We start from the raw sequence: 72,089 nt of genomic DNA on the forward strand, positions 1-72,089 counted from the left end.
CTCAAAACCTCAGAGTTCACAACAACAGAACTTTCTTCTTTCACAGTTCTGGAGGCGGGATGTCCAAAATCACAGTTGTCAGAGCACACAGATTTCTCTGTGTAACAGCCCTGGCTGTCCTGAAACTCACTTTGAAGACCAGGCTGGCCTCACACTGACAAAGATCCGCCTGCCTCTGCCTCCCAAGTGCTACTGTTAATGGCATACGCCACTCTGGCCCGGCTTGGACATTAGTTTTTTTTTGCTGTTGTTTTTTTTTTTTTGTTGTTTTTTTTCTAGACAGGGTTTCTCTGTGTAGCTTTGGAGCCTATCCTGGCACTCACTCTGGAGACCAGACTGGCCTCAAACTCACAGAGATCTGCCTGTCTCTGCCTCCCGGGTGCTGGGATTAAAGGCGTGCACCACCAACGCCTGGCTGGACGTTAGTTTTTAATGATTGATTTTATTTATCTCATGTATATGAGTGCTCTATCTGCATTATGACTTTATGCCTAAAGAGGGCATCAGATCCCACTACAAATGGTTGTGAGTCACCAAGTGGTTGCTGGGAATTGAACTTAGGACCTCTGGAAGAGCAATCAGTGTTCTTAATGGCTGAGCCATCTCTCCAGTCCCTTAATGATTACACACACACACACACACACACACACACACACACACACACACACACACACACTTTATGGAGGCTGCATTTGATCCCCTGGAGGTGGTGTTAAAGGTAGTTGTGAGCCACCTGATGTGGGTGCTGGGAATTGAACTCAGGTCCTCTAGGAGATGCACGTGGGTTTTTTGTTTGCTGTTTTATTGTTTTGGTTTTTCAAGACAGTGTTTAGAATAAAGTCCTGAGTGAATGTGTGCTGTTGACATAGGCACAGCCATGTCGATGATCCCATAGTCTCAAACCCATGAAGGAATGGTGAAGGCTTACTCTGGTCCCACGGTGGATATTGACAGTGTGTGCAGAAAATGTCCATCATAGCTCACCCTCATCCCACCCCCGATATTTACAGCCTGGAGACCGCTCCCTCCTAGAGATCATTCCTACCAACATTAGCTAAGCCTGTGTCCTGACGCAACTGTATACCATAAACCCTTCCTCCGTATCTCCTTGCTTTGTCAGTTGTATGCAGTAACCCCACATCCCTATCCAGTTGTATGTAGTAAACATGCAGAACTTCACGTCACTATGATTTCTCCAGCAGAGAGCCCGGTCCACCCATCTCAGTTTTCTGTCTGTGTCTATCATTTCTTCATTTCCTCAACATCTTAGTCAAGTCCAAGTCCCTGAAGCCATGAATGGACAAGGCAGCTGATTAACCTACTAAAGGTTATGGGCTGGAGAGATGGCTTAGAGGTTAAGAGCACTGACTGCTCTTCAGAGGTCCTGAGTTCAATTCCCAGCAACCACATGGTGGCTCACAACCATCTGCAATGAGAGCTGGTGTCCTCTTCTGACATGTAGGCATAAATGCAGGCAGAATACTGTATACATAATAAATAAATCTTAAAAAAAACTACTAAAGGTTTATTTGTTGTTTGTTTCTTAGAATAGTCTCCCTATACCCCAGGCTGGCCTCAAACTCTCAACCTTCCTGTATCAGCCTCCTGAGTGCTAGAACTATAACTATGTATCACCATGCTATACTTTGCCCATTAAGTTTTTTTTTTTTTTTTTTTTTGACAGGGTCTTTCAGGCCTGTCACGGTGGTGTACAACTCCTAGCACTCAGGAGGCAGAGGCAGGAAGATCTCTGAATTTGAGGCCAGCCTGACCTACAGAGTTCCAGGAAAGCCAGGGCTGTTACACAGAGAAACCCTGTCTCGAAAAACCAAACCAAAAAAAAAAAAAAAAAAAAGACAGGGTTTCTCTACAAAGCCTTGGCTGTCCTGAACTCACTCTGTAGACCAGTCTGGCCTCAAACTTACATAGATCTACCTGCCTCTGCCCTCTGAGTGCTGGGGTTAAAGACGTGCACCATCACATCTGACACCCATTAAGTTTTTAATGTATTGACCCATGAAAAATTTAAACAAGGGTGTCAGTTTCAGCTGGTTTGTCACTGTAGAACAAGGATCACACTTGATCATAAAGATACAACTTAGAGGGCTGGAGGGATGGCTGAGTTGGTAGAGTGCTTCCCAGGCATGCATAAGGGCCTGAGTTTGGTCCCCAGAACTCACATTTAAAAAGAGTTGGGTTTTAGTGGGGCATACATGTAATTCCAGCATGGTGGTGAAGACAGGGGGGGTCCCTGGGGATTGCTGGCCAGCCAGTCTAGCCAAATAAGAGAGCTCTAGGTTCAGAGAGAACCTGTGCCAAAAAATAAGGTAAAGAGTACCCAAGGAAGACACTGTATGTTGACCTCCATACATGCACACACACATACATGTGTGTATGTACCTATAAACACATGACACAAACTGGATTTTAAATATACAGGTTTAATAACCAAAGCATCATTTCAAGAATCAGTGACTGTAGGCACCTCTTTCAGTGTACAAGGCTCTGGTCATCAGCTAACACCCAGGGAACAGTAGGTACCCAAGCCAACCTAGCCTAGAAATTCACCTAGAGCTTAAAAGGTCTGAGAGCCAATGAATCAGTTCACACATGTGTTCCTCTCGTGGCCCTTTATTCTTCAAGAAATAATCTTTCCAAAAGTTCTCTCTCAAAAAGCTGTCTTTAAGATTTCTCCTAAAGCCGGGTGTTTGTGGTACACGCCTTCAATCCCAGCACTCGGGAGGCAGAGGCAGTCGGATCTCTATGAGTCCAGAGTGAGTGCCAGGATAGGCTCAAAAGCTACACAGAGAAACCCTGTCTTGAAAAACCAAAAAAAAAAAAAAAAAAAAAAAAAAAGATTTCTCCTAAAAAGTTCTCTCCTCAAAAGTTTTCTAAAAATTCCCTAAAAGTTCCTTCTAAAAATTCTCTAAAAGTTCCTTTACATCCCATCAGTCTTCTAGTTTTTATGTCCACAGACACATTTAACAACTCTCTGATAATAGGGCATGCATCTCTCTCACAGCCAGGAAGGCAGATAAAATCTTGACAAAAGCAGGCCGTTTCTTGTCTCAAGAAGGGACATGGCTTGTAAAACGTGTTAACTGGTTAAAGGGGACTTCTCAGTGCTATATCAAAGGGAAAAACTAGTGCTATGTAGTGTGAGATCCAGAGGCTGCTGCCTACAGCCTCAGTAAGCAGTGGGGCACTCTTACCACTGGAAACCTGGTGAGAAGGAATTCCTTCCTCTGGGGCCTATTCGAGAATACAAAGCACCCAACAGATATTCTATATACAGACAAATTCATAGTAAATATTCTGTGGTTGATACCTATAATTGATACTTCTCTAATAAATGATAAAGGCTTCCAGCAGATTTTTAAAAATACTTCCAAGTTGCTGGGCGTTGGTGACGCATGCCTTTAATCCCAGCACTCAGGAGGCAGAGGCAGGCGGATCTCTGTGAGTTTGAGGCCAGCCTGGTCTCCAGAGCGAGTGCCAGGATAGGCTCCAAAGCTACACAGAGAAACCCTGTCTCCAAAAACCAAACCAAACCAAACCAAACAAACAAACAAAAAAAACCCAAAAAACAAAACAAAAAAAACTTCCAAGTTTATCATCAGGCAGATGGACTCGATGATGGGTAATTTTGACAAAAGGTGACATGTATAACCCCACAGCTATGGTACAGCATCCCCCAAAGGACATTATGCTAACCTTGTGGAGCCATACTTCATTCATCCCTCCTTAAATGGTATCATTCAGAATCCAGCCTTTTGAGTCTGGCTTCTCAGCACAATGCATGTGATAGGCACCTTGTTTAAAGAGCCCAAGAAAGAGAAACTGCACTCTGGAAAGAACAGCTCATCCTCTCCACCTCCTGGCCATCTAGTCATGTTCCCCCCTGCTCTCCTTCCCTGGCCACACCCCATCTCATTACACACACACACAATTTCTGAAAGTGAAAGTTGAACATTTACTCTTTAAAAAGTAATTTTTATCCCACACCGCCCCCATCTACAAATGTGGAGCAGATTTGCTCACTCAGCAATTATGAAAAAACAAACAACAAAACAAAAAACAAAACCTGAAACTATGAAAAAACATAGTTTCTGAAGGAACTGCTTTAACTGTGGCACACCCACAGTAGAACACCAAGAAGCATAGAGAGAGGTAAGGCCTTTGTATACATGCATGCTGTCTCAGAGTTTGACTATCAATTGAAAACGTTTTAGAAAAAATTTATCATTTTCTTACATTTGCATTATCATGAAAGTCACCGTAAGTTTTAGATGATAATAAGGGTGTATGGAAACACAAAGAAAACAGATCAAACTAAGTAAGAGTTGATATGGCTTAGAGGAGCTTTGACTATTAGATGACAGTAAGGGTGTATAAAACATGAAAAAACAGGTCAAACTGAATAATAGTTAATATGGTTTAGAGGGGATTTAACTATTAACTTTTGATAACATTTGAATTGTTAACTATGAGCATAGTAACAGGACTACTGACGATGTCATTGTTCTCTGACAGCACGTGTGTGATTGGTTGGGCTACATGGGTTCTCAGGTTAGCAGGCTCCATATCTTCTTTTCAAAGTCAAAAGCAAAGTGAAAACTCCTCCTTCCCTTTCCTCTCCAGCCACCCAAAAACTCAAGAATATCTGATAGGCCTGGTGTTTCTAAAAAGCAAGACTTCTGTACTGGGAAGTGAAGGAGAGCTGGGGCTAAAAATTGGGGGAAGCCAATGGCTAAGCTAGCCTTCCCAGTTCTTCATGAACCTTAATCGATCCCCTTGTCCCTACCTCTGGATCTGTCCAGTAGAGACCCTCTACATCTGCACAGGGCCTGAACTGTGGTGGAGACAGCACACACCCACTGTGTACATCACAAGAGCATGTGAATGAGCTACTGATGCTGGAATACCAATGGAATTTCTAGAGTCTTGAATTGAAAAGGGCTCGAGGAGACAGCTTGAGACCATTAGGCCAATGGTGGGATGAGAAACCAAGGCAAGGTGCTTATAAGTGGCTGGAGGGCACTTGCTGGCATCCAGGGGTGGGGTGGAATGGGGTTTGTTAAGCTCTCATACTTGGAGAACTGACTGCATCTGACATACGTGGATCCAAAGGACATTGCCACCAGGGTGGCCCTGTAGGGGACTGTTATATTCTTTCTACATAATCACTTTAATAATGTGAGTGTTCACACTTGGATTCATATGGCCATTCAAAACAAGAGGCAGAAGGGTGCAGAGCAAGTGGCCCTTGTGAAGAGCAAGCCTGCATCCCAACCCACTGCTTGCTTCAAACCTGCCCATGTCTATGTGCTCTACAGGCAGTGTGAGAATTAGTGGCCAGAGGCTGGTCACAAACCCCAGCTGTGTTTACTTCCCCTACACAGCTGTTCTGGGATCCGTGGACTGAGGACATTGAAAGAGCACTATAAACTGGCTGTTTCCTCTTAACAATGGCTTCTTCCATGAAGCCTGTGTGTGTGTGTGTGTGTGTGTGTGTGTGTGTGTGTGTGTGTGTGTGTGTGTGTGTGTGTGTGTGTTCGCACATGTGTGCATGTATGGGTTTTCCCTACCTTTCCTGGGGCCTCTGGACAGGATGAGAAGCATCTTTGGGCTTGATCCCTTCCCTCCCACTGGATAGCAGATTCAACCTGCCTCCAGGATTGAAGTATTTCTTCAGAAGGGAGTGAGTGTGACTAAGTGACAGAGTAAGATATTGAGGCATGAGCAAAGAAACAGCAAAGGGTAGCTTACAGCATCGTCCTGAAGTTATCTTGGGGGCATTTAAACCCTTCAATACTGAGCCACTGCTTGTTTGGAAGAAGCAAGGGTGAACAGGTGATGGGGATGTGTCAAGCTAAGGAATGCCCGGCTCCCCCTCCTATATGATGACCCAGGCTGTTCATTCCATTCTACCTGACACATGCCATCCTGGCCCTGCTTCCCTCTAGTTAGAGCCTGGCACGAGTATGCTGGTCATTCAGTCCTCTTTGGCCACAGGTCTTGGTCAATGGCCCCTTCCATACTGAAAACTCTCCATCCACTTCTTTTAAAACGTTTTATTCAATAATATATACTTTTAAAATAATAATATGTAACTGCCCATCATGCCATACACTGCCCCCATCCCATCTGTGGAGTCTGTGGTCAGCTAGTCCTTGGGATTTGCTGGAGCAACAGGCAGCCATGGGACAGGTCAAGGGCACAGGGAGCAACAGTAACCAACAACCATTTTTGCATACCCTTCACATTTCCCATGCTTTCTGGGTCGGGAGGAAGTCAACAGGAAGCCAAAGGCATGTGAACCTTTTACATTCGGAAGTGAGGTCTGATTTACGGTGGTGGGCTGCCCTTCAGGTGGTCTAGTTCGTGCTCGCCAAGCCTGCCACCATTTTGTGTCTGCTCTCAGGACGTGATCTCGCTACGCACGCGTTAAGACGTTTGATTTGGTTCTTGTTCTGCTTATGGAAAAGTATGAGGAACCGCAACAGACCTGGGGAGAGATGGGAGGAGGGGAAAGAGGGCATTAATCAATCTGAGTCAGAGTGAGAGGCAGACCACCTGGGACAGGGCTGGGGATGGGGCGCAAGCTTGTCTTCTCCACGCCACTTGATGGGACACTGGCTGTATGAGCACAGGCCTTGAAGTGTCTGTCCTCTTCCTGCTCTTTGACCCCAACAGAGGCAGCCATCAGCCTGCCTTCTGGATAGGAACTCTGTCCACATCATACCACAATCTTGCCCTGTACTTCAAGTTCAGGTGCTGATGGAAATGCCTTGTGACCTCATCCTGCAAGTCAGACAATAGGTCCAGCTCCAGGGGCTCAGACCTGACACACTCACTGATTGAGGGCATCTTGAGTCTAAGAATCTGATGACTTGGTATTCACTCAGGGAAAGGGTCAAATCCACTGGTCGTTGAAGGGCAGCAGGCATGCTCAAATTATTTTCAGCCTGCCTCTGCGAACAGGTAGCTGTCTGGCATGGCCTCCTTCCATACCCATCATGGTAAAGTAGGTGACTGACAGGCCAGTGACTAGATTCTAGAGAAAATGAGGAAAACACTTGGCATCCAGTAAGCTGTGGAAACTTCCCTGGGGGAAAGGGTTCTTTCTACTGCTTACAGATGAGAAAAGCTGCTCAGGTATGCTAAGAATTACATTTCATCCAAGGTCTTTAGCTGTTGTCCAGGGTCCAATCCAGAAGGACCGGTGAGGGATAAAAGCACATGCATGCAAGACCCCTACCATCAGCCAAATGATGGCACAGGCCTACATTCCCCGTGTGTGCTGCAAGGAATAGTGGGGAGAGATTTTCACAAATGGCCAAGCCTGGGTCCCTAAAGTCATGTAATAAAACAAGCCAGTTCCGAAAAGCAGCGGTCTTAAGTGATGCCATTCAGAAACAGGTAGAGAACAAATCCACCACGACACTCCAGTCTCACTCCTAAAGAAGTCTTCACACCAAAGTGATGGCCTCAGCCACCACATACGTCTTCAAAGATCGAAGTTTATGCCGGTGGCACTCCCCACTCCCTGGGCCAGGACAGGAAATGCAAACAAGCTAAGGTCCCCAGCAACTCTTTGTCTCCTAGCTGGGAAAGTCAGGCATTCTTGCCATGGCCGCCCATGTCAGTCATCCAGGCTACATCGTGGAACTGGGTCTGTAGTGTTCATTTGGAAAGGATCACAACACAGGCAATGTTGTTTTCCTGCAAACAGAAGGCTCGTTGGTTCTTGAAGATTATCCAAGCTTGCCTCTGGATTTCAAGATTTCTGTCCCAAACTTAGTCACCATTTACAGCAAGAAGAGCCAGCAAGTGAAAAACTTAAATTTATTGATTCAAAGGTTTTTTTTTTTTTTTTAAATCCCCAATACATGCAGTTCAGGGTTAAGTGTCACATTTGTAGCACATTGTTGAGTATTGACACAAAAATATGCATCTGCTGCATAATCCAACCTTGCCAGCGTCTACAACAAAGACACCCACCCAGCACAAAAGCAAGTGCTCCTGGCCACCTCCCTCCCCCATCATCTGCATGCTGGGACTTACCACAGGACAGTCAGTTTTAATTTATTAAAATCCCTGACAAACTCAGGTTCTTGTGTGCTCACAAGATCTGCTTGCTTTTGCTTTCAGAAGGGCTAGCATTCTGCAACCACCTCTCCCCAGCTCTTACCCATTAACTCACATTAAGAGCTCCAGAGACTGCCCTTCCCTGTACATATCTTGGATTCTAAACTGGCATTAAAGGAAACAGATAACTGATTCCTACATTTATCTCAATGCACATAGAAACTCTTCCCATTGTTCCTGTCCTCAAGCTCTGCCGACACAGCAGCATGCTCCCAGAGAACCTAGGTTGTTTCCCTGAGTAGGCACAGACCCTGAGGACCTTGGCAACTATCTCTCAAGGGCCAGTGGACCCAAGCCAAGGGCAGTGTCTTCAAGCACATTTGTGACAGGAGCTTAGTGTCCCCTAGTTTCATTTTCTTATTGGAACCTTTTCTTTCACCTGCCCCTCTCCAGCCACCTTCTCTAAGTCTCCAGGACTCCCAGTTCCTTTCTCTCTGCAGTCAGCCTGAGAATACTTTCCCTTCCCCAAAAGGAGCCATGTGCCCTAAGCCAGGTGGGCACGAGCATGTTAAGGGAAGGCCCACAAGGAAGTCTAGCTGGGTACTCTACTCCATAGCAAGCCTCAGTAACACATGCTCAAATTACAAAGGCAATGGCTTCTATTGCAGCCACCCACAACAGGGGCAGGAGCAGGGTCAGCTGACTGGAGAACAAACTGTCACCAACACACTTCTTAGTTAGCATTCTCAGCATGGCTCAGCCCAGGCAACTGTGAGGTCATGCTCCTTGTGGATACCAAGGAGACACTGATCTGGAGTCAGCCCTGGGGCCTCAGCTCAGCACACCAGGTGCCCGTTCTTGAACACAGGCAGTACCTGAGATGACAGTGCAACACTACCCTGTTCCCCACTATAGGTTTGTGGGTTGTGTTTTATTTTTTTGCTTTTCATTAGGAAATAATTAAGTCCTTGTCATAGGCACTTTTAACTTGTAATAAGGTAATGAAGCAAACAAATGGAAATTACTGAGATGAGTATAAGAAGTATGTATATTCATTGTAAAGGATACCGAGTGGGTCAATTTACCAGGTTAGTCTGTATATAAGACTAGACTCCTCTCTCTCTCTCTCCCTCTCTCTCTCTCTCTCAACTCCTCCCTCTCTCTCTCTCTCTCTCTCTCTCACACACACACACACACACACACACACACACACACACACACACACACACACACACACACACGTGCGCGCACACCCTTTAAAACTCTCCAAACCCAGATAAAATATCCAGGGGCTGTACCCAAGATAGATTTGGAGACAGGTAAAATGTCTACTAGATTCACTGTAACTTGGTAAAGACCAGCCCAGGCAGAGTCCACATCCAGAGGGAGCAAGCATGAAGTCCAAAGAATGCTCCAGAGCTAAGGCAGAAGAGAGGTAAAATACAGGCACTGCTTATTACAAAGGACATGCCCTGCTGAGTTTTCACTCAAGGACCTCTCTCCTAGAGCATGCCAAAGGGGAGAGTCAGGGGAACATGGCCAACTTTTCTCCCAGAAGTTTTTACTATCTCTGGAGGACCCAGGGCAGAGAGGTGGGGTCACTGCTCAATTGAGACCCCCCACCTCAACAGGCTCTTGAACAACTTAAAAGACAGAGAAGAAACATGGGTGATCAAGGAGATGAGGTTAGAAAACAGGAAAGACATATGGTGATGACACATCCCATGACAACCAAGGGCACATGAGAAGGCCCATGGTAACTCCCAACACTTGAGGTTTGCTACTTGACATGCTAACACAGGGTCAGTAGCATCCATGTCATGTTTCCGATTCTCAGGAAGAACAAAAGTAAACATCAATCTACAGAAGGTGAGATGAAAGGAGGCAGGGTCTGCATGAAAACCTTAACTAGATGTCAAAGTTCTGGCTTTATAAAGGGTCTTAAAGAAGATTTTTAAAACTTTATTTATTGTGTGTGTGTTTACATGCCACAGTGCACGTGTGGAAAGAGGACAACTCATGGGAGTAGGCTCTCTCCTCACCATGTAGATTTTGGGAACTGAATTCTTTGCAGCAAATGCCTTTACCTGCCATGTCACTGGCCCAAGATCTTACTTTTTAACTTATGAACTGAACTCCATACTATCAAGAAGAGTTACATTTGTCTTTTACGTTCACACAGACCAAACGACAAAATAGAATCTGCATTTAGAGATGGACCTGCTACCAATACCAATACAAGTTTATTGGAATTTGGAATGTAAACAGATGTTTCAAACAAACAATCTAACCTTATAAAAATGTATGGCATTATTAAATAGTTAATGAAGAAACCCTAAGTGTGATGTGGTAGATACCCCAAGCATGTTAGGTCCCCAAAGCTGATGCATGGCTCTGCAGCCAAGGAGAAGGGACTAGCTGGCAAACCATGTCAGTGACCAGTCCCCCAAATGAAATCAGCTCTATAAAAAACAAAAACAAAAAACCCCAAACAAAATCTAGCTCTCTGCTAACATGAAGGTTAGCACATAGCTGTGACACTTGCTCCAGGAGCCCCCTTCCTCTCCCAGGCCCTGGCCATCTCTCTCCAGCCAGCTGCAGGAGTCACAGGACAGCCTTGCCCACAAGCTATCGTCTGCATGTCAGATACTTCTTTGCCATTACACTCATGTATGACCTATTAGAGCTGTAAATGCCCATCACCCTGATTGTAGCCAGACCTGTTTGTCACGGGGTGAAAAAGAGGGAAGATGGTAGGTGTGCCTTTTGCATATGTGAGATCTTTCCTGAATACATTCTAATAGAACACTTCCCTCCCTCTTTGACCTGCCGGAAGACTAACGTTCCAGCTGCAGCTATGGCTGTGAACAAAAATAAGTCTTTGTTTTAGGGTGGTACATTGAAGTAGGTGCCCACACAAAGATGTGCTGAGAAATGGTGAAGTTTTCCTTATGGGGGGTGGCGCTAAAAAAAAAAAAAAAAAGAGAGAAAAAAGAAAAAGGAAAAAAGAAAAGAAAAAGCAACAAGATTCAATAGTTAGGCAAATCAATAAAGGTGAGCCCCAAGTTATGCACACAGCATGAAACTTCTAATGAACCTGGGACCTGTTCATGGCATCTCAAGATTTACAGTGCCATCTTCCGACACTAAAGAGGATGTGGTGAGAGTGACTGCAGTTTGCTTCCAAATGAATATACTTAGAAGAAAACTGCAAGAATGAGGTACATTTCCTGGAGAGCTCATGTCATAAAAAAATACATAACACATGAATTTGTAAAAGAGCTTAAAAAAAATACTGTCACTGTTTTAATCTTTTTTTTCTTTTCTTTTTTCTTTTCTTTTTCTTTTTTTTTTTTTTTTTTTTGTAAATGAGGCTGGTGTGTCAGAATAGACTGCTGACTTGCTAAAACTTGAGCCTGAATTCTCACAGAAGAAAACCAGACACCACAATGGAATAGATAGGAAGTCAGATATTCAGAGCTTGTTGACCGAACGGGTTAATTCAACAGTGGTATCCTGTTAAACGCAGGTACGTGTACAACAACTCCGAGCTTCTCATCTCCCATGCATTCCAAAGGGAGAGTCCCCTCAGATCCTGAACTATGTGCACTGCCACACTGTACAGCGCAGCTCCCTGCAGACTAGTACTGGGGAGTTTCTTGCTTTTGACAGGCTTTAGGTCTTTACTCTTCTTTGCCTTTAGAAGGAATGATTAGAATTTCTTTTTATCACACTGCAGTTTCCTTCAAGTTTTTGTTTGGTTGGTTGGTTTTATTGGCAAGCATCAGTGCCGCATTACCGTCGATTCCCCAGGCTTCATCGTGCTGCGCTGAGGCCACTGGAAAGCACGGTGTTCTCTGCACAAGGCTGGGACTGCTCCTTCACCACAGGGTCTGCAAGAGAGGAGGAGCACAGGTCTCCATGTCAGCACCAGCACTGAGGGTGTAGTGGGAATGCCATGGCTAACCTGCCTTTCCTCTTCTATATGCACCAAGACAGACACTTACATGGAACTCAGGCCACACAAGAACCAGGCACCAAGACATGACCAGGAAAGAACTCCTTTTCTTTTTGCCCTCAAGGCAGGGAATAGAACCCAGTCTCACACATGCTAGGCAATCAACTAAGTCACATCCTCAACTCCTTCTGAAAATTTTTTTTGTTGCTCAGACTAGCACTGAACTCTCATTCTTCTTTAGCCTTAGCCTCCAGCATAGGCCAGGGTGGCCCTCATGCCCACTGAGGAATTATATAGAGTTGATTTTTTTCTACTTCCTTAGAATACAGACCCTACTGCTAAAAAGCAGAGACCCCAACTCACCACTGTTCAAAATTCACAATATTTCTGGTGATTTCTGAGTACCAACATCATACCTAGCATGTCATAAACAAGGGTGAATAAAAAAGCCATTGACAACTGGGAGGTGGTGGCGCAGGCCTTTAGTTCCAGCACTTGGGAGGCAGAGGCAGGCGGATCTACAAGAACTAGTTTCAGGACAGCCTCCGAAGCCATAGAGAAACCCTGTCTGGGACACGCCCCCCCCCCAAGAAAAAAGAAAACAAACAAACAAAACCCCAGCCATTTTAAGCAGCAGTGAAATATGGAGTTTATTTAGGGAAGTAAACAAACAATGATTATCTAAAATATCTATCAGGTTGTTTTTATTATTATTCCTGAGGCAGGGCCTAACTATATACCTTAGATGGTCTTAAATTTGCAATCCTTACACATTTGCCTCATGAGTTTACACCAGTACTGCTTTTTATTTTGGTTTTGTTTGTTTGCTAGCTTGCTTGCTTGTTTTTTGAGACAGGGTTTCTCTGTGTAGCCTAGGCTATCATGGAACTCACTCTGTAGTTCAGGCTGGACAATTTGAACTCAGGGATCCACTTGCCTCTGCCTTCCCAATCCTGGAATTAAAGGTATGCATCACCACCGCCTGGCTATTTTGTTTGTTTGTTTGTTGTTGTTGTTGTTTTTAAGATACAGTCTTACTATGTATCCCAAGCTGGCCTTAGACTCACAAAGATCTGACTAACTTTGCCTCTGAGTACTTGGTTTAAAGGAGTGGACCACCACTCAGGGCAACACCAATATCCTAAAGTGGCCTATCTTGAAGGATAAAAGCAGCTTTCTGTGTTGGAAATTAGAAAGCAAACAATGGAATGTCAGCTGTTTAGGGTCCAGAAGGCTAAATGAGAAGACCCTTTACATTTTTTTGTTGCCTTAAACTTCTGCCTAAAGTTTAAGATCATGGCAATAAGTCCTTCCTATCTGTTAATATTACTGGGAATTAGTAAACTCCAAAGGAAAAAGTGGTCAAACAACAGACAAAAACTTTAAGGAACAGAAATGAAGATAAGTCACATTCAACTTCTTCCATGACTAGACTAAGCCACCCTCTTCTGTCAATGACAAGGGTGATGTGTCTAGGAGACTTTCAGTGGGAAGAACACTACATGGACCCAAAACACAAGCAAGTGCAGAAGGAACACATATGCTCCGAGAGATGTCACAGGTCAGAATCCAGCTGCCATACCTGCTACCTGCTTACCTGCAATTCCTCTTGCTTACATGTTGCTTCCTTTAGAATCACATTAAAAAAGCAATGATCTTACTACTTTGTTTTGTTTTTCAAGACAGGGTTTCTCTGTGTAGCCCTGGCTGTCCCGGAACTCACTCTGTAGACCAGTCTGGCCTCAAAATCACAGAGATCTGCCTGCCTCTGCCTCCTGAGTGCTGGGATTAAAGGTGTGTGCTGCCACCACCACCCGACCTGATCTTACTACTTTTAACTAAATATTATTATTATTATTATTATTATTATTATTATTATTAATTGGTTCAAATTAGAAACAAGCTTGTTTCATATGTCAATCCCTTCTCCCTTTCCCTCACCCCCATCCCTCCTCCTCCACCCCCCCTAAATTTTTTTTAAAAGAGAAAAAATAATCTTTGATTAGGTTTTTGCACTTGAAAAAAAAATCTTAGATACCTTTCAGTATACAAGCCCAGGGTGATGACAGTGGGTTATACAGCCTGGCCTCAGAGGTACTACTAACATTGAACAGCAAACACCTTCGAGAACTAATCAAATCACCCATAAAATGGCCTCAGTGGTCCAGTAAAATGAATAAAATTTAAAGCCAAATTCCTAGGCTGATCTAAATCCAAATACCTAGTTTTCTGTCTGACCCCAAAGATAAAGGTGACATCTTTTGCCATTTAATAACTCACAGAAGTACGGGTGCTCCATGGCCTCTTTGGCAGTCAGTCTCTGTTGATGGTCGTACCGCAGGAGCTTGTCAAGAAGATCTAGGGCCTCAGGACTGACAAGGTGTCTGTTTTCACTATGGATAAAGTTTTCCCAGCGCTTCCGTGAATGTCTAAAAAACAAAAACAAACAAAGTGAATATTAGTATTCTGAGACTAAACAACCAGATAAACCCTCCTTTAATAGACATAACATAAACAAACCCTTAGAATACTGCACTTCGTGCAACAGCTGAAGCTCATTCTTATCGGTGCCCACTTCAAATGGGCTAGTATACACACACTGTCACCCACAGTTATAACCATGACATAAAACTGCTCAATTATTAGATGAGCAGAATCTATTGAAAATATCTATATCTGAGGGAGAATTGTTCAATCTTTCTGGATTACTCTTATGCCTGTCTTTTAATCAACCGTGAGTAAGGCCTGGCGGTGACTAAGTGATGCACTGGTCAGTAGATATATTTAGAAGGTTGGCTTTAGAAACAAGCAATTTCATAAAATAATGCCTGAAGACCACTAGCCAAACATTTACTTTTAACACACTGCACTGAGGCTGGACATGGTGGCACACACCTATAATTGAGCACTCAGGTTGAGGCCAGGAGGCTACACAGCAAACAAATAAGACCATCCCCACCCCAAAATACCTAAGTCACGAAACTAGGTACTGTACCTGAAAATTTAGCATGCCTTAATATTTATTATAAAACTTCAGAAAATAAGCTATTCACTTATTTGAAGAAGCCTCGTTTTCTAAGATTTGCCATCAAAATAAGCATATGCAGGGCTAGGGAGATGGCTCAGTAGTTAAGAGCACTGGCTGCTTTCCCAGTGAACCCAGGTTCAGTTCCCAGCACCCACATGGTAGCTATTAACTATCTGTAACTCTACTTCCAGAGGACCCCTTTTCTGGCTAAGCATACACACACAGTACATTATGTGCACACAGGTAAAACAGGCTTACATATAAAACAAGAAGAAATAATTTCTTTTGAAAAAGCACAAGCTTTGACCAAATAAACATTTTTTCTATAACATTATGACTTTATTTTCCATTTGCTTCCACAGGATCAAACTCTTGATTCTCCTGCTGCAGCCTCCCAAGTGTTGTGATTAGAAACATGCATATCTACACAAGGCTTATTTTCCATTTTCTACTGATAAATAGGAGTCGTACCATTTGGGAGGCCAAGGCAGGTAGATCCCGGTGAGTTCAAAACTAGCCCTGATCTACATAGCCACTGAGACCCTGGTTCATTCAATAAATAAGTAAATAAATATCAATATTGAAGTTAGAAAAGGGAAACTGGATGTTGTCTAACTTTACCACTTCTGAAGTAGAGCAAAGTGCTTCCTTCTTTCCTTTCTCCTTCTCTCCCTCCCTCCCTCTCCTTTCTTACTTACTGTCCCAAGATATCATTGAAGTGTGGATCTAGGTCTATGTGGTACTTCTTCAGATATCCATACAGCTCATCTGTCCCCAGAACCTTGGCAATTCGAACAAGCTGAAACACAGAACAAAACTGACCCAACCACCAAGCACAGTGCTTTCTGTGAGCTTTTGTGGACACTGTGCTAGGCCTGGGAATCAGGAAATCCCATGCCACTCAAATCCCAAATGACTTAACAGAGACCCGAGTCTAGGATAAACAGAGACTTAAGAACACAACACTCACATGAATGCAAGTTTCTAAACTGCTTTAAAAAAAAAAAAAAAAATTATTATGTATATAGTGTTCAGCCTGCATATATCCCTGCAGGCCAGAAGAGGGCACCAGATCTCATAACCGATGGTTGTGAGCCACCATGTGGTTGCTGGAAATTGAACTCAGGACCTCTGGAAGATCAGTCAGTGCTCTTAACCTCTGAGCCATCTCTCCAGCCCCCTAAACTGCTTTTAAAGGGTTGATATAACTTAGATGCTAACATCTTTGGGGACACTGATCAAATAACTATAATGTGATTTTGTTAGATAAAGAAGTGCCTTACTTCTTAGACCCATCTTGAAAGTTCACTAGGCAGCATTGTCTGTCTCGGCATGCTTGGGGCCCTCATGCTCACTCATACAATTCTGAACAATCCTTTAGCTTACACAGTCCCCAGAGGCTATTTCCCTAACATTCATGACAAACAAGCAAGGGATGAATCTGCTCACCTGGTCATAGTTGTCCTGCCCATGGAAGAATGGCTCCTTTCGGAATATCATGCTCGCTAACATGCAGCCCAAGCTCCACATGTCTAAGCTGTAATCATACATCTGAATGCAGGAAGGATGATCCATCAGTCAAGGATAGTTAGACACTCATTGATTAAGTTTCTCATATCCATCTGACCTCTAGCTCTGACTTTTGACATCTGACCTCTAGCTCTGACTTTTGAGAGAGCCTTATACACATTAGGCAAACATCTACTACTAAGTTCCATCCTCAGCCTCTCTGCAATTACTCTGTAACTAAGTCACCGCACCCCGCCACCCCAAAAAGCCACCAAAAGACTCAGCTGGTAAAGGCTGTCAAGCCTACTAAACTAAGTTTAGTAACAAGAACCAATATGGTGGAGAGAACAAACACCTGCAAGTTGTCTTCCGACCTTCCCACATGGGCTGTGGCACATATACATACATGCATAAAAATAATTAATTTTTTAATGTTGCTGAGTAAAACCTTTAGAGTAGAATAACTGGGTTTTGAATGCATCCAAAGTGACCACACAGCAACCAGGAAAATTCCTAAGGAAATATAAAAATAGCTCTGCGCAGCTTCACTAATAAGTTCACCTGATAGTCCACAAGGAGCTCTGGTCCCTTGAAGTACCTCGAGGCCACTCGAACATTGTACTCCTGGGCAGGATGATAGAACTCCGCCAGACCCCAATCAATCAGTCGGAGCTATGAGAAAGACAAAGACCCAACAGAATGGGTAAGGTGCACTTTGAGATGCCATTGCCTATGACGAGGCCACACTGCATCTCTACAACAGGTATTCGGCCACACACAGTGTACCCAGGAAAAAGTTTACTTCAGAAACTGCAGATGAGGTCATTTATGGAGCACAGTACTTGGAATATATCTGAGTTTTTTCCCTTTTAAGTTATACTGTTTTTTTTTTTTTTTTTTTAATTTTTTTCTGGTCTCCATGCTACTTACATGTGGAACACATGCCCCCACCATTCATAGCTCTTAACATAAGCTCCAGGCACTAATGAAGGGCTTACGTGTGTGACCACGTAAGTCACACCCTTAGAGTGCTGCTCTAGTTGGTCACTAAGCTAACCCTGTCTATGACAACCAGAGTTGGAAACACCCAAGTGTATTTTTTTTAGGGCTAGTCTGACTGGTCTAATGCTCACGAAGAATCAAAGCAGAGACCACTGATGTAGTTTCTTCCTGAGGCCCTTTGAACACTAAAACCAAAATAAAACTAGTGACCAAAGTCAAGGTCTCTGTGTACTTCCTGGAGACTAGAGAAGTCAAAGTAATGCAGTCTACTTAAGAAATCAGTGTGGTCTACATACACCACAATGCTATTGGACAATGTTTAGGTTTTTCCTAAACCTTCAGCAAAGATTTGGTGCTGCCTGGCTGGATTGGTACCTTTTTTTGTTGGTGATCTATCATGACATTGTGAGGTTTCACATCCCTGTGCATGATTCCCTTGCTGTGGCAGTAATCCAGAGCCTAGTAGGTAAGAAAGCACAGAGAAAAGTAAGCAAACCCTCTACCACCCACAACGCAAACACATTTTTATTATTTGTGACACTTTAACTTGAACAGTCTCAAAAAAGGACAGCTTACTGCCTTTAAGGAGAGAAACAAAAAGATGCTCTCCGTGGACACTACAGCTGGCAGCCAGTGGAAAGGGGGCTGTCAATGATCATGCTGAAGGTTGCTTTAAAAAGAAGGGATGAGAGGCCAGAGTGTGGGACCTCAGAATCCATGTGGGCATGAAGAATGACACCTTAACGTATCTTAAAACAAGGCACACTTATGCTATGTGGGCTATGAGTTTTCCAGATAAGAAGCATTTACATTTTCCGTAAACATAAAACCTGAGCCAGCATTTAAGAATTATCATTACTATTCTAAAAGAGAAAACTACTTCCTGTAATAGAATCAAAAGGCTTTGTGGTGTTAAAAGCCAATGATCTTTAGTAAACTGACAGCTGTATAACCAAGTCACCATGTTTCAGAGCTTTTCAGCACCTTCACAGTTTCCTGGAGTTTGAGATAATGCCCACGCCAAGCTTCTTGAAGCCACTGGTGGATCGGGTATCTGTTCTAGAGATTTCTTCCTACCAGACATTCCTAATGCTACAGTACTTTGTTCACCTTTCTCACTGAGCTTATTTAATTTTGAGACTGAATCATTTATGAACTTACTAGTTTACTGACTTGGGTTGTTTCTACTTCTGGCTGTTGAGAACAATGCTGCAATGAATAACCATGTGTAAGATTTTTTTGGGAGTATGCAAACTGTGTGTAAGTTTTTTTAGGGGCAGAAGTGCCTTGTTGTATGTTAGCTTTACAATTTCTAAGGAACTGCCTGTTTTCTCAAGTCCAACACACAATGGTTCCAGTCTTTCCACATTCTCAACAACACTTGGCACTGTTCTTTTGTTTTTTCAAGACTGGGTTTCTCTATGTAACTCACTCTATAGACCAGGCTGGCTCTGACTTACAGAGATCTGCCTGCCTCTTCCTCCTAAGTGCTGGGATTAAAGGTATCCATCACCTTGAGACGGGGTTTCTCTGTCTAACTTTGGAGCCTGTCCTGGAACTTGCTCTGTAAACCAGGCTGACGTCGAACTCACCTGCCTCTGCCTCTCACGTGCTGGGATTAAAGTCAAGCACCACCACTTCCTGTCACTGTTCCTTTTTTAATTACAGCTATTTAGGTACGTTAACGTGGTATCTCATGTGTTTCTGATTTGTATTTCCTTATTAGTGATGAAGCAAATTATCATTACATGTTTATTGATCATTCTATATTTATATTGCCTTTGAAGAAATGTCTCAATTAATAAGCCCTTTTCCTTTTGATTGTTACACAGATCAGTCAGGCTGCCCTCTCTCTGCACACAGATGACCTCAAAGTTGATATCCTGCCTCAGACTCCTGAGTGTTGGGATTGAAGGCATGCTCACTATATCCAGATTTTTTTTTTTTTTTTAAATCTAATACACTCCCTGACACCATCCAAACACTCACAGCTCTTAAGTCTTCTTTTCCATACATATCATGGGCCATCTTTGTGAACCCCAAAGTTAGACCTTTGGCTTAAAGAGCACTGGAAAGCTTCAAGAGGCCAGAAAATTCCTCATGTAGGGCTATCCTGCATTAAAGAATGTTCAACAGAACTTCTACTTAGTCTAGGTGTCAGCTGTGCCACTCAAGCTGTTAACAGCCAAAAATAATTCTAGATACCCAGTACCACTTGGTTGGGGAGCAGTGGCAGACCAAGGGCACTGTACCTGGCATCTTTATGCTGGAGGTGTATTTAAACAGGATGATCAGCACACCAAAAATATGCTCCCTGCAGACTTAGGTGACTTTCTAGGTGAGGGCTTACCCTCTCTGAGGAGGGGATGGGAGGTGGGGTGGGGGAAGCAGGAGGAGAAGAGGGAGGGAGAACTGGGATTGGAACATTTAAAGTTCCCTAATCTGTAGCAACAGTAACAGACAGTGTTTGGTGCTTTTAATTTGAATTTGGAAAGTGGGCAATACAAAACCTGGGGACAGAGGTGACTTAAGAGCACTTTCTGGACATCCATAATTTCTCCACCAGCCTTGTCCATCATTTTTTGTAGCAAACAGTGGCAATCTATAGCTGTGGTGTATAGTAGAGTAGCCACCAGCTATGCAAGATCACTGAGCACTTGGCATGTGACTAGTATCGCATGGACAGAATAGAATTCTTAAGTTTTGTTTAAATGCCTACCATGGATCTAAGGACACTTGGCTGAAGGCTTACACATATAAAGTCTAATATCACGGAAACTCAAGATTTATTTTACAACAGCTGTAGCCAAGACTCCAATGTGCTGTTGTGCTTTCTTTCAACTGGTATTGTTTAAGCAGCATTTCATAACTCCCACCCAAATCCCATCTCGACAGTTTTCTTATGAAACTAGGGTCCATGAGGGCATATTCCCCTGAATCTGATCACATAAAGCCTGGGGGGTGGGGGTGGTCACTGAACAGTCACACAGCCTTCACCTTATTTTCCTCTACACTGGCTGTGAAGTTAAATATTTCCTGGTTCCTGCTTCTATCCTTTTCTAAAAGGGAAAATGTTGATTTCTGCTATTTTACCTAGTCTTTGTCAAAGATCTAATCCAGATAATACTTCCAGGATGTGAAAAACACACAGAAGGCTGGGGGCAAAAAGGTAGCAGTGATTAATTCTTGGCCGCATTCACTGGCCAGACACCCTGTTGGGGCTCCTAACAGGCCTTTAAATTCTGAGGAGACTTCAGTCTTAAAAATCTGCTACAGTTTCTGAGCATTCATTAGCAGGGAGAGCTAGAGTGCTGCTATCACCAGACAAAAGCACGGCCCCCAGCACCAAGGACAGATGTGCTAGGTTCTGTTGTTATCTAGCTGGTGCTGGCCAAAATCTACAAAACCTGAATATTGACTTGTGAGCACTTGTGAGCAACGGACAGTGGCTCTCAAGGGTGCATGTGTGGGGCTTTCTGGGAGGACCTTTAGGAAATACAGTTTGCTGTTTGTAATACTGCAAACCTCTTCCTATTGGATTTCTAGTCTGGAGAAGACACAGATAAGGTGGACCAGGTCAAGCTCTTATCAACAAAAACCAAGCTCAATAGACATGGCGTGAATTCCAAGCCCACCACTTTGGCTCCAGCAACAGGCATATCATTCAAGTACAATTCTAAGGAAAAGCATTCATTTTACTGGGCCAGTTCTTCAAACTTCCACTCCTGAAGTCCAGCCTTATTTCAACCTGGTATTTTGTTCAAGCAATGTTTCAGTTCCCACACAAACCCAACCTTGGAAATTTTCTTAATTGAGATCAACAACCCCTAACCCGTACCCCCAAGTTTTTGCAATATCGTTATTTATTTATTATTAATTATTATTTTTGTAGACAGAGGTTTCACTTTGTAGCTCTGGCTGGCCTGGAACCCACTATGTAGACTAGACTTGTCTTGTACTCAAGAGACCCACCTACCTCCACCTCTATCTCCCCAGTGGTAGGATTAAAGTCACATACCACCATGCCTGGACAAGCCTGTATTTATAATGCACTTCTAGGGAAAGGGAAGTTCATAGTTCTCACTAAGTTCTTAGTGATTCATTACCCTAAAAGATACATGTAGCATTTTCAGAATGCTTTACAAGTGCATCACCTACACAAATGAAAACATTCCTCTGTCAATTAATAATGCTTCTTCTTTTTTTTTTTTTCTTTACAGTACTTGGTATTTTTAAGTCATTTAGAAGGTCCACACATCACTTCTCCCAGATTAAGGGCTAGTCAGCGCTTGGTGTGAGGGATAGATAAAACGGATGTTAAGACAGTTTGGGGAAAATGACTGTCAATTCTGTACCCTCTTCATGACTTTTCCATCAAGAAACAATGACCATTTTATACCTTTTTAAGTCAAGGCTGGCCATAGGATTGACTCTGGTCAAACCAGCAAGGCCAGGTTGAAGTGCTTAACTTTGAGGTCTCCATTCTTATGCTACTTGAAAGACCAGGACCTCAACTTTCCAGCAATGCCAGCCTACATCACAAATACATGAATGAGGCCAACCCAGACCATTTTGTCTCGGTCAGGCAGACTTGAATCTAAAAAAATGTTACCAGGCTAACTCATGAGATTATTAGCAATAAAAAGCCATTTTATTTAAGTTTAATGTGACTTTCTACACAGAAGACTAGGATTCATTAACTGTCAAAGAAAAAATTCAACTGCCAACAAGAGCCACAGGGAGTTCTGAGCTTGGCTAGTCTTCTAAGTTTTTGTTTTTTTAATTCTATAAGGTCTCACAACAGAATTCTCATCAGAAGTCTCACTAGATTCTCTGGGTACCAGGAAATACTCTGCTTGAATCTGCTTGAATTCTTTTAAAAAATTTCTTAAAGGAATAAGCCTTGGGGTGGGGTGGGGGTGGGGAGAAGCACCACCTACAAATGCTACTTACTTTAAGTAGTTCATACATATAAAACCGGATATCAAAGTCAGTCAGGATCTGGTAGAGTTGCTGAAACAGATTTCAGAGAACAGAAAGTCAATTTAGTCTGTATTTGCTATTCTAAACTCTGGCCTTCCTCTGCAAACTTAGTTACAACAGACACCCACAACTTCACTGCCTGACCTGGAATGGCAAAGATGAATAGTCAGCATCCCACCTTCAGTAGAGAGGGGAAAAGTTAACACTTCAGCCAACTTGATCTTTGCTACTTACTTTTCCACAATTCTAATAACCATAGCCACACTGCTGTGAAGTCTAGTTGTCTCCATCAAGCTAAGTCCACCCAGCACATAGCACCTGGAGAATTTCCTCAGCTGATGTGGACTGGTATTAGGGGAATGAAATGGTTTGTAAAGGAACAGGAAAGTGAGGGACATTTGGAGATGCCCTCTGTTCCCTACCAAACAATTCCTGGCTGAAAAAGATTTCACAGGCAATAACAGACATTTTTTTAAAATGGAATAAGGCATTAAAAAATAAAAAGGTGCCAGGCGGTGGTGGTGCACACCTTTAATCTCAGAACTTGGGAGGCAGAGGCAGGTAGATCTCTGTGAGTTTGAGGCCAGTCTTGTCTACAGAGTGAGTTCCAGGACAGGCTCCAAAACCACAGAGAAACCCTGTCTCAAAAAAATAAAAAACCCACAAATAAATTAAAAAAGGGGGGACGGGGCAGCAGTGTCAAAGAGACCAAAAGACAAGCTAATACACTCATGGAAACTTTCATTACTCATAATCCAGAGATCCACCTCATGGAGTTCTGAAATAAATTTCAATTTCTTGGAGCAGAGTATCAGAGTACCACAAGCAAAGTTAGACATTGTTGTTCATAGAAAATTTCAAGTAAATCTTTCCCTGTCAATCTAGGCAACCCTTTCTATAAACAAAGTTAATTGAAAAGACTTTAAACTTTCCCTCTATTAGAAAAGAGAATCACACATCACAGGGATGCGCCAAGGAGCAAAGATTGGCTACATTGGGTTTCTCTGTGTAGCTTTATAGATCAGGCTGGCCTACACTGTGATTCTATAAGAGGAAAATAAAATCACTTATCTGAATACATGACAAAGAAACTAATAAAAAGCACAGGTGTAGAGGAAGAGGCCACTCCTCCCTTCCCCCTTTAGGGAAGAGTAACTTGCCTTTCCAGTTTAGTGGGACTGTATAGCTCTATCAACCTCAGACAGCTGCTGGCTCAGGCCCATAAGCTGTGGAGCTGCTGAGTTGCTAGGGTCTCACCCCTGGGCTGGGGATAAGCCGTGGGGGGTGGGGTGGGGTAGCTGAGCTGTCCTCACACTTACTCACCATTTCTACCCTCGTAGCTTCAGCTTCCTAAGAACCAAACCCCAGGTTTCTGTTCCCAGCCCTGTGCTTCAAGACAAGTTTCTTATCGAGTACTTGGTCACAACTGGCAACCAGAATATTCAGGTCTAGGCTTTGATACCAACTTGGATACAAGAGAGATCAACTGCACAGGCTGTACTAAACTGAACCATCAGGTCAATAAATAGCCCAGAAAAGAGAAAAGATCAAATTCTCAAACCCTCAGAATGCTAGGATTTTTTTTTTTTTTTTAACTTCTAGAAAACCAATATGGGCTATTTTATTTGAACTTTTATCTGTAAAAGGTTTTCCTTTTGTATCATGTACTATATCAATCATCCTGTAAAGGGCCTACAGTATAAAAATAAATGTCCTTGGCCTGTCAACAAAGTACTTCTGACTATTCCAACCAGAACCAATTTTACTGAACATGAAGGACATTACCTACACAACAGCGCGTGGCTGGCCACCACTCAGCCTGACCTCCTTTTTCTTGGTGTTCATGGTGGGTAAGACTAAACTATATCTGGACCAAGTAACCTCATGGGCTTATGATTAAGGCCTCTCCAGGGGCTAATCTGGCTTCCTCTAATAGTTGTTGCTCCAATCTCCACTGCAGGCTTCAGGAATCACCTTCTCTGAAGATACCAACACGTATCTGTTCCTCCATTGTCCCTTCCAGTGCTCCTCTCCAAACCATCCCATCAGCTTTCTATACAGAAATAGGGGTCTCTCCTTTCTTTGAACTCTAGGCTATGCTCTCCCTCCAGGGCAGTGATCCTCAAATTTCCTAATGCTGAAACCCTTTTATATACAGTTCATGTTGTGGTGACCCCCAACCATAAAATTATTCTGTTGCTACTTCATATCTGTAATTTTGCTACTGTTACGAATAGTAATATAAATATCTGATATGGGACCCCAGAGGGGTCCTAACCCACAGTTTGAGAACCACTGCTCTAAGGTGTTCACAGAGTGAGACTCTCAGTGGTCCTAGAATTAGCACCATGTACTGGCAGTGATCTGGAGTTCTGAAGGTAAAACCTCACTGTGTCAACATGAACCTGCTGCCTGCCTGAGTAGCTGGCTATATACATATGAGGGAAACAGCTGCCCTCAGCTGATGGCCACTACTGTGTTAATTCAGAATCTCTGAACTCTCCCCACCTTCCAAAGCATCATGAACTCACTGCACAGCTATACCCTACACCCATTTTCTCCATCAAACTCTCAAACTCAAGCCCTCATATAGCAGGGTAGCATGCCTAGCTTCTCCACTTGCTTTTATAATGCTCACCAGTTAGTGGAACAAAACAAAACCTATCTTCCATGAGAACTACCAGAGTTCATGTGAAATTAGAAAGAGAAAGTTCCTAAGAACCACACTTTCCCCCCAGCTATATAGAGAATATTATTAACCAAGCAACTGCAGAATGTGGCAGGAAGTAAGCTTTGCTCACATTTGCATAAGAGACTTATCAAAAACATACCAAGCTATGTTTCCCAGAAGATTATGGGCTCACAAGTAAAGGCACTTGCTACCACACCCAACGACCTGAGTTAGATCCCTAGAGCCCACATGATACAAAAAGGAACTGACTCCCACAAGTCTGATTTACACACACACACAGACACACAGACAAATAAAATGAAATAAAAAAAGGGTTATGAAGGTAGTAAGGAAGAAACCACTTACCTATTCCAGTTCAGCTGCAAAGCCTCAAATACACTGGTGTTTCCCTAGAAATCAGTTTTACTACAGGAGTAAACTAAGGAGCCTGGTTGAATATGTCTCTGACTTTTAAAAATAAACCTTGCAACATCTGAAGAGGAAAATGGCAGACAATGCAACTTGATAATCAGGCTTTAGGTCTGTGCAAAGTCAGACACCCAAGGAATGGCCACAGTGGGCCCCAAAGAGTTGGGGGCAGGGCAGTGCATCATAGCCAGTCAGATCCCATACACAGTCTTTGCCTCAATGGCTACAATTCAAGAGGACTTCATTTCCAATGGACTATGACCCAGTACACAAGAGCACAGGTATGAGAACAGAGTGAGCATACACAGTTCAGACTACATGAAAAAAATCTCAGGGCCCAAATGGAGGAAGACCAAAAAGGAGGGAATATAAAGTAAAAGACAGGTGTTATTTCATGTTGTAGTCACCAATTTAGATACTGCTAACATGTAACCTTCAAGACAGACCCCCCCCCCCAAAAAAAAACTTTTTGGAAATTTAGAGAACTAGAACACATTTTTAATCTAGTAAATAAACTTTACAATCTGAAAATGTCACAAGTCTTAAGAAAATGGTTAATGACCCCTAAATGTAGTCTACTGGTTCCTCTAATGAGGAAACCATCCAGTCTGTAAGCCCCACAGGACAAGCTAGCACAGAGCCACTACTCAAATGTATCAAGGTGAACCTACCACTTTCTCAGGAATGAAGCTCAATTAAGTCTTACCAATATTTAATGTTAAAATTTGGTAACTGACATGTCTGAACAGAATGCCTTTTCCTTTAGACTTGTTCTGAGACATGGTCTTCCTATGAGCTCAAGCTGACCCAGAACTCACTATGTAATCCAGGTTGGCCTTAAACGTAGATACAATCCTCCTATCTTGGTCTCCCAAGCACTGAGTTTACAGGTGTATGTCACCATATCTCATTTTCACTTGAGACACTTTCCAGCTAAGGAGTCTGCTGTTAAGTGGTCTCTCTGAGAGACAATCCTCCCCACTTTTCTTTAAGTTTTGTCTTTTTAAGGGCCACCATGTTTCTTCTACTGTTTAACTTTGACATAAAGAAAACAATCAGTGGTTTTAAAGGGGAACTGACCAAACTAGCACCTCTCCCATGAAGTGAAACACTAGGGGAAATGATTAAAGAACTAAGCATCATGGTTTAAAACATGACCCACTTTAGAATTACAAAGCAAACATCAACAGACTCCAAATAACCAGCACTATACAGGCTGGGTGTCTGCAGTGCTTGGGATCAAAAGTATTTGTTTGCTTGCTTGTTTTTTTGAGACAGGGTTTCTCTGTGTAGTCCTTGCTGTCCTGGTACTCGCTCTATAGACCAGGCTCTCCTTGAACTCAAGAGACCTGCCTGCTTCTGCCTCTTGAGTGCTGGGATTAAAGGTGTTTCTAGTATCAGGCATTTTCCAGCTTTTAGAATATTTGCATAAGCATAATAGTATCTTGGTGACGGGATCCAACATAAAATTCATTTATGGTTTTGTTTTGGGGTATTCAGGGATTTAAAAAAAAAATAGGGTCTCATGTAGCCCAGGTTGACCTCAAATTCCAAATCCTTCAGCTTCTGCCTTCTGAGGACTAGTATTAAATGCCCCAGTCACATCTGGACAAATCCAAAATCCATTTGTGTTTCATATGTTTCAAACTTTTTTTTGAGACAGGATCTTACTACGTAGCTCTGGATGGCTTCAAACTCAGAGATCCACCTGTCTCTACTCGGCAAGTGGTGAGATTAAGGGCATGTACCACCATATTCAGTTCATCCAATATTTTAAATAGTTCTGATCATGAAACAAAACTTTCTTGGTGTGCTTCCCACTTTCTACATTGTGGGGGTGATAATGATACTGTGAAGCACTTCATATCTGTGATTTTTAAACCAGGGATGCACAACCTGGATAGATCATATTTTAAGTACAATCAAATTAGGAGTCAACAATAAAGGACTTTTTGAAAAGCCCAGTTGATCTTAAACTATATACTCACAAACATAGTTCTAAAAGACATTATGGGGACAATAGTTACTGAGAAAGTTCTGAAAAAGGCCACGATAGTAGATGGATTACAGTGTAAATAACTAAACTTCTTGGGTACTGCAGCTAACGTAGGAAAATACTCAGGTTCCATTAACAGCACATTCAAGAACCAAGTACGATAATGTCCAACTAACTCCAAGATGACTTAGCAAAAAGATAAAGCTAACAATGGGAGGGAAGGACAGATTTAACAGTAAGGGCATCAAATCACTGACTGGCCAATCAACAAGTGGATAGTTGGCCACTGTGCAGAAAATCTGGGAAAAAAAATCCCCAAACTACAAGTTAAAAATGTGCATTTCTAGTTCAAAAACCTTCATCTAACATTAACAAATAAGAATTTAGGAGGACAGCTGCCTAGATTACACTTATACTTTTAGTGACTACAATGAGGAAAATCTGCCTAAACTTATTTATAAATGTAATATAACCTAGATACCAAAATGAGATATCTGCATTATGAAGGGGAATATAATATACAGATCCATATTGATTATCAATTGGTTCCCCCTCCCCTCCAAAAAATCACCAAACAATGTGTGACCACTGCGCTGCTGCTTTTATTTTGTTGTGTAGTACTAGTGATGGAACCTAAGGACCTATGTACACTAGGGACACATCAGTGCCACTTCAAGCCACAACATAAGCCAGTCACTGCCGTCTCACCCTGACATTCAACCAGGACAAACTTTGGATAATACCTTAAAGCCAGTTATTATTGCACTTCATACTAAAAGAGAAAAAGATGAACAGAAAAACCAAACCTTCCCATTCAGGCAGACACAGAACAAAATAAAAAATCCTTAAGGACATAAAGACCAACAGATTGCCCATTTGTGACCTGTCATCCAATCTAGGAGAAAAACTAATTATCCAAATGCCATCATTCACCATTCCAAAACACACATGCTACCTGATATTTAGTGTTCTTTTAGGGTGACCAAAATAGCATGGTTCAGTATTCAAAGGGGATCCCCACCGTCTGCTTCATCTGGAGGTCCTCTAAAGTACAGCAGTTACAGACCTGGGAGGGATCAACTCTAGAACTGGAGTGAAAGAGACAACACTCATGGATGTAACGGACTCAAAAAGCTGAAAAGTCAGCCCTAAGTCCACAGCTTTAAACTAAGAAGCACAGAAAGGCCAGATATGGACAGAGCCAGTCTGAGAGAGAGCAAACAGCAAGCTGGAAACAGCTGCATAGCACTCAACTAGAGATCCCAATTGCTGAGTGTGTTCTCAAGACAGGGGCCTTCCTGTCTTGAGGACATTCCACCAACAGGAGCAGTAACTTAACAGAGCCAAACAACAAAATGGTGAAGAAAAACAGATAAAAGGCATGGAGAGAAAATGCAATCATCTCTATGAGAAAATAGATGATATTACATAAAACACAAGCGAATAGGACACTATTTTTAAAAATTCAGAGACCAAAACAGACTTCTAAAATACAAAGTCTAACATTTGAATTATATTCTAGACGTGGGAACAAGAAAGGGGCGAGAAATCAAAGAATGCTGACACTATGGAAGCCATGAGCTTTCAGATGGAAAAGGCCCAGCAAGAATACATAACAAAGGATGAAAGGAGCCCACAGGAAGGCACACATCTGATGATCATTCAGAAGACTAAGAATGAAGAGAAATTCCTAAACACTTCCAGAAAATGAAAAGAAAAATTTGTTGATCAAACAGGAGGGGCTCTAGTGCTGACAATGGAACAAATGCTTTGAAACTGAGGAAATCATGAATTCCAACACAGAATTATACCCCACTGAAGACATAAGTGAGGCTAAAAGATGGTCTCAAATATCCCAAGTCTCAAAAACTACGGATTTCCACAATCCCTTTGAAAGCACCCATTAGAGCATCCATGTCTTCAGAACACCTCCTTTAAGGGTTTCCCAGGATGTCAGAATTCCTGTCAACTCCCCACAGAAGCCTGATACAGCACCTGGCAGATACCACCTTTGAGAAACACAAAATGCTGAAGCCACACTGATTTTACCTGTAAGGGAGTTATAATAACAAAGCAGTTGTTACATACAGGAAAGGCTGTATTAGATATAAAATTTACTACTCATTTTAAGTAAATGCATCTTTTTCCCTTAGATACCCTTAAGAGAGATTCCCTAAGAAAATTACATGTGCAAATAAGGACTCCTTGCCAGAGAGTTGTAATCACCCTCAAGTCCTTTCATACCCCTGGAAATCACATCATTATTTTGTTTTCAAATGGTGTTCTAAAAAAGGTTTTCTTTTTGCACACCTTAACATTAGAAACCTACTAGTAGGTTCATGTTTTTAGTTAAAATTAAGCAAATCCATAAGCACATGGCTGCTTATTTCTGTAATCCCAGCACTCAGGGGACTGAGGCAGAAAGGCAAACCTGGGATAGACTATCTCTCAAATATCAGACAATGTTTAAAACATTCTTTTAAAAGAATGCTTCAGTTGGGAACATTGGCAGACACTTGTAATCTCAGTACTTAGGAGTCTGAAGTAGGAGGATAAAGCCTGAGGCCAATCTGAGTTAAATGAGAAACTATCTTAAAAAACTTCAGTGTATAGCTGGGCAGTGGTGACATACAACTTTAATCCCAGCACTGAGGAGACAGGGGCAGGCAGATCTCTGCGTTCAAAGCCAGCCTGGTCTAGAGAATTCCAGGACAGTCAAGGATACACAAAGAAACCCTGTCTCTTAAAAACCAAACCAAACATACACATAAAAAACTTCAGTATATAAAATAGTATATCCTCATAAAAAAGATAATGTAAGAACCCCAGGACAGGGTTCTTTGACAACAGGGACTCGAAGTAGGCTTTTGATATCAACTGCTTTGGACACTGAATGTATGAACACATTTAGCAGCTTCAATCTAATGACTCCTATCACAGAAGTTCTGTATCCACTTATCTTTTCCTCTTAGTAGTGGTAGATCTCATGAAAATCAAAGTTAATATCCACTAAAACTGTGCTGCATAAAACAGGTGCTACAGATGAGGCATTACATCTCCTATTACAGATGAGAGGACCCCACAGTCCTCTCAAGCAGCTAACTTGAGAAAGCAAGTCAAAGGCAATGAGTAAAACTCTTCCAAATTCAAGAACCCAAAACATGATCTGTGCCATCATTTGGGATCAAAGCTGCTATCTAACTTACCCTGACTGCTTTGATTTGAAGTTCAAGCAGTATCCACTCCACCCCCTCCCACTCCCCTTAAACCCCATGCCAGAAAGAAGCATACACACCTTAAAATCTGTATTATTGATATATTCAAATACCAAAGCTGGTGTCTTTGACTGAAAGAGAGAGAGAGAACAGTGATTCTTTTTAGATACTCAGACAGTAATAAGGTAATTTGTAATGGCCCACCCTCAAACCTCACAGATGAAAAAGAGGATTCCCTCATAGGGACAGCCTGGGTTGTTTTTTTCCCCCTAGATTTGTTATTTATTTATGTGTTTTGTGTGCATATGTATGTTTTCATCTCTAGAGCTGGAGTACTAGGCAGTTGTGTTAGGATCTGAGTTCAGACCCTCTGGCTGAGTAGCAAGCACCCTCATCTGCTAAGCACTCTCTCCAGACCTAAAACCCTGTTTTGTTGTTGTTTAATTTTGAAGTATTTATGATGTCTGGATTGCTTCAGAATAACTGGGAAAGTGTGAGGTGGGAGAGGGGCAGAGTTATAGGTGGCATGAACGTGAATACTGCTCAGTCATGACACCCAGGAAGTTCAGGATGCATCCTTCACTTTTGTGTATATGTAAAGTTTTAAAAAGAACGCTATTCCCACAATAACCCAGCAGCAGCCCTGAGAAACACTATTGATTTTACTGAGATTTATACTCAGCAATATCCCAAATTGCCATCTGTATCAGGAGCTGCACACTTCCATCTTGGTTTTAGCAAGATACATATGACACAGTTTTCATAATCTGTTAAGTCTTTTTAGGGTCCTAAAAGATCATCTGGGATCAGAGGTGAACGTCTATAATCCAATTTTTAAAATCACTATAGCAGGAGAGACTGCTCATTGGGTAAGGGCACTTGCTATGAAAGCAAGAGGTCCTTAGTCCAAATCCCCAGCACCCATGCAAAAGCTGGATACTGTAATCTCCAGGAGATGGAGACAAGAAGATCCCAGAAGCTCGATGTCCAGTCAGTCTAACCGAAAAGTTCTGGCCTCTAAACACATGTACCCCCCACTCATCTGTACAAAGTACATAACACATAAGACATATGCTACACATAAAACTTACTTACCGTAGTCTTTAATGAAATTAGTTCAGTACTTCCTATAGAAATCTAGACCTTCAAACATCAGGTATATTTAGGGAAATAAAATCATGCTAATTGGAAGAAATAATATTTCAAAACTGGGAGAAAAGCATAGGTTTTAAGGGTTATAGAAATACAAACTCAACTATGGAGAACTTTAGCTCAAGGACAAAGCACAGGTTCTTAGGAGTGGGCCACAACGTGCATGCGTGCGTGCAAGCAATAGAGTCCTGGGAGCACCAAGAAAAATGGGTCTAACAGTCTAACACTGTCATCAAGAACCTGACCTTTTTACAGACTTGTGTGAACCTAATCATCTCAAATTCAAGGGCTAAAGGTCCCTTTCTATTTCTGCCTACATTATTACACTAAAATAGGCTTATTAGGCAAACACGTATGTATCTGCTATGTGCATGAGTACAGTTATTCAGAGGCCAAGTGTCTGATCCCTCTGGAACTGGCGTTACACGTGGCTGTTGGTACTTGACAAGGGTGCTGGGAATATAACTCAGGTTCTCTGGAAAATAACATGAGCTTTTAACCACTGAGACATGTCTCATGCCCTACTTTAATTTTTTCTCAAGTGTGTACAAATATTAAGTCAGGTATCAGTAAGTTCAGCTAACAGAGAGGGAGGGAAGGGAAGGAGGGAAGAAGTAGGGGGAAGGAAGAAAGGGAGGTAAAGGAAGGTGGGACACATACACCATTTGTCTTCCACGTGCAAGGCCCTTAGGTTTAGTCCCTAATACCATCTTCTTCTGAAGTCTTATCATCCCTCCAGGGGTCTATAGCTCTCACTGGCTTCAAATATTAAGTAAGTAGCTCAGGGTTAGTCACCAATCTGAAGTAGGATGGGATATATTATTTAATGAAATCAGTTATAAACTGGCATATAATCACCCCTTATCAGTCTTGATTAGGGTCCAAAGAAAAATCTTTTCTCATCCTACATCACTGTGCAGCTGGGCAAATTACTTAGCCTTTGTAAATTTTTAGGTTTTTGTTTTGTTTTTCAAGACAGGGTTTCTCTAGGTAACAGCCCTGGCACTCACTCAGTAGAACAGGCTGCCATCGAACTCAAGAGATCCGCCTGCCTCTGCCTCCCGAATGCTAGGATTAAAGGCGTGCAGCCCTCTCATATCTTTTGTTTCCTTACAGTACAATGTCCACAATTGCAGTACTGATCCCCTGTATCATTGTGGGGACTAAATGGGGTGATACAGCTAAATACTCAGCAGTGCCTGGCATACAGCAGACACTCAGGCTAGCTGTTATAGTATGAGGATGTCCTCAGCATATAGAAGCAAGATCTGCTTCTTAAATAAACTTAAATAAAACTGTCATAGAGAACAAAGAAATAATCTCAGATAAAGCAGGTGAACAATAGAAACAGGATAGAAATGGCACCAAATGGGTTTTGCAAGGATGGCTTAGCAAACCAGAAATACTCTGTCATTTTTCCCTAGGGAAAGGAAACAAAAATAAACAGCACCCCTAGAATGGGTCAAAAGTAAGCATGTTATTTTTTTTTAATAAAAAATGATTGTTGTATATATGTTTGTACATGTATGTATGCTAGCACATGTGCCATGGCACACACATGGAAGTCAGGGGCCAACTTTATGGAGTAGGTTATCTAACCTAACATAGTTTCTAGGGATCAAACTCTAGTCACCAGGCCTGTGAGGCAAGCACTTGTACCTACCGAGACATTCTGCTCCAAATCAAGCATTTTAACAAAAGCATTTTAGTTGTAAAAATATGCATATATTTTAGTTGTACATATACAGCATGAGGCTCTTTGTAGTGGATGCAGAACTAAAGACTAGCATATGGAACACCAAGGCTTCTTTTTTAAAGGACTGTGGTCCAGGTCCTGCTTAGTTCTCTATACTAGAATCACAGGGATTTCCAATTATCAGGCTTACTAGAGTGAGGTAAGATAATGCAAACAAAAAACAAACAAACAAAAACAGTCAATAACAGGTGACAAATTGGGGTAGGTTTTTTCTTTGTACATAGACAGCATTTAGTGGTGGTAGCTACCTCATCACTGGGCTATGACAGTTGTATGGTTTTTAAACCCACTTAGCAGTAAATATCAGTGCCCTTAGTCCATTATGCAGCACCAAACAAGGCTCTGGGTGTTAAACAACACCCCACCCCAATCCACTAGCACCCTCCCCAGCCACCAGGCACCTACCACAGGGTCCTTTACAGTGTCAATCAGCTTAATGATATTTGTTCCACCTCGAAGGTTCTCCAGAATCTTAACCTCTCGTTTTATCTTCTTTTTCTTCACTGGCTTAAATACACAAGAGTAATCAGAAGTGAGACTTCTTTTGAAGTTAACATAATAAATACAGCTTTAAACAATGTTAAGGCAACAGCATAGATCATTTGCTGTGCACTATGTTGTGTTAAAGAATATGCTTAGAGGAGAAAAAGTGAGCTTACCATTGTAATCCTTTAGATTAAACAATTTATAGTTTATAGCTTATGTGGCAAGATCTTTAAGTAGTAACATCTAGGGCATTTAGCAAACTTAAATATCCACGTAGTATTTTAAAAATAAATGTATGCTTACTGGAGGACAGCCAAATGTGTTGTAGCTTTGAAAAGCTGTAGATCATGGACAAATGGAAAAACTGAAACAAAATGGACACTTGCTCTTCCAATAAGTTACATATAATTGTGTCTTGGGGCAAGAGCCAGTTCACTGACATCAAGTTACAAACTTGTTTCCAAACTGTTGGCTCCCATTTCCTGTTGCCACCCCCACTTCCTTAATATTTAGAATCAAATCAGCTCAGAGCCAGTAACTCTTCCAACAGATCTCATTCCTAGAGAGAGAAAGCTGTTGGATCAGCAAAGGAGAAAGCTGATCTCATCCAGCAGTGACTACTAACTGCTAAGCCACCAACCTACAAGATGGGAAATTATAGGCCTTCTTAGAAATACTCCCATTATGTGTATCATTTCCTGTCTGAAACAGGATCTAAAGTCAACAAATAAAAGCAGTTTTGAAAAGGTAAGTGAGCCATAATCAATGACTTGCAAGCCACTCAGGACAACGACAGACACATTAACTCTCTGGCCTAAGTCCATTCACCCTCACGAGGCCTCTAAGCAGGAAGGTCAGTCACAGCTAACAGGTGAAGAAGCCTAGCAATCTGACTGCCCCAGCAGCACCCTCTTCACCTCTGTGTTGTACAAGAGAGACTGTACTAAGGAAAAGGACTACTTTATTGTTAAAACACTGCTATTAAAACAGCACAGGTAAAGAGAGAATGGACTTCATGAAATAATAAAACAACATCTAAGAAGCTTTGGGCTGGAAGGGCTGGGAGATGGTTCAGTGAATAAGAGTGATTGCTGTCAAGCCTGAGGACCTGAATTCAATCCCTGGAACCCACTCTCACAATTTGTTCTCTGACCATCACATGCTCTTCCTCAATTCAACACACAGTATATGTCATTTTTGTTTGTTTGTTTTTTGAAACAAGGTTTCTCTGTGTAACAGCTCTGGCTATCCTGGAACTGGCTCTGTAGACCAGGGTGGACTTGAATTCAGAGACCTGCCTGCCTCTGCCTCCCAAGCGCTGAGATTAAAGGGGTGCACCCATATAAATGTAATTTTTTAAAGCTCAGAGATAATAAATAATCTCTTGGTTACTGAAACATACCCCAGAACAAGAGCAGGGAAGGTGGGCAGGCTAGAGAAATGGCTCAGAGGACAAGAGCTATGCAAGCAGGAGGACCCAGGTTCAGACCCCCAGTGCCTATGTAAAAGCCAGGTGTGACTGCAGCTTGTTGGGTGACCAGCCTTGAAGAATAAACACTGAGCTCCACGTTTAACAAGAGTCTGTCTTGGGGAAGTAAGGTGGAAAGCGATAGGCCACACACTACTGTTGCCCTTTCGCCTCCACTGGGATACACAACCCACATCCACAGCAGAAGACAGACTGGAAGGAGAGCACAGCACCACCTGCAACAGTGCCTACCTGAGGAACATGTGTAACTGTGTGTTTACAAGCCAGCACCACACTTCTCCACCCTGCCAGGGTTCCCAGTACAGAGATGTTTAGCATGCCTCTTCCCCATCTCTCCTAGAAACCTTACTTCCTTGGTCTTCAGTGTTTGGGGGAAATCAAGTATCACACCACCCAATTAAAAACAGTCAGGGAAGGAAACATACTTGGCAAGTAGTCCCAGGTCTAAAAAAATACCAATGTCATGAAAGGTATGGAACAACCACTTCAGATTTAAAACAGAAGACAACTGGATGTTAACACACAACTTGAGATTTTCCTTACAGTGAAGAGTGCTATAAAGGAAACTAGCAAACATGAACTAAAAACCATAGACTAGGTAACAGCATTGGATTAATGCTGATTCTCATTTTTGAACATGATACTACAGAACTGTGTGAGAAACCAGTTCTAAAGAAAATACTGAAGTACTTAGGGATGACTGTGATTTACTCTCAAACACATCAGAAAAAAAATGTTAAGTATACTATATTTATGTACACACATCCCAAAACATGTTTATCTACATACATGTGGTTTATATGTGTAGATATGTTGCATATTTATGGGAGGAAAACAAAGAGAAAGATAAAGCCAATGTCAGCATTTGAGGAATCTGGTGAAAGAAAGATGTTTGGGAGTTTTTTGTTGTTTTAACACATATATTTTGAGACAGGGTCTCTATGTAGTCCTGAAACTCACTATGTACACCAAGCTGGCTTCCAAACAACAGAGCCCGGCCTGACTCTGCTCCTCAATGTTAGAATTAAGGCTATACGGTTGACTCTTACAGCTCTCTTGTAATTCTCAAATTAAAACTGGCTATCTTCTATACATTTAAACTCAGGTAACACCACTTCTGTTAAAAAAAAAAAAAAAAAAAAAAAGCCTGCAGCCAGAGCCTTGCACAATCAAGACAGCTCTTCTGCTTCTGACAGCACCCACTCTCAGAGGGACAGCCAATACACAAGCTGCTTTTATGCCATTTTCTCCAGCCTTGTTGCTCCTCAGATCCCCACAGGAATACAGCTCCTAGAACCCAGAAAGACTGAGCTGTTTTTCATCTTATCTAACGGGAACTTACAGTGCAGCTGAAGCATGTTCTGATGCCCCCAAACTCCCTAGAGCAGAGACTGGGAATAGCTGAGCAACTCTGAAATGGTCCAGTGGAGGGAGCCCACAGCAGCTGGAGTCCTCAGATGCTGCCAGATACCAAGAAGACTCAAAAAAGAAAGTGACCCATCAACCTGGGATACACCCTCCAAAGTACTAAGCACCAGGCAGCAAGCAACTCCATCAGCCTCCTTGTACTGCTCTGAACCTGAGGAAGACTCCAGAAGACTATTAAAAAACTTGGAGAGTAAAGGAGATCTTTTTAATTATACAAATGGAACCAGTGAAGAAAAGAACATTTTTTTTTCAGGGAGGATCAATGACATCTTTAAGAGCTTTACAGGTTTTATAGGAATAGATGCTTTAACTCTGGCCACCAGTTAGTTACACGGCAGAAATCATCTTGAGCATGCTACCAAAGCTCAAGCTCACTTATCTAATTCAGATAGTATCTGTTTCAAAGATTCAAATGGTACTGGTTTAGCTGTTTTCCAAATTGAATTTTTTTTACTCAAAGTAGATAAAGCAGCAAAAAAGTTAACTTGCCATTCTGTTGTAGCCTCTAGAGCACTGGGATCATAAATATATACATACTAACACATACATATATTGAAAAAATATTTAAAGGAAAAAAAAAACATTAAAAAGTGTTAACTACAGCCAGGCATTGGTGGCGTACGCCTTTAATCCCAGCACTCAGGAGGCAGAGGCAGGCGGATGGATCTCTGTGAGTTCGAGGCCAGCCTGGTCTCCAAAGCGAGTGCCAGGATAGGCTCCAAAGCTACACAGAGAAACCCTTTTTCGAAAACCCAAAAAGTGTTAACTACAAAAGCTTGTTTAACATTTAAAATGTTTTTTTTTAAAGATTTTATTTATTTATTTATTTATTTATTTATTATGTATACAACATTCTGCTTCCGTGTATATCTGCACACCAGAAGAGGGCACCAGATCTCATAATGGATGGGTGTGAGCCACCATGTGGTTGCTGGGAATTGAACTCAGGACCCCTGGAAGAGCAGTTGGTGCTCTTAACCTCTGAGCCATCTCTCCAGTCCCCTTAAAATGTTTTAGAAGTACACTCAGAAGACGCAGAGAGGACAAAATGTCTGAAGAAGACGCAGAGAGGACAAAGTGTCTGAAAGCTTCCCACACGTGAAGGGCAGTGCTGGCGATCTGGAAGACCCTTGTTCAAAGTGGCCCTAGGGTAAAGAATGTCTTGTCTACTTACCCAGATCTAAAAAATTTGTAACAAAATACAAGTTTGTGACACAATGCAGAAAGGAGTAGTTGACAAAAACCCATCACCTTCCTACTTATCCAGAGCTTCACTCCTTTAGAACCAGTGCTAAAGAACAGTATTAATTGTAATATAGCATTTATTAATTGCAATTCAGCTTGTTAACTTTTGCTTACCAAAGATGTGGGAATCAGGACCTCAATCCATTCTAGCAAGTATTAAAGACAAAGACCCTTTTAAATTTCTTTCCAAGTTCAATGAGATTGATAAATTCAAGACAGACAATACAGCCACAACTTTTATCCCATTATCAAACCAATGGCCAATAAATAAGGTTATTAATCCATCACTTGCAATGGAGAATTATAATCAACAATGGGTGCCAGGAATGAAGAATGATGGAGGAGGGGAAAAAATTTAGGTAGGCTGACATTTATTTTCAGACATCTTTGAAAACTACCGCACCTGACCTAAATAAAAATATTAGCTGAACAATGTTATTCACAACAACTTTTCCTCTAATCTTTCAAGTCTCATCATTCTAATTACACTACCAATTCCTCAAAGGGAATTATTCTCAGAACTAAAGAAGAAAAAAATAAGATAAGCCGGGCAGTGGTGGCGCACACCTTTGATCCCAGCACTCAGCAGACAGTTGAGTTGGAGACCAGCCTGGTCTACAAGAGCAAGTTCCAGGACAGCCTCCAAAGCCACAGAGAAACACTGTCTTGAAAAACCAAAAAAAGAAAAAAGAAAAAGATAAAAAGGCAAAGTATAAAATCCAAATGGCAAGATAAAAGATATCATTAAGAAAAGAAATAAAAAAGAAAGAGAAGGAAAGAAGGAAGGAAGAAAGGAAGGTAGGAAGGAAGGAAGGAAGGAAGGAAGGAAGGAAGGAAGGAAGCTAGTATGATGGTATACACCTGTAATCCTGACACATGGGAAATTACAAGTTCAAGGCCAGCCTGGGCTAGCTGGTGAGACCTTGTCTCAAAAAAAGAAAGCAACAAAACAGAAAACAACATGCTGATGGAGACATAGACAAGGAACAGTCACATACTGCTGTTGGCATTACAGAATGGATCAGCTACCGTGCAAAGTTCCTCAAAAGAAAAACACCAGTCAGGCATGGTGGTAACGAGCACATAATTCTAGCACTCAGGAGGCTGAGGCAGAAGAATCAGTTCGAGGCCAGCCTGGGCAACTTATAGAGATGCAATCTATATATAAACAGGGAGATAAACTACCATACAAACCACCAACTGAGCTTCTGAATATTCACCAAAAAAGCAGCAAGGCATAGGCTCAAAGAGGCATTTGCACACCCGTGTTCAAAGCAGCTCTGGTCACAACAGTGAACACAAGGAAGGAAGCAGTTTAGTGTCGGCCATGGAGGAAAGGATAAAGTCTACTATCCTCTAAAAAGGAAATTTTTTTTTCCTACTTTTAGTTTTCTTTGAAACAGGCTCTTACACTGAAGCCTAGGTTTGCCTTGAATTTAAGGTAATCCCCCTAACTCAGCTTTCCCAAGTGCTGGGATTACAGGCATGAACCATCATGCCTAGCAAAAAGGAAACTGTATTATATGTATAAATACATTTGGAGGCAGCATGTTAAGTCAAATAAGTCAGTCATAAGACAGAGCTTTATGATTTCACTTATGAGATACCCGAGAAGTCCAAACAATGAATAGTGGTTGCTAGGAGCTGGGAAGACAGAGAATTGGGGAGCCATCACTTAATGGGTAGTTTTAGTTTTACAAGATGAAAAGAGCTACACAGATGGATGCCTGTAATGGCCCTAACAGCATTATGAATGCATTTAATGCCATGAAGTACATGCTTAAAAAACAGTTATGATGGTAAGTTCTATGCTATATGCATTATACAGAATAAAAGGGAGGGGGCAAAGCATAGAGCAAAACCTTTTAATCTCACCAAGTTAATATTACAACCATTTGATTATTGACTCTGTTGACTGCTTCTAAAATTGTTCAATTAGTCCAACTGTAACACTGTTATTATTGTTTCATATTGCTCTCTCGAACCAAACTTATTAAGTACATCTAATCTCCTGAGATCAATCGCTTCCTGCAGTTTACCCAAACCATCCAATGTCATAGAGCTAAATACTGGACCTGACGTTTATATTCAGGCAGTCTACTTCCTGGGCACACTATGGAACAAAAAAACACTATGGATTATGGCAATACTATCACCTACATATGCTTCTATCTTTATTTCATGTAATTCTACTTTAAAAGATAAGAAGAAGAAAAAAAAAAACCAGAGGTTGTAAATGAGCAATCCAGAAAACTCAAGTCTTCTGGAGCCTTGAGCTAGGATAGGCACTTTCTATCACTGTATATTTTTCACATATACTTCACTCCTAGATGATCTCCGCTACATCAAAGGTCAAACCTGGGAAGTAACTGTTATAAGATTTAAAGGAACTGTACAGGTGAAAAAGGTCTAAAGCAGTGGTTCTCAATCTGTAGGTTGTGACCCTTTTGGGGTTGCATATTTATATTACGATTCATAACAGCAGCAAAATTAGTTATGAAGTAGCAACAAAATAACTTTATGGTTTGGGGCCACTAAAATGTGGGGAACTATTTTAAACAGTCACAGTATTAGGAAGGTTGAGAACCACTTGGTAAGGGGGCAGCGAGATGTCACAGGAGGTAAAAGCACTTGCTGTTCAATCCTGGGGACCACACTATGGAAGGATAGAAACAACACCTGCAAGTCATCCTCTGCCTCCACACACGATCCATGTGTGCCTCCCCACACATAAATGTGGTTTAAAAAACACAACAAAAATAATGCCAAAGCTTCAAAGCAAGAAAGCAAAGCAAGCAGCAAGGCTGTATGTGTGAACATGCTCTGTGGGCACTAACTCAGAACCTACTCAAACTCGGGGTCTGAATCTAGTCCAACTTCTGAGCCACTCCCTTCAGGAGAGGAACTCCAAACTGTCAGAATCAGAAGTAATTCCCTGCTGGTCAGGTGTTGGAGCACAATTAAACCTAGCACTCTTGAGGCAGAGGCAGACAAATCTCTGAGTTCCCGGACAGTCAAGGATACAGGGAAAAAAAATTCCCTTTTACTTCCAGTGAGTGCCTGCCCTTCCTCTCTTCCACGACACTTCACTATTACCGAGAAGTCAACTATCCAACACGTCTCAATTTCCTGTGACACACAGATTCCTATTTAGAGTGTCAGCACTATCTCTAACCCAAAGAAAACCACATTCTTTCTCTGGGTGCTCCTTCTAATAGATTCTAGTACATTCTGTGATTTAGCAATTTTTAATGTTACATATACTCCAAAAACTATTTTAATAACTACTCTTTAGACCAGGAGACATTTGATAAAACTAGCATTTACAAGGGAGGGAGGGAGGGAGGAAGGGGGAGAGAGAGAAAGAGCAAGAGCGCACCACTAACATGCTGCTTTAGGAAGATTTGTATAAAGGCTAACTAAAGTGAGACCTACCTCAGACAAAAAAGGGAAGTATTTCATCACATGAAGACAACACTATTTAGATATAACAAAGATCATCAGCTGACCACTAAATCACTAATAAAGAGCTCTAACCAATGCCAAACTTCCTTTTAAAGCTACCTTTTTAAAAATTCATTTTTATTTTATGTACATTGGTATTTTGCCTGCAGGTATGTCTGTATAAGAGCATACTGTATCAGATCCCTTGGAACGGGAGTTAAAGACAGCTGTGAACTGCCATGTGTGGATGCTGGGAATTGAACCTGGGTCCTCTGGAAGAGCAGCCAGTGCTTTTAACTGCTGAGCATCTCTCCAGCCCCTTTAAAGCTACCTTTTAAGAACCCAAAATAGCCAGGCGTTGGTGGCTCATGCCTTTAATCCCAGCACTCCGGAGGCAGAGGCAGGCGGATCTCCGTGAGTTTGAGGCCAGCCTGGTCTACAGAGTGAGTGCCAGGATAGGCTCCAAAGCTACACAGAGAAACCCTGTCTCGAAAAACCAAAAATAAAAAATATTAAAAGAACCCAAAATATTGCCAGGCAGTGAAGGCACATGCCTATGATCCCAGCTCTCAGGAGGCAAAGCCAGGTGGACTGAAGTTCAAGGCCAGCCTGGTCTACAGATCGAGTTCCAGGAGAGAGAACCTCATATTTTTAGTATTTTATTTTGTTTTGTTCTGATGTGGGGGAGGGGTGTTGAAGACTGGATCCATAACCTCTAGCATGCTAGGCTAGTGCTTTACACCCTGGTCCCAAAAATACATTTTCAAAACAATCCTACAAATATGTTAAACACATTTAAGACAAACTTTAATATCATTATTGCCTTAGTCAAAATTAATTTTGAGGGAGGGCAATGGGTAACCAATTTATAATGCAATGGGTAGCTATTTATAATACAAAATAATGCTGTTATCAGGAAATCTTATGAGGATTTCTAAGCCACTACAACACTAGTTCAAAATGCTTTGGATCTTTGAAAACAAAACAAAACAGTATTGCTCTTGACATCTACTCAGGAAACAGTAGTTTAATTGCAAGCTCTCAAGGACCCCAGAAAGTGCTGGGATCTATACGCACACGCAGTGCTCACTAATGCTTTTATTTCATTTCTATGTACACCTTTCTAAGTGCTATGAAAGAGCTGAAGAATTCACTGCTTATGATCAAGATGAAACACTGAAGTAGCTTTCTGCCTTGCTGCATAAACCTTTTTATAAAACCATTTCCCCCTTTCTCCTTGGTACAATTTCTGACACCACTCCCCCTCACCCCCCCCCACAAAAAAAAAGTATAAAAATATGACTTCGAGGGGTGGTGGTGGTGCAATCCTTTAATTCTAGCACTTGGGATGCAGAGGCAGATGGATCTCAGGGAGTTTGAGGTTCAGCCTGGTCTACAGAGCTAGCTAGTTTCAGGCGGGGGAGGGGGGGATGACACGGGACACATGATTTCCTCCTCTGTAGCTTTGGAGTCTGTCCTGGCACACCTCTATAGACTAGGCTAGCCTTCAACTCACAAGAGATCCGCCTGCCTGTCTCCAGAATGCTGGGATTAAAGGCATGTGCCACCACCTCCCGGCAACCTCCGACTTGCATACATGTTCACTTTCCCCACAGACACATTATTTAAAAACTCTCCAATAAGAGTATTACCTTACAAAAATCACAAAACTTTACTAGCAGCTTTTTAAATTTGTAAAGCTCCTGAATAGCCTCAATATACCTTGATCAATAAAATATTTAGAGCTCTTACATACAATTAAATAAAGGCCCCCCCCATGATCACTCTGCATCCAACTATTGTGACTAAATAACAGAGTGGTATGAAATGTCACTGAGTGCATGCACCTTGTGTCTCAGTCGCCATGTATAACATTAAGTTCCTTCCTGCAGATAAAATACAACAAGCTTATGTGAAAAGGAAGCCTTTCCTAGACTGCCCCAAACTGAGCAGCTGGCACTATGACCAAATATCACAATAGTAGGTATTAGTCATAACTTCAACTTATTTGAGTAAATAAGCATAACTTTGGAATAAAGTCCCTACTCTTTTTGAAAAATTATACTCTGAATCCATTATAACAACAAAACTACAATATTAGTGGTTTCTTACTCTAACCTTCAAATAGGAATAAAACCCACAGAGAAATGCCATAGGGTTTTGACAAAGGAGTGTAAGGTGGTTCAGGCTGCCCTCTGAGAAAAAACAAACACCTCATGAACTAGGGCATTAAAATCTCATGCTCAAACCCTGGAACATACTCTGTTCAATGCTAAGATCCCATAATCCAATGCTGAAAGGAAGAGCCAGAGGCATGAAGAAATAGGAAAGAATTCTGGTGAAGAGCCTTGTGATATCAGATACATTTCTTTGTGTCTAGGTCTACAATTTATAAAAATAATCTGACACAGCTTCCATACTGGACTCAGTAAATATATGTGAAGCCTCTTTAGAGCAAAAACTATCAAGCAACTAACCTCTGAAATTCTTCACAAGAACAACTGAAGAGCAAATAGTACTATGCTTCCCCAAACAAATATACTGGGATTCATACACATTCCCCAATGCTGTTTCCTTTAAAGCACACCACAGAAAACTGCACTTCTTCTAAAAACACAGGCATTTAGACATTTCTCTGGAATTGTCTTAGATTTGGCAACTCAATCCTCCAAATGTGCACCAAGGAATTCAGATATTCCTAACCACAATTTGTTTTGTTTAGTCCTTAAAATTAAAATGTCTGAAGTAAATTTAAAACACTTATGTTTGCCGGGCAATGGTGGCACACGGCTTTGATCCTAGCACTCGGGAGGCAGAGGCAGAGGCAGAGGCAGAGGCAGAGGCAGGTGGATCTCTGAGTTCGAGACCAGCCTGGTCTACAAGAACTAGTTCCAGGACAGCCTCCAAAGCCAGAGAAACCCTGTTTCGAAAAACAAAAAAACAAAATAACAAGCAAACAAACAAACAAAACCCCACTTATGTTTATGTACATAATGAAATTATATGGTTTCCAGCAAGTTTCTTGAAGGAAACATTTCTCTGCTTAACCTCCCCCCCCCCATCACCAATAAACTACAGACCTTCCATGTACAACTCATTTAGTGGGGCCAAGCTGCTGATCTTAACAGCACCTCTTATTTCTTACCCAGGGTCTTAACAGCAGAGACAAAACCACCTGTTTCTGCAGCAATTCTGCTCTTTTATCATTAGGCTAGGATGATAAAGAGCAAAAGCAGCAGTCGCTTTCCTGAAAGATGATTTAGAGAATGCTAAAATCGACACAACAACTAAATGGGAGCACAAGCTTTTCATTTCTGTCCCACATTTTTTGTTGTACAGAACCTCCACTGGGCCACTGTGAAAATCGGGTTCATGTGAAGTACTACTGCTCTCCAGTGTTCTCAGTTTTTCACTAGGAACACACATAGGTGATCTAAGATGAAGAACCGTCCAGATCCCCAGGTGGCATTCATGTACATTAAATGATCTGACAACACAAAGAACGGCTTAGGTCCTATGGACCACCTTCCTGAGTATCCATTGGGGGAGTTGCTTGGCATTCTAGGCTTTAAACTGATCTCTGAAAAGACTCATTTTTTGACAACTTACTTTCTGGAGTAATTCAGAGCACAGAATAACAAGTTCAACGATGCTGGGTGGCGGTGGCGCAAGCCTTTAATCCCAGCACTCAGGAGGCAGAGGCAGATGGATCTTTGAGTTCAAGGCCAGCCTGGTCTACAGATGGAGTTCCAGGACAGCCAGGGCTGTTACACAAAGAAACCCTGTCTCAAAAAACAAACAAACAAAAAACCCAACCCAAACAAACAAAACAAGTTCAATGATGAAGGTACCCTACACTACCAGATTCGCCTACACAAAATCTTTTCTTGTGAATACCTATTTATTCTGTATCATATACATCCCCTCTCACAAGTTGTCTGAGAAGTCCACATTTTACACTTTAAATGTTCCTGACCTATCAAACTCAAGAGTTCAGACTAGTCTGCACATTTCCTCAAAAGTTTAGAGGAAAATGGTAGGAGTGCTGCAGGGCCAGCCACCCTCCAGGAGATATACAAGAGCTTCAATTGCTCATCCTAGAATAGCTGTTCCTTTTGCCCTGTGGGAGAAAATGTTACATACCACTCATAGGACACTCACCTTCAGAATTTTTACAACCACCCTCTCATTGTTGGTGATGTTAATGGCCTCAAATACTTCACTATACTTGCCCCGACCAAGTTTTCGAACCAGTTGGTAATCATCTTGATTACTGTGAAAGGCAAGAGACACACATAAATGCCAGGATTTGAGATTAAGCAAGCCTATGTCCAGCCACTTCCATTAATCAAGCATTTGGAGGTGCCGAAACTTACACATCAACTCGTTCCCTAAAGGAAAGCCATACAGAAGCTTGGCTCCCTTCACTCTGCAGAGCTCCTAACCTAATTGACTCCTCCTAACCTGTGGAGAAAGGGCAGCCACCGGGCCTTGTGGCCTACGTTAAAGGCACCGAGCAAAGCATCCACCTTGGTGGTACTGGTGTGGCCCCCTGCCTGCGGCTCCACAGCACTCGCCTCCCATTTCACACCCGCCGGGGAGCCACTGAATCTGCACATCTTCAAAAATGTTCCTCCCACCCAGCCTCATTTCAGAAAAGTAAAAAGGTAGAGATTTTAACAGCTCAAGAGGACAGCCATGGACTTCCCATCCCATAGGAACCCTAAGGCCAGAGGAGGAAGGGCTGCCCCCACCCCGACCCCACGTTTCTCCCCACCGGCTGCTGAGCCAGGGGCCGGGGCCGGAGCCGGGCGGACAGGGGAGGCCGGGGACACGTGCGGTCGGGGCCGGGCCTCCCTGCCAGCCCCGAGGCCGAGCGGCCGGCCGGGTGCGGTTCGCGCGAGGGGGCGGCTGGCGGCGGCTTTACCCCCAGCTCGGGACGTGGGCTTCGTAGTCCCAGTACTCGCGGCTCCTCAGGCTGTTCACCTCGGCGTAGACCCGGGCCCGACTGCCCGCGGCCGGGCCGGGCATGGCGGGCGGGACCGGGGGGCGCCGCGGGGCGCCGAGGGCGGCGGCGCGGCACGGGGCGCCGGGTGGCAGGCGCAGTAGGTGGCGGGCCGCGGGCCGCCCCGAACAGGAGGAGGAGCGCGGCGGCGGCGGCGGCGGGTGTCCGCGCCAGGCCGGGCCCGCGGGGGCGGCGGACGGACGCTCGGCTTGGGGGCGCGGCCGAGCCGGCCCGGGCCTGCGGCGGCCGGCCGGACGACGGGGCTCGTGCTCCGCGGCGCCTCCGCTCGGCTCGCGGCCCCTAGAGGCGGCGGCGGTGGCAGCGGCAGCGGCAGCCACCGGCCGGGAGAGGGGCAGCGGCGGCGACGGCGCCGAAGAGGGAGGAGGAGGAGGCGGAGGAAACCCGGAAAAGGGCCGCGCTCGCCAGGAGCGGCCGCGCCCAGCCCCGGCCCGCCCCGGCCCACAGCGCCCCCTGCAGCGCTGGGGGACCGTGGCCGTCTCCCGCCCCCGCAGCGACCGCGCCACCCGCCAAGCAGTTTGGTCATCTGCAGGTCCACCTGTAGGTCACCGCCCAGGAGCCTTCGTCCCCGACTGGCGCCCTTTTCAGCACAGTTGAATAGTCCAGCCACCTCATGTCCACCCACCACGACCTCCCATACTGTCCCTGATCTGACCTTCCTGTCACCTAACTGCTGCCACTCTCAGTGACTTGCCTATAAACCCAAGAACCCTCACCTCAAATTGTTTCCCTTCCTCACTCCACTTCGCCCTTTGGACCCCACCTACCATTCACAGACCCCCTCAGTCCCAATACTTACTATTCCCTCTATGCAGAATCTGCCTGGTCCTCGACCTACCGTTTCCTCCTAATTCCCCTCCAGATTCCCCCCGAGAGCCCACTGAGTCATCTCTTGGGTCACTTGGTTAAACTAGAGTCAGCCAGGTGGTTTCCCTGTAAAGTTACTGTTTTCTCCCTTTCATTGAACTTGTAATTTGTGGGAAATACTTTGAGATGGTAAATATCCATTTTTTGTTGGGGAGGGGGAAGGGAGAACTAGCCTGGAAGGAGAGGCTAATGCTTGGGCATGGCTAAGGACTAGGTAGGCATACAAGCCTCGAATACTCTGCTCTTTGATCTTCTCGGGTCCCTGGCTGTCTTGCTTTCCTGTCCATATTCTTTATCAACAAGAATATCCTCACCCAGTTCAGGTGAGTCTAAACTTTTTTCACCATTGTCTAGATGAGACTGTTTCCTCTTCATATAGCTAACTACCCAAGTTCAAGTCCCAGTTCTGTAGCTCCCAACTGATGTGGATTTAAGGCAATGACCCAACATCTCTGAGCTTCAGATTTTGTAGCATACACCCAACACTTACTTCACAGAGTTTTGTAGATCATTAAACTATGTAAAACAATCGGGACCGTTCAATAATAAGGCACTACATGCCACACTGTTTATTTGGGTTTTTGGTTGGTTGTTTTTAGGGACAGGGTTTCTCTGTGTAGCCCTGGTTGTCTTGGAACTCACTCTGTAGAACTCAGAAGATCTCTGCCTGCCTCTGTCTCCTGAGTGCTGGGATTAAAGGTGTGTGCCACCACCGTCCGGCCTCATGCTGTTACTAGACTCTATCACCTTTCCTTCCCTGCGACCAGCACATGTCCATCTTTCAGTTCTTTCTTCCCTTCAAGCCTGGCCTAGGGCGCTGGAGGGTATGGGGGGGGGGAGAACCTCACCTTCTCACAACTGACTTGGTTTTTCTTTTTAAGTCTTACCTAAAAGATTACTTTCTCTGAAGTTGATACTTCTCTCCGTGTCCTTCATAAAACTTCAGCTTGACATGAGTTCTCTCCTGCTTCACCATCTGTCCCCTTCCTGTGAAAACAACGCAAAAACATGACTAAGGTTGGGTGCTTACCACCTGGTCACTTAGTGTCTGCCATATCTGGAGGCCCGCTGGTTACAAGGGGTACCCTGAAGGCCACAACATTACCCATGGACCAACTGACCCTCTGTGTACACTGAGAAAGGACACGTCACTCATAACAGTATTCCTGTCAAAAAGGTTCAACCTGTGTCCAACTAGACACAGCCAAACCGAAGGGGTATTTGGCAAAGCATCTAGTATGAACTGCCTAAAATGTCACAGCAAAAAGAAAATCATGGGATGCTACTCTAAATTAAAGGAGACTGAGGGCCATCCATGAGGTACTGGAATCCTACTTGAGGGGTAGACTATGTGTTCAAAGCTAGCCTGAACTACATAGTAAGATCCTGTTTTTTTTTTTTTTGTTGTTGTTGTTTTTTGTTTTTTTTTTTTTTGCAGGGGATACAGCCAGGTATGGTAGTTCATATTTGTAAACCCAGTACTTGGGAGATTAAGGAAGGAATATCAGGATGCTTTGAGGCAGTCTACCTCTGAAACCTGTTCAAAAACAAAAATAAACTACACATTTTATTGCTCAGAAGTCTGGGAAGATAGACACAGCATTTTCACAGTCCTTATCACTCAGAATCAGCAGAGAAAGAGTATCTACAATAAATAGATGGATTGAACCAGGTTCCGGAGTGTATGCCTGTTATCCTAGCACTTGGGAGGCTAAGGCAGGAGGGTAGCCTTAGCTACCTGTGTTCCAGGCCAGTGCGGGTTACCTAGACCCTATTTCAAAAACAAGAAACAACAAAAACGCAGGAACATGTGTGCATGTGTGATGGACAAGGGGCTAAGAATACAGCTAGCTAATAGAAGGCCTCTCACTGGGATAATTTTAATATGGGGTGTATATTGCATAATACTAAACTCGATGTTAAATTGGGGAGTATGAGCTTTATATTGGAGTTAAATAAGAAAAGGCCTTTGAGTTTTTTAAGAATTTCAAGTTTGAGGGATTAACCATTTCAATTCTACAATGTATTCTCAAATGGTTCTGTAGAAAACCAAACAACAAAACCCATGGGCTCCCAAGAACATGATCATCCATGGAAAGAAGGAATCACTGGTTGACAATGAATGAAATAAGCAAAATACCTGAAAGCATGGGTGATGATTCCAACCTTGTAATTCTAGCACTCTGGAGGTGGGAAGCAGGAGAACCAAGAGTCTGAGGCCCACCTCAGTTTCATAGCAAGACCTTGGCCCAAAACAAAAAAACTCTCAAAAAGCCCACAAATTTGGAACTTTGCACAAATTCAAGCACTTTCAGGAACAAAACCAGAAAGAAAATAAAATATTTAGAGAATCCATGGTCTTTGACTGTCGATTTCAGACTTGTTGGCCCACCTAGTCTCTGATTTAGCACATGCTCAGTCTCTTAAAGCTGCTCTAAGATTTCTTTGTTCATTTTTTTCGCAGAATTCCCTAAGAACTTGTTTAGACTAATGAGTAATAATCCTAACCCCTAGATGGTCCTTTGTTAGTTCTAAAATGCCCTCAGTACTGTGCAGAAATTGTAGCTGCTTCAAGCGTGTGTGCTTTTCTTTCCTCAGCTTGCATCAGAGTCTCAAAGGAGGCTATGGCCTGCAGAGGATTCTAAACCATTGATCTGAGGACTGTGTCCAAACCCAGCCAGGGCCCCATTCTTTGCCTCCTCCACCCTTGCCCACCTCTGGCCCCACCCACACTCCCTGTTCCTGCCTCTCATCCTTCACCACCTAGGCCACACCCATGTCTCAGAACCTGATCCCACACCTGTGGCTGCCGGAGGATTCTCCCACACATAGCTCTGGTGAAACACACTCTAGATTTGGCTGATATTCATTGGCTCAGCCCTGAAGCCTGCAGTCAGTCCTCCCACAGCCAAATGGAAGGTGTTTTTATGGCTTGTTGCAAGGTAGGGATGGGTGCCCCACAGAATTGGCAAAGACCCACTGTTTTTTTTTTTTTCCCTTTATAAGGCTAGTTTGGCAAGAGTTGACATGAGGTGGTACCCTGGCAGCCTAAGCTGAAGGAATCAGGCTTGGGTTTGTGAAGAACCAAGCAGGTACTTCTGCACAAGTAGGTGGAAGGGCAGGGAGAGCCCAGTATTGACTTGTTTACTGTGTGCCATTTTACGAGTGTGATCAGAGTCACATAAAAGCCACTACAAGAAGATAACTTGAATCAAATCATCCAGTGTGTTCTCACCAACTTCTCCTTTAGACCCCAATTTTAGTGTTTAGATCCAAACACTAAAATACTCCTGTAAGGATTCAGGCATTATGTTCTGTCCCTGTGACCTGGCAGAATGCATTCAGGCAGTACCCTGGTCAGCCCAGGGTTCCATGAGTACTAGTCTGCATGAAGGTGCAAAGGACCCCTTTAAAAGACAGACCCTGTTCTCTTTCCTGCTGTTCCCCTGGAGCAGCCAGGTGTGGTGGTGGCACATGCCTTTAATCCCTACACTCAGGAATCAGAGGCAGGTGGATCTTTATAAATTCCAGGCTACCCAAGGCTACTTAAGTAGTAAGACCCTATATTAAAAACAAAACAAAAGCTGGATGGTGGTGGCGCATGCCTTTAATCCCAGTGTTTGGAAGGCCCGGCAGATCTCTAGATTCAAGGCCAGCCTGGTTTACAAAGCAAGTTCCAAGACAGCTCATACTGTTACACAGAGAAACCTGTCTCAAAACAAAACAAACAAACAAACAAACAAACAAACAAAACAAAGGGAAAAAATTATGGTTTAGAGATGCAGAGAATACCATACCTTTTCTTTCATGTGCAGGAACTAAAATATGCTTATGTGTTTAAGTATGTGTGTTTGTAGATCACAGAACCCGAAAGGGGACAGTGAGAGGGGAAGAAGAGATTTTTCTTTTTCATTTTTGTGTATCGGGGTGGGTGGGACATGCCCCACAGTATTTGTGTTGGAGGCCAGAAGACAACTTTTCAGGAGACTCCGGGTCACCAGGCTTGGTACGTGCTCTTCCCCACTGACTTGCACAGCCTGAGAGAGGAACTTAGGGGCAGTGGGCAGTAGAGTAATGGAATATGTGTACTGGGAAAGCACAAAAGACGACTGAAGAAAGAAAGAGGATCAGCTGGAGGGAGCACATGGGAAGGCAGTGGGGGAGGGGAACAAAATGAGAGCCAAACAGAGTGACACTGTGTGTGGAGATGCCATGATGAAACCCAATACTTTATATTCTAACCTAAAGAAATAAAAAATAAAAGTCAAGGGCTAGGAGATAGCCCAGTGAGTAAAGAGTAAAAAACGCCTACTGTGTAAGCTTGAAGACCTGAGTTCAAATCCCCATACCTACATACCTGTGGGCACCTGTAGCTCCAGTGCTGTAGGAGTATGTATGGGGGGATTACTGGGGCTTTCTGGCTGCCAGCTTAGCTCCAGGTTTAGTGAGAGATAATAAGTAAAGAGTGATAGAGCAGGACACTCACAGTACATACATGTGCACCACATACATATTACACACAAAAAAATTAGTAAAAAATAAAACCCACAGGTTGGAGTTTTGCTATGAGGACTTCCTTTTCTGCAGGCAAGAAAACCAAGACCCTGGTGTCAGAGGATAGTTTGAGGCAGTCAGTATTTGAACTCACAAAGTTATTTTCCTAACCACTTCCAGATTCAGTCATCCCTCCCCCAAAGAAATTCTTCATGAAAATCATTGCTTTTAATCCTGGGAGTATAAAACAACTCATATACACCAAACTAAGGGATCAGTTAAAAGAATTATGGCACCTTCCTATACTGAAATATTAGTGTTAAAAATGATGCTTGCAAGGAATTTTCTGTGATAAGAAGAGCTTTATGATAAAAAGACTTTTTTAAAAATAATTCTTTACTTTTATTTTATATATATTGCTGTTTTGCTTGCATGTATTTCTAGTTACAGACAGTTGGGAGCTGCCATGTGGGTGCTGGGAATTGAACCCAGGTCCTCTGGAATAGTAGCCAGTGCTCTCAACCGCTAAGCCATTTCTCCAGCCCCCAATAAAAAGGTTTGTTTGTTTTTATTGTTACAAAAGTTGCATTTTTATTGGGACATTGGTGCGCATGCCTTTAATCCCAGCATTGGGGAGGCAGAGGCAGGCGGATCTCTGTGAGCCAGCCTGGTCTCCAAAGCTAGTGCCAGGACAGGCTCCAAAGCTACACAGAGAAACCCTGTTTTGAAAAACCAAAAAAAAAAAAAAAAAAAAAAAAAAAAAAAAAAAAAGAAAATTGCACCATTAATCACAGTAAAAAGAATGACAAGGGACAGTGAGGTGACTTGGTAAAGTGATTGCCATACATACAAGCCTTAGGATGACCTGAGTTCAACCCTCAGAATCTTGTAAAGGTGGAAGGAGAGAACCAGCTTCACAAAGTTGTACTCTGAACTCCACACTCATGTGGTGGCATGTACGTACCCACATATACACAAATCACATACACATAATAATCAAATAATAAAATTTAATAATAAAATAAGCCAACTGTGGTGGCATGGGCCTAATAATGTTAAAATAAAATTGAAATGAAAGAACAATTACAGTTGGGCATTGGTGGCGCACGCCTTTGATCCTAGCACTCGGGAGGCAGAGACAGGCGGATCTCTGTGAGTTTGAGACCAGCCTGGTCTACAAGACCTAGTTCCAGGACAGGCTCCAAAGCCACAGAGAAACCCTGTCTCGAAAAAACCAAAAAAAGAAAACAAAAATGATGGCACCCACTTCCTGCTTTCCAGTGTCTGTAAATATGTCACCTTACATGGGAAGGGGATACTGCAAGTGGCTGGATTAAAAAAGACTTTGGGACTCTTTGTGACTGAGAGATTGTCCTGGACCATCCAGGTGGGCTCAGTGTCACTACAAGGTTCCTTACAAGTGAAGGAGGGAGGGGGACCGTCTGAGCAGATGTGTTGATGGAAAAAGAAGTGTTCAGGATGATGGATTCTGGCTTAGAAGAGAGGGCAATGTACCTAGCTGGTATACTGCCTCCTGAAGCTGGAAAAGCCAAGGAAACAAATTCTCCCCTAAAGCCTCCAAAGCAAAAATGCAGCCCTGTGAATACCTTGGTTACCAAGGAGACCATTTCAAATCAATCTGTGTTACGACGTTTGTGGTCATTTGTCAAAGCAGTAGAAGGAAACTCTCTGACCAAGGCTTGAATCCATTTCTGGTTTCCTCCTGAGTAGACTGGGTCAGGGGCTCCCCTCTCTGCCCTTGTTGAATTCATGTTGAGCAAAAAAATCCTGCCCCGTTGATGGTGGCTTGGGCAGGAGGAGTCATTTTCTCCAGTGTTGTAACTCCGGGGAGCTGTCTGTGCCCAGTAAATAGACTCACACCCATGCTCATACAAACAACTGTAGCTAAATTCAGTAGGTCACAAAAATCAAAACAAACAAAGACATGAAAATAAGTAGAGGAGTCAGGCAGTCGTGGCCCATGCCTTTAATTCCTGCACTCGGGAGGCAGAGGCAGGCCAGCCTGGTTTACAGAGTAAGTTCCAGGACAGCCAGAAGTGTTTCACAGAGAAATCCTGTCTCAAAAAACAAACCAAAAAAATTAAATAATAAAAAAAATAAAAAAGAAGAGCAACTGTTGGAAAGAAAAAAATGGGGGGGGGGATGAAAGCAGGTAAGAGGGTGGAGGGTCAAAATGAGGAAAACACCTCTTATTTGTGTCAGAAATTGTTGAAGAAGAAAATTCCTGCTAAGTCAGGCTGGCATAGCTTCTCAAAAAGTATCATTTTTTCTGATCATGACATCTTACCGTCTTCTTCTGTCTTCAGCTATAATGCCAAAGAGCCTATTTGGCTAGAAACTCCTTATTCTTGAAACTTCCTTCCATACCCACCTGCCCCCTACACATTGGTTACAAATCTCTACTGTCCTTGCTTGAGTTGAGCTGGAGCCCTCATTCACTGACACACTCTGATAGATGTCCCTATACCTGTCATTGAATAAGGTTCCACTAAGTAAAGTCTGCTTCTCCATCCTCAACAAGTGACACAAATAAGTTCTTCTTTAAAATGGAACCCATTGCTTTGCATGATGATGCAAAAACAATGTTTCCTTTAATAGTGACAGACATTTTCCAAAAAATTCAGGAGGCAGTAAGGTAAAAAATCAAAAGCTGTTCTTTGTTGCCTTCTATAATCTCACAGTTTGGTGTATATCCTTCTAGGACTTTCTCCCACAGTAAAAATAAATGCTACAACCTATACTCTTTTATTTTGCTTGGCTTTGCTTCAAAGCAAGACGCCCAAATACATGCCTATGTTTAGTAGGTGAGGTTTCAGGTAGGTAACACATGCATAGGAATGAACTAGAAGGAAATCTGGCCAACGCCTTTTGGTCTTAGATTAATGTTCATGTTTACAATCAGAAATTTTATAGTCCTCAAGGTATATGAACTTGGCCTCACCCTCATTCAGAAAACTTGACAAGTTGTGGGAACATTAACAGTTGAGAGGAAGAACAAGGTAAGAAAATGGGGGTTTGAGTTCTCGATTTGATATGAGGTAACCACTAGTAAGATTGGGCTTTTACCTAACGGTGCCTCTGGGGCTCTGCACAGGTGGATAAGCATGTGAAATAAAATCCAATTGCTGCCCTGGATCCTTTGCATATATATCCCTTAGAGACATCCATTTGTGATTCTTTTTGCCCTAATCACCCTTAGAGAGTGACTTGGTGTCCTCCATCCAGAGAGTGCCCGAGGGAGGGACAGAATATGGAACAACACAGCACAGTCAAAAAAGAAAAAACAAAAAACAACAACAAAAAAAAACCAGAAACAGAGATTTCCCGTTATTCAATAAGGGCCCTTTCATTCTGCCCATCTGGCTGGGTGGTGATAGGAGCTCTCCAGGTTAATTGAACTCTCCTAATACTTTCAAGGAAACATGGATAAAAGCATTCAGACCAAGATGTAAATAGAATGGATGTTGAACATCCACTAATCTAAAATCCAAAGCCTTTTGAGTATCAAAATGTTGCTACTAGTGAAAAATTCCATATATTGTGGGTGAGCAAGCTCACCAAAAACATTCTACAGAATTACCCCTAGGCTCTGTTCTGAAGGTACATGTGAATTTTGTGTTTATATTTGGTCCCATCTCCAAAGAAACCTCATTATACATAGATATTCTGACAAAATCCTCAGTATTTCCATCCTTAAACATGGTAGATGCAGGATTCTCAACTTGTCAATGTTGTCTCAAAGGGGCTTGCATTTTAACAGGGTCAGGATGAAGACAGCTAGCAGATGCATCGCAGTCCCGGGATTTTAGTGATGAAAGGTGAGTTGAAAATCACAGTCTTTCTGAGGGCTGCTCCCAGTGTGCTTGGCTGGGGTGGGCACTTAGAGCGAAAAGGGCTGAACTCTCCAGGAACAATGCCCACAGTGCCTTAGAAAGCCAACAACCTTTCCCTGCCAGTTTTGCGCTTCCCCAGCCTGTCTGCATCCCAGCAAATTGCTCAGGATCATCACCAGCTTTTCCTCGTCACATCCACTGTGGCAACTAGCTGCTTTTCCCGGCAGAGGCACGCCCACTTCCACCCTCTTGCTAAAGTTGCCTGTCCCTTTACATTGGGACTACCCATAGCTTTTGCCCCAATTTAAGCCCATGTTGCCCCTGCTCCACAGGCTCAATGCAGGGTCTTCTCAGCAGCAACCTCTGGGCTTTCAGATCCATCCTGTGCCAAGGCAAAGTTGGCGGCTAGAACTCAGCAGGTTTGGAAACTTGGGCCAAAAATTTACAACATCATTCACTAACCTCTACGTAAAATTTAGTATTTCCTTTCATTCTGGATATAGGGCAAGAAAAAAAAATAGGAAGGAGGAAAGGGATGAGTGAATGAATGAATGAAGAAATGAAAAGGTCACAGTAATATTAGCAATACCCATGACCTTGACACCATACTTGCTTGTCACATTGCAGTTGGTGTAAGTGGGGAGTAAGGTTGCTCCCCAGAACGGCCAGCTGCTCTGGTTGGTATATGAAAGAATGTGGAAGGATCCTCCTACAGCCAGGTGTCTCCTGCATTCCAACCCTCACTCTTTCAGTGTAGGACATCCTTCAGCCTGTGATCAGACTGCTTTTTTATTTCTCCTGATAGACACTAGCCACTGCGCCCCTCAGAAGAGTAAACTAAAGCACGAATCAGATGACACTCTGCTGCTTTGCTTTGAGAAGTGCACTATGTGCATGCTTTGGGGTCTTCACAGCTGAATGGAGCATCATCCCATGAAAGCCCAGATAGCAGGGATGGGCCTGCTGCCTGCCAGAGCAGTATAATACGAAGTGCCACAACTCCAGAAAACACAATCTAAACCCCTGAAGAAACTCCAAATGACACACACCTGAGGTGACCTATCTCTTCATTGAGCAAATGGAGGACACATGGATGGCAGTGGAGAAGGGTAGTAGGTAGAAGATGACACTGTTGAAACCACAGTCAACACCGGTGTCATCCCTGGAACTAACACTGAGTCAAGCAGGGGCCCAGCTTAATTCACCAGCAAGTGGAAGCACTGTGTTCTGCAACCTCCTCTACCTCATGGCTGTCTAACCCTAATTCTAATGTCATCTGCTCCAGTCGGGTCCCCTGGAATACAGGGACACCCTTCAGGCTCAGCTATAGCTTTAGCTGTTAAGTTTCTTTCAGCCTTTTCAGTTGACAACAGTTTCTCCACATTTGTTTGAAGGCTGAAGCCCAACTGCAGAGTATTCAATGTGAGGTATCTGGCATCTCTCCATGACTTGGTCATGTATCCTGGGCACAAACAACACAGAAATAAAAGTCAGGCTCGCCTCTTTCCATCCTACCACGGTCATTCAATGTCCATTGCCCCACTGCCAGAGACAGTGACTTCTGTCAGTTGATTATCAAGGTAGTACCAATTAGATTTCTCCACTGGAATGTTACCTTTTTACCTTTTAAATGAATACACCTTTGGAGGGAGTTGTTTTGTTTTGTGTTTTGAAAACTATGTAACTCCCTCTGGCCCTCATCAAACACTGTACTTATGGTTTCCGGTTCTATTCAATGAGTTACAATGAGACTGCCTCTGGGTTTTTATTATTCATGCTACAGAGTATTATGAGGTTGAGGATACTAGGGCACACCTTTTGTCCCACCACTTGGGAGGCTGTGGTTTGAAGATAGGAGATCAAGGCCAGCTAATACTACAGAGCAAGATTTTGTCCCAAACAAATATTATCATGATTTTTTTTATATAAATGTTAAACTAGGTGGTTAATCCCAGCACTAGGAAGCCAGAGGCAGGAGGATCTCTATGAGTTCAAGGCCAACCTGGTCTACAGAGCTAGGGCTGTTACCCAGAGATACCCCATCTGTAAAAATAAAAAAAAATATGTTAAATCGGTGTGAATTTGTTTATATGGTTTGTGTGTGTGTGTGTGTGTGTGTGTGTGTGTGTGTGTGTGTGTGTGTAATATGTGCTCAAAAGCATGTCCATGCCACAGTGCACATATAGAGGTCAGAGGGTAACTTTTTGAGTCAGTTCTTTCATTCTGATGTGTAGTCTGTCTGTCCTGGCACTTGCTCTGTGAACCAGGCTAGCCTTGAACTCAGAGAGATCCTCCTGCCTCTATCTCTGAGTGCTGGGATTTGAAGGTGTATGCCACTACTTCCCAGTAATGAATAATTTTGATGTTCAAATTTTCCATTATTTTTCTAGTGAGATTTCCTTCCAGCTGGTTCCTAAGTAGCTGGTTTGTTTGTTGATAAAGCTCACTAGGCAGCCTAGGTTAGCTTGAGCTCCCAGCTTTCTGACTGCTGGGATTACAGGTGTGCATTACTATTTCCAGCTGTATTTTCGTTATAAAAGATATGCCAGGATCATGCTGTAACTTTTCCTGCTCCAGCTCAACTACTGCTTCAAGGTGTCCTTATTCCTTTTTGTAGAGAATAGGTTTTAGAAGTCATGATATAGGCATGAAGTATGCTAACCATTACTGCACTTTGGCTGTCCACGGTCCCTCATAATTGCATCCAGTCAGCCCCCTCCCTCTCTCTCTACCTCCCTCCTCTCATGCATGTACACTCACTCTCACACACACACACACACACACACACACACACACACACACACACACAATTAATTAATACACTTGTCTATTTTGAAAACTGTGAGTTTAAAGTGTCCATTTCAAGCTAAAACCACAGCACGCATTCTAGTTTTCTCCAACAGTGAGCAATCTGGCAATGCAGAGCTCCTTCATCTGGAGGAGGGATGTTGCAAAAAGCCCTTCTGAGGATGTGAAAGAAGAGCATTTACCATGCAGATTCTGGCACAAAAGTGTTGTAGCAAGACTTAGCAAGACTGCAGTGGCCTGGACAGAAGTGCTGTGTGGGAGAAACAGCAGGAATCACACATCCGGGCAGCAGGTGACAGCGGCTAGGTAACAGGGAATGGTGGCAGCAGCGATTTATGGACCTTTGTAAAGATTCTGATTTTTCAAATGACCATGATAGGAAGCCATCAGAGCAATCAGAATAGAGGCGGGAAACAGCTCTGAAAGGCCTTGTTTGGACTGTGAACGTGAATGCCAAGAGAGGGATATAAACTAGGTAAATGGGGTGGGGAGTGGGATCCACAAGTGTGAGAATACTCAGCTCTGGGTGTCTGTTTGAGAGGCTAGTCAACTGAATGGGGCCTGTGCTCTGAGGAGTAGGTGGTGGTGTCTGTGAGATGAATACCATTAAAAGTCTAGGAACAAGCACTTGGTTTTGTGGTCCTTGCTGCCACTATCTGTCCACTGCCACCAACCCCCATTGGTCCTTTGCTGTGTCCTGGAATGTGACTTGTCGAACAGAGCTATCAGCTTCCAAACTGAGCTCTCTCTATCCCTCCCTCCCCTTCTCAATGAGTCAAAACTCCCACTCTTTGGAACCCTGATCCTGCAGGGTGTAGGTTGGCATCCGATAAGCTAATGAATAATGTTTTATTGACTTCTCTGAAGATGCCTACCCCTCCCTGAAGGATTCACTGACTTTTTTTTTTTAAGGCAGCAACTTATTTGTCTACTTTTGGTATGTGCTAATAATGAAGGAGGTCACTTCTCAAATGGCACTGTCCTGGTTAGGGTTATTATTACTATGAGAAAACACCAGGACCAAAGCAAAGCTGGGGAGTCCATTACTGAAGAGAATCAGGGCAGGAACTCAAGCAGGGCTGGAGGTGGGAGCTGATGCAGAGGCCATGGAGGAGTGCTGCTTATTGGCTTACTTCTCATGGCTTGTTCAGCCTGTTTTGTTATAGAATCCAGGACCACCAACCCAGGGGTGGCACCACCCACAATGGGCTTGGCTCTACCTCATCAATCACCAATTAAGAAAATGCCCAACAGGCTTGTCTACAGTCCAATCTTATGGAGACATTTTCTCAACTAAGAGTCCCTCCTCTCCGATGACTCTAGCTTGTGTCAAGTTGACATAAAACTAGCTGAGTGTGTTAGCATATACCTGTAATTCCAGCACTTGGGAGGTGAAGGTAAGAGGTTGAGAAGTTCACAGGCAGCCTTGGCTAGACTGAGTTTGAGGCCAGCCTGCGCTACAAGAGACCTTAACTCAAAATCAAACAAACAGCACTTGAGAGGCAGAGGCAGGCAGATCGCGGTGACAGCCAAGACTGTTGCACAGAGAAACCCTGCCTCGAAAACAAACAAACAAAAACCAACCAACCAAACAAACAAAAACCACAGAAGAAAATTGACTCTGCCTCTCCCAGCAGCCATCAGTTGCCAGAAACTCCTCAGCTGGGAGTGGGGCTTCCTGACCGCCTCCTCTCTCTATGTTGGAGTTTCGTCTGACTTAATTTGAGCAAGCCTTGTGCATGTGGTCACAGGGGCTGTGAGATCATTTGTGCAACCACCCTGCTGTATCCAGAAAGTACTACTTCACTGTAGTCACCCACTGCCTCTGGCTCTTACGTTCTTTCTGCCCTCTCTTCCAGGCCGTTGGAAAGGCTGCTAATGCTCTAGGAGATGCCCCACTTCCACCCACCCCCACATTACCAGTACTAAATGGAGTCTATGATTTCTTTTTTTTAAATAGACAACACATGGAGTTGTGAGGAAATAATGGTGGTAGGGATAAAGGGGAGGAATTGGTTTGTTTGTTTGTTTTTTCCGAGACAGGGTTTCTTTGTATTGCTTTGGACCCTGTCCTGGCACTCTGGAGACCAGACTGGCCTACAAACTCACAGAGATCCTCCTGCCTCTGAGGCGTTCGTCACCCCTGCCTGGTGATAGGGGAGGAACTGGAAGGGTGTGTGTGTGTGGGGTGAATTTCTAACTAGCCCCATTTTTCATGACCAGAAAAATATGTAAGACTAATGGGTGTGATTTAACAGATTTAAAAAAATATAAAGAAGTAAATAATTTGCATTAACAAATACTCATCCCTATCTCTAGTGGCTAAAAGTTAAGTGATCTACAAGTATTACAGCAGCATTTTTCTTAATAACCCCATAGATGGAGGCAACCCATGTATTCACTGACTGATTAATAACTAAGTACAGTTCTATAATTTGCCACTGAAATCTTATTTGGCAATTGTAAGAGCAAGGTAAACCAGAGAGGATGGAGTTAATTCCATCCTCAGAAAAAGCCACCCTGAAGGATTCCCTGCATGGCACAAGGCTGATTCAACTCCAGCCAAGGAACCATAAACAGTTCCAAGGAGCATCCAAACTGTGCCCACCCCGGACAAAGTGACCCCATCCAGGTGGTCAGGCAATGACTAATTTTGGTAAATAACACCTTCTTGTCACAACTGTCCTTGAGGGCAACTATTAGTAACAATTTTGAAATTCCCCTAGCCCCCATGTCAATGAATCCAAAGGTCACCTACTCTTACCCAATCCTGAACAGCCAAGGTATGTGCCATCCTGCTTGTGTTTTATTTTTTTATAAACCCCTTGCAATTGAGGCCAGGCACCACCTTCCTGCAGCTGCTGTGCCAGTTTGCTGGACAGGGTCTCTGCCGAGGCTTGTAACTTAACATTAAACCTTATGCTGTGTTTGCATGAGTGAGTCAGCTCCTTCGTGGTCTTTTTTTTGGGGGGGGGTCTCATGAACTTGGCATAACAGTAATAAAAATAATGAGTTACTGATATATGCTGCATCATGAATGAACTATGAAAGCATTTTGCCAAGTGACAAAAGATCCACATATTGTATGATTTTATTTATAGTAATCTCTAGAATAGGCAAATCCATAGAGACAGAATGTGGATTACTGGTTGCTAAGGGGTGGGAGGCAATGAGGAGTGACTGCTAACGATGACAATGCACAACTGTGTGAATATGTGACAAGCCGCTGACTTATGAACTTTAAATGGCTATATGGTATAGGAGTCAATTCTCAATAAAATAGTTATTTTTTTTTTAATGCAAGGAAGGAAGAAAGGGAGTTCCAAGGAGGAAGGGAAGGAGGGAGTAAAGGAGGAAGAATGGGAGTGAGGGAGTGAGGAAGAGAGAGAGGAATAAAGGAGAGAAGGAAAGTAGGGAGAAGGGTGAGAGCAGGCAGGAAGCCAGGTTAAAGCAGTGACTAAATGAAACCATCCATGTCTTAGAGAGAAGGAAGATGAGGGATGAGAAAGGACCACAAAAACTTTTTCTATTTTCCCTTAGGGAAACACTGAGCAAGTTATGTGTGGATTCCCTCATTAGAGAACAGAGGATGTGGGATTGCAGAGGGTACTCAGTCCTTAAGATCACCTGCTGCTCTGTCAGACGATGGGAATTGGGATCCCAGCACCACACTGGACAGCTCACAAAGGCCTGTTACTCCAGTTCCAGGGATTCTGGTACCTTCTTCTGGCCTGCAGGCTTACCGCACTCACATGACATGCATGCATGCATACATACATACACACACAAAAATCAAAATAAACAGGCTAGAAAAAAAAGAGTTTTTTCCTATTCTTGATTCTCACCTAACATTTTTGATACCAGATTTTTGAGGCTTCTCTATCCCCAATCTCCCCGCCCCCACCAAGTAAACCTCCAAGATTTGCTAAAAGCCATTAATTAGGTGGGTGTCTTCTAATGTAGTTCAGTTCAAACCAGAGCTTTACCTGGAGACAGAGTCAGATCCTAAAGGTTGAGGGTCCAGCCCCTCTAGGGGTACCAGTCTCAAGTGCAGACTGTGATCTGTGCTTCCAATCAACTGGGTACCTTAGCTGAGGTTCGGTCAACGTCCTTGGGGTCAATAACTTTGTTAGAACTCAGGGACTGTTTATTAGAGAAGATTATAGACAATAGCAAGTGGTGTCCAGAGCTGAGGGAAGAGGAGAAGAGGGAGTCCCAGAAGGTGCTCCTCTCCAGCAGCTTCCCTGAGTTCACCTGTCTCAAAGCTCTCAGAACTCAGTTCTTTGGATTCCTGTGGAGATTTCCAGGGTAGGCACTACTGACTCTCAGTGTGTCACCTTCACGTTCAGCCTCTCTTCTCTCCTTATCAAGCTAGAGAATCCAAGGACTTCAGAAGCTAGAAGCAGGGGCAGAAACCAAATGCACGTCCTGTGGTTTGAATGCTCCTACTACAAAAATAAGTCAAAACTTCATCCTCCAAATGTCAACCATGCCAGAGCCAAGAAATCCTGCTTTATAAAAACAAAGCTACACCAGTGTGGTGGCACATGCCTTTAATTCCAGCACTCTGGAGGCAGAGGCAGATAGATCTCTATGAGTTCAAGGCCAGCCTGGTCTACAGAGCTAGTTTCAGGACAGCTAGGGCTGTTACAAAGAAAAACCCTATCTTGAAAAATACAAAACCAACCAACCAACCAACCAACCAAACGAACAAACAAACGATCAAACAAAAAAACAAAGCTGCAAAGAAAAAGGCAGAACATGAAGTGTCCACACTCTGATTAGAATTATGGAAAACAGGTGCAATGAACTCATCCCCACCCCCACCCCATCTGCCCAGTGCCCTCCCCTTTGGGGATAGGATAAGGAAAGACAAAGGTGATTTTTGTTGTTGTTATTGTTCTCTTCTTTCTTCTGGAATATAATTCCTGTCCCTAACTTTGGAACATTACATGGCTGTAATAAGGAATTAGGAGGATCTATGTATATATGAACATTGGCAATGTCTAGAATATATTGAGTGAAAAAAGCAAATTACCAAACCATATGCATAGTATGATCCATTTTAATAGATGTAAAATTATACAAAGGGATATGAACACTTTCTTTTGTACATAATAAAGCAATGCCACAGCAATTATATTGAAGGAAAATGGGAAAGGTAGCACTTTCAGTTAAAGTAATACACTGAGAAAATCCTGTCTTATTTCCAAGACGAATTAAAAAAAAAAACCCTCATGGTATACAATCCTCAGAGGTTGAATCCATAGAAAGCCATCCAAATAATCAGAGAGGGGACACTGGCAGGTGAGAGATGTTACCAGGAGGTTTTGGAAGATGGGAAGCAGCTGAGTTGAAACTGTCCCAGAGGTGCCAACAAGCAGCCTGAACTTCTAGTGCATGTCAGGTGTGCCCAAGCCACCCCTCTCAGGCCACATGCCTCCCAGGTCAGCTACAAATGTAGTCAAATATGTTTGTAGTAGATGACATCATATTGCCACATCCAAGGCTTGAACATGCCAGCACACAGTCATTATGTGAAGAGGAAGCGGCTCCTGCAGAGGCAAAGCTTTCATGGGTGGGGAACTGACATCATCTGGTGTCCCTGCCCACTGTCCTGATGCTGCTGAGAATGACCACCACCAGCAGACCAAGTTGGCAATATCTACCTGGTAAATTGCCCCTTAAAATGTGGGTTTGCTGTGTACTCTTGTCTTGCATACATTTACATGGTAAGCCTTCCAAAGAAGTTAATGAGTGACAGCCCCAAAATGCTAGGTATGGGGTCAGAATGATACACCAGAGCTGGAGCAGGGCACACAGAAGTGTGACTAGGATTCCCGTGCAAAAAGCAATGAGACCACAGCCAGGATTCCATTTTCCAAAATTGACACTCCAGTGTCTCCTATTTCGTGTGCTGCCACACAATGTTACTGAGACTTCCTATTGAGAGATTGAATCTGTGTTCCCTCTCCTTCAATGGGGGTGGCATTCAATTCATGACTCACTCATGACAACAGAATTCAGTAGAATTCAGGCTGGAGCTCTTATACTGGAAGCTTAAAACCTCCATGTCAGCAGTTTGACTTCCCTGAGACCAACAAACCTCAAAGTAGCCTATGTGGGGAAACACAGGCAGAAGCCCCAAGACTACAGAGAGACAGACAGAGGTCTGGCTAGCTCTCTGTCATCTAGCTGGCTGGAACTGCAGGGGAGATCCCAAGCCAGAACCCCTTGCTGAGTCCTCTCCCAATTCTCCACCCACAGAAACAGACTGTAAAATGAATGCTGTTGTTTTCATTACTTTGGGGGTGATACTTCTCACATCAGTTATCTTTGGAGTAACCTCTCAGAGGCCCTTTCAAATGTGGCATGGCCAAATCTACTCTTTCGGACCCTAGTACAGGTTTGCTCTACAAACCAGGGAAACACAGGGCAGGGCCAAAGGCCAGAAGAAATGTGATTCTAAAACCAGAGGTATTGTATGAAAGCCCACATGAATCCTACCCTTGGAGCCACTTGGCTCTGAGGATTCTGCCACTCAGGCACATGTCTCCCACAGCAGGACACTGGACAGTCACCATTGGAGAAACTCAGGAAACTAGCTTGTAGATGTGGTGAGCCAAGCTAAATTTTCACACAGCAGCCAGAGTGAGTCCTTCAGTAAAATGTTAGGGAGCCAGAGAAGTGTTCTAGCTGGCAAAGGCACCTGCTTTGAAGACTGATGACCTGAGTTCAAGTCGAAGGAGCCACACATGGAAGGAGAAACAATTCACAAGTTGTCCTCTGACCTGGAACTTGTGCTGTGGCCTGTGTGAGAGTACTCTGCCCCATACTAAATAAATAAAAAATGTGATTTAAGAATTTTGTCAGTGCTATGGTTGTGATTCAACTTTGTGGTAGAACATTTGCCTAGTGCACCGTGGGCCTGATCCTCAGCACCACAATAAAATAAAATAAAATAAAATAAAATAAAGGCAGATAATCCCAGAAAATATTGGCTGGGGATTGGGGAAGTAAGACTGGGAAGGAAGCCAATAAACAGGTGTGTGATTAAGCACAGTGTGAACAATTGGAGCTTGATCGAACTGTCGGCCTCAGGGAGAGTGTGAAGAAAAAGCATGCCTCCGAAGTGTCCCATCCGGTGGGCAGGGATCCATCAACTGCTTCCAAGGGAATGGAGCATTGTTTCTTGCAGCTTTTCCTGCACTTGGAATGAGCATCTGACCTGGAAGAGAATAACCCTTGGGAGGAATCATAGACACAGCCAACAGCTCTTTACATAATACTTCAGAAAGCTAATCTGGACATAATTTAGAAAACTAATTTTGAAATTAAGGATTCTAAACCTAGCAAAAATTCAATCCATCAGATTTGAAGACAGAATAAAAAATTCTTATATTCCCATAGATGCCGGAAACTGCTAGAAAGAAAGAAAGCAAGTCCTTCAAGAAAGATACAGGATCCAGGATGCAGAGAACATGGCACAGACATGCAGAGAGTGTGTGATGGGCCACACAGGGCACGCTGAGTGGAGTGGGCCAGAGTGGTGAGACCTCTAGAAGTTTCTAGTTGAGAATGGGACATACATATTATCTGTTGTGGTTGGCAGTGAGATAATAGCTTTCAGAGGGGTTTTCCAGTTGTCTTGGAGAGGAAGGAAGGAAGGAAGGAAAAAGAAATAAAAAGGAGGGGTGAAAATTTTCCCAGTGGGAAACCCTGAATAGGGAGAATAATGCTTTCATTGTACTTGTCTTGGGAGTAGTAGTTCTCACTCTTGGCTAAATATCAGAAGTACTGGGAAGCATCAAACAATCCCGATGGCAGGTCCCTACTCTCATAGCCTGATGTAAGAGATTTGTGCACAACCTTTAAGATTAAAGGTCTCTGAGTGATGTAGTGTGCAGTTAAAGTTGAGAGCCATATCTTGGCAGGAAAAATACTTCACTGATCCCAATAATGTGAAAATGGAATAGGATTTAATCAGAAATTTGTCACACAGTTCTATGGAGAAGAATGGAAAGAGGAGGCTTGTGGGTGAGCACAGCAGTCAGTCATGTCTAAAGCCAAGAGATCAAGGCACCACAAGGGAGCATCTCATGAAGAAATACGGAGGAAGATGCCAGGAGAGGCAGATGCAAGAGTGGCCTTTTCTTAGAGAATCAGAACTCACAGATGGAAACTGTGTGTGTAGGCGGGAAATGAGGATATTACTGATTTTGTCTGGAAATAGTATTTGCCTTACTAATATCACCAGTGTGCATGAATGTGACCAAAGAAAGAGAGAAAGAAAGAGGGAAAGAGAGGAAGGGAAGGAGGGAGGGAGGGAGGGAGGGAGGGAGGGAGGGAGGGAGGAGGGAGGAATTATCATGATAAAGAACCAAACAACTGGGAGGCTCAGCAGTCAAGTTCCCAGGCTGCTTTTCCTGAGGACCTGCATTTGATCCCCATCATTCACACAAAGTCTCGAAACCATCAGTTACTCCAATCCTAGGGGATCTGAGACCCTCTTCTGGCCTCCCTGAGCACCTGTCTCAAATGTGGTACACGGACACACATGCAGACAAAATATTCAAACACAGAGAATAAATAAGATGTAAAAAAGAGAAAAAATTGGAAACAACCCATATGTCCATGAAAGGAAATGATAAGTAAGTTGTACGGTATTCGCCTCCGAGAAAGCACCACCTTAGAAGGAGGACCCTGACCTTTTCAATGTATGTGTGTTAGGGGGACAGTGACTAGTGAATAATAGCTGTGATACATCAGTATTTATAGAAACCACAGCATAAAAAGTGAAGCTGTGCATCTCTCAGGCAATACAAACAGAGAAGTGGGGCAAGAGTCACCCGGTTGTGGTGAGAAGGAAATGGATTCAGATTGCAATGAAGGTCATGGAGGAGTTTATTCTGTTTCTTTTTATTTTCCAAAGAGATAAATTTCTCAATTACTATTATTGCTGCAGTTATTATTGATGGTGGTGGTGGTGTGTGTGTGTGCACGCGTGTGTGTGTGTGTGTGTGTGTGTGTGTGTGTGTGTGTGTGTGCTTGCATGCTGGGAATCTAGTCCAGGGCCTTGTGCATGCTAAGCAAATGCTCTATCACCGAGATACATTTCCAGATCCTTTCTATTTCTTGTAAAATTAAAAATTATTTAAAAATGAATATGCATAGATGAAATCTAGACTTCTACACCAAGTTGTTAATAACAGTTTCCTTTGAGTTGTGGGCTTAGCTAGAGAGGAAGGGAAAGGTTTCTGGTTTTACTCTAGCTATCCAATAATAATCGTATTTCATTACAGAGACTTCAGCCAGACTTTTGACCAGAAAAGGGTCTGGGAATTCAGTCAGTTCTGGCCTGGCATGTGTCCTGCTTCTGACTTGGGAGGAGGGCAAAGGGTGAAGATTCTAGCTTGGCAGGGGCAAGGGCAGGCCCTATTGCCAGGGGATCTGGTAAAACCAGCTGCAAGTTGAGTTGTGGAAAGGGCATGTTGACAGGGTGACTCACTGTTGAGGAGGGTGGAGATGGCTCCCTCCTTCCCGCTTAGCCACCATGCAGCTGGAGCTTACACAGCACCCCATCTTGGTAATCCTAAGGAAGGGATGCTTTCCAAACCCAGAGAAACAAGGAACCATGCATGAGGGTTGACTTAGGCCATGCATGAAGGTTTCTTGGAGCCAGCCTGACCAGTGGAGCCAGGTTCACTGATTCTTTTTTTTTGGGGGGGGTTTGAGACAGGGTTTCTCTGTGGCTTTGGAGGCTGTCCTGGAACTAGCTCTTGTAGACCAGGCTGGTCTCCAACTCACAGAGAAGTTGCCTCTGCCTCCCGAGTGCTGGGATCAAAGGTGTGCACCACCACCACCTGGTGGTTCACTGATTCTTACACAGGAGGGGAAACTGGGGAAGATTCATGAAATTCCGGACCCTTGGGCCTGTGTGCATGGACGTTGGGACGACAGCATGGCTTAAATCACCAATGGAGCTTCTTTGATTACACTCCATAATCCAAGAACTCCTATCTCCTACCCAGAGATTTTCTATGTGACCCTTAGGGACCACTTGTGAAGCTTGCAGTAATGCATATAAATATCCCTAGATGCAGAGAAGGACCAGTGAAGAGCAAAGGGGTCCAGACCAGGCTGGTGAAACCCACAGAAACAGCTGACCTGAATATCCAGGAACTCCTGCTCCCCAGTCTGATAGCCGGAATACCAGCATGGGACTGATCCAGACCCCAGGAACATGGGTTTCTGTGAGGAAACCTCAGAAATCTACGGGACCTCCTGTAGAAGCCCAGTATTTATCCCTAGCATAGGTGTGGACTTTGGGAACCCATTCCACGTAGAGGAATACTCCCTGAGCCAAGACACATGGGGGTGGGCCTAGGCCCTACCCCAAAGGATACGATAGACTCTGATGACACCCTATGGAAGGCCTCACCATCCAGAGGGAGCAGAAAAGATACGTGACAGATAAGGTTTTAGTTGGGGGGGGAGGGGAGGACGGGGGGGAGAAGGGAACTGGGATTGTCATGTAAAACAATCCTGTTTCTAATTCAAATAAAAAAATCAACTAAAACAAAACAAAACAAAAAATTAAAAAAAATTTAGACTATTTACTAGTTATTTTTGTTTGTTTGTTTGTTTTCAATAGGGTCATACCCTAGCCCAAGATTGTTTGGAACTCACACAATAGTTCATACTCATTTCAGGTCTATGGCAACCATCCTTCTTCAACCTCCCAAGTGTTGGGATTATGGACATGATTACATACCTGATTTTTATCTGACACACAAGCTAGTGGCTGTATAAAGTGGGGTTTCAGTACCACATGTATAAAGTGAGGACATGACCCCTCCAAAGTATGGTTGAGGAGAAGGTTTTTATTGTCGATACGAGGGAGAGTACAGCTAGAGGCATCTGGAGGAGTCCAGAGCAGGGAAAGAAAGCAGTAGACTAAACATGGCTAACAGAATGAATCTGAACATAAGGGAGGGATGCCTGGCCAGTATCTACTCTTTCAGCATCTGATCTGTGTTGCTCCCCAGAACAGGGAAATGGCAGAGGACAAGGAGTGGACCGCTCTGTCCTGTGGGTCAGGATGGAGCAGGGGTCGCTGTTGCTCTTCATCACACGCTGTCATTTTAATTATCACTGAGCTCCAAACGAAGTAACTTGGAAGATGGGGTATGAAGGGAGAACTCTCCATGTCTGCAACTCCTCATTGTTTTTTCAGCTTTCCCCCTCAAGTCAGGGTCTCACTATACAGAGACCTGTTGGGCCTTGAACTTGCTGTCCTCCAGCCTCTATCCCTGGAGAGCAGGGGTTATGATATGCACCAGCATGCCCGCATGCCTGACAACTATCAGTTTGTCTTCACGGGCGGGGGGGGCGGGGAAGGCAGGCAATGTTCTGCATGTATGGAAGGTTGGGAATCTGAATAGTATGCTTAGGTCTCACAGATGTGGAGAGTAGCAAACAGAGGGGGCATCTACAAAGTGCTTGAATGCATACATTCTTGTTAGTTGCTCTACCCTTCCAGTTTCCACCTTTATTACATAAATTCTGCACAAAAGGAACCAGAACTTTTTGGAATAACAGCTGAGCCCAGACTTGGATAAGGGAAACACAGACAAATGGACATCTGGTCTTCCAGGAAGCAAACAGGTACACAGAAAGTGATGAGGACATGTCATGAGAACACAGGCACCAACTCCAACGGACTTCTACTAGCCAAATTCAGGGGGATTCAAGTGTCAACTAGCAGTAGCAAGAAGTTACGATTTACACAATGAAGTAAGAATCTAAATCTACCAGGTGGGTTGGAGAGATGGTTCAGTAGTTAAGAGCCCTCAGTGATCATCCAGAGGACCCAAGCTGGATTCCCAGCACCCAGAAGACAGTTGACAGCTCTAGGTCCAGAGGATCTGACACCCTTCTCTGGTCTCTGCAGGTGCTAAGCATACACATGGTGCTCAGACATACAGACATCGAATACAACCATAAACATAAAATAAAAAGAAATACAAACCCAAGAAGAACTTATCCTTATACAAACAAAGTAGAATTTTAGACAAAGAAACATAAAAGGAATGATGAGATAACAAAAAACACCATTTGGCAGCTGTTATAGTAACAATGAATTTGTGCAAGAATCACTAAGCAGCACTAACGCTGGTGGGTAGAGGATGGTGAGAAAGAAGATATTTAAACAGGCTCACAGTGTCTTCCAACAACATACTCATTAACCATAAAGGGAAAAACAGTAGCTGCAGCAGAGAAACCAAGTGGACACCATCTTAACCAAGGGGCTTGCCCATTTTCAAATTCTCACATGGACTGTTGGGAGCCAAATCTCAGGGCTTGGCATGAAATCCTAGGCCATTCTTGGCAGGCCACATATTTAACCTTTACATAGCAGCTCCTTAGAACCTCAGCTCAAGAAAAGAAACAACTTAACCCAGTCCTCCACCCACAGGCTCAGTCACCTAGGCAACCCTTCCTGGACCTCTTAGTCATAAACTCTTTACCCTGCCAAACATCCTCTTTGTGGCTTCCTAATATCCTGCCTATACTAACACCTGGTGCACAAACAACCCATTCTGCCCCGCCCAATATCCTGACTATATAAGCTAGCCTGAGAAAAGTAAAGTTTGCCACTTGATCAGAATCCTGTCTTGTGGTCGTTCTTTCTGCGTCTCTTGTCCCCACTCCCTTCCCTGACTCTCTTGCCCCAGGCTGACGTCCTGCAGGTCGGGACAAGGGACAGCACTTCTCTACCTCAGGATGACACTCCAGTTCTCTGATATTGCTGTTCAACACGCAGAACCTGAACTGGATCACAAGAAAACATTAGACAAGCCCAAATTGAGGAGCACTGCCCACAAATAACTGGTGTTTACTCTAAGAATATCAAGGCTGGGGTTGGCTCCATCACTCGAAGCAGCAGAGACAGGTGGATCTTTGTGTTTGAAGACAGCTTGTTATGCACAGTGAGTTCCAAGATTATATACCAAGACTCTGTCTTTAAACACACACACACACACACACACACACACACACACACACACACACACAGAGGTTAAAAATACCTACACAGGTTAAAAATACCTGGTGCTCTTACAGAGAACTTGGGGCTTGGTTCCTAGCATCCACATGACT

At 43.3% G+C, this 72,089-nt stretch overlaps 1 protein-coding gene across 3 annotated transcripts; it reads right to left on the bottom strand.

Annotated features, from left to right (window-relative positions):
• Window positions 1-6,059: 6,059 nt before the first annotated feature.
• Csnk2a2 (casein kinase 2 alpha 2) lies at window positions 6,060-46,966 on the bottom strand. 3 transcript variants are annotated; one of them, XM_027405706.1, is made up of 12 exons: window positions 46,810-46,913; window positions 46,044-46,155; window positions 34,196-34,297; window positions 30,963-31,013; window positions 22,542-22,601; window positions 17,964-18,047; window positions 17,148-17,258; window positions 16,527-16,628; window positions 15,776-15,876; window positions 14,330-14,478; window positions 11,891-11,984; window positions 6,060-6,508 (listed from the first exon to the last, which is right to left on the bottom strand). In XM_027405706.1, the coding sequence occupies exons 1-11, from the start codon at window positions 46,911-46,913 to the stop codon at window positions 11,908-11,910; spliced, it is 1,053 nt and encodes a 350-aa protein (XP_027261507.1). In that variant the 3' UTR covers window positions 6,060-6,508; window positions 11,891-11,907. The 3 variants fall into 3 exon arrangements, with proteins under 3 accessions (XP_027261507.1, XP_035298493.1, XP_027261508.1); XM_035442602.1 differs by lacking the exon at window positions 6,060-6,508 and having other exon boundaries at window positions 10,038-11,984; window positions 46,810-46,966; XM_027405707.2 differs by lacking the exons at window positions 6,060-6,508; window positions 17,964-18,047 and having other exon boundaries at window positions 10,038-11,984; window positions 46,810-46,966.
• Between the last annotated feature and the right edge of the window lie 25,123 nt (window positions 46,967-72,089).

Source organism: Cricetulus griseus, chromosome 3, assembly GCF_003668045.3.
Source record: "Cricetulus griseus strain 17A/GY chromosome 3, alternate assembly CriGri-PICRH-1.0, whole genome shotgun sequence".
NCBI classification, from domain to species: Eukaryota; Metazoa; Chordata; class Mammalia; order Rodentia; family Cricetidae; genus Cricetulus; species Cricetulus griseus.

What these genes read in the sequence shown, in the direction of transcription:
- Csnk2a2 (XM_027405706.1), bottom strand. Translation starts at nt 46,913, where the DNA reads ATGCCCGGCCCGGCCGCGGGCAGTCGGGCCCGGGTCTACGCCGAGGTG. An exon ending in TGGTTGTAAAAATTCTGAAG is followed by an intron (nt 34,298 to 46,043) that starts GTGAGTGTCCTA and finishes TGTGTATTTAAG; the next exon opens with CCAGTGAAGAAAAAGAAGAT. An exon ending in ACACTGTAAAGGACCCTGTG is followed by an intron (nt 31,014 to 34,195) that starts GTAGGTGCCTGG and finishes TCTCTCTTTCAG; the next exon opens with TCAAAGACACCAGCTTTGGT.